The sequence below is a fragment of the Nicotiana tomentosiformis genome, chromosome 8 (genome assembly GCF_000390325.3).
Source record: "Nicotiana tomentosiformis chromosome 8, ASM39032v3, whole genome shotgun sequence".
NCBI lineage: Eukaryota > Viridiplantae > Streptophyta > Magnoliopsida > Solanales > Solanaceae > Nicotiana > Nicotiana tomentosiformis.
Genome location: NC_090819.1, coordinates 4,553,920 through 4,610,942, shown reverse-complemented (window position 1 = coordinate 4,610,942; position 57,023 = coordinate 4,553,920). Strand labels below are relative to the sequence as shown.

General features: G+C 37.5%; 3 protein-coding genes, 2 long non-coding RNA genes and 1 pseudogene across 13 annotated transcripts; 4 read left to right on the top strand and 2 right to left on the bottom strand.

Moving 5' to 3' along the window:
- Nucleotides 1-4,637: 4,637 nt before the first annotated feature.
- LOC104120928 (uncharacterized protein At5g43822-like) lies at nt 4,638-10,443 on the top strand. Of its 8 annotated transcripts, none has more exons than XM_070181978.1 (8): nt 4,642-5,054; nt 6,927-6,994; nt 7,110-7,254; nt 7,367-7,485; nt 7,986-8,165; nt 8,658-8,705; nt 8,977-9,044; nt 10,079-10,443. In XM_070181978.1, exons 3-8 carry the CDS (start codon nt 7,123-7,125, stop codon nt 10,120-10,122), a joined length of 591 nt encoding a protein of 196 aa, XP_070038079.1. In that variant the 5' UTR covers nt 4,642-5,054; nt 6,927-6,994; nt 7,110-7,122; the 3' UTR covers nt 10,123-10,443. The 8 variants fall into 8 exon arrangements, with proteins under 8 accessions (XP_070038077.1, XP_070038080.1, XP_070038079.1 ...); XM_018766444.3 differs by having other exon boundaries at nt 6,915-6,994; XM_070181977.1 differs by having other exon boundaries at nt 4,643-5,054; nt 7,103-7,254.
- Nucleotides 10,444-10,837: 394 nt separating this feature from the next.
- On the top strand, nt 10,838-12,810 carry LOC104120927 (U-box domain-containing protein 44-like; annotated as a pseudogene).
- A 391-nt stretch (nt 12,811-13,201) lies between these two features.
- On the bottom strand, nt 13,202-16,427 carry LOC117275244 (F-box/kelch-repeat protein At5g42350-like). Of its 2 annotated transcripts, none has more exons than XM_070181984.1 (2): nt 16,406-16,427; nt 13,202-15,121 (listed from the first exon to the last, which is right to left on the bottom strand). In XM_070181984.1, exon 2 carries the CDS (start codon nt 15,110-15,112, stop codon nt 13,373-13,375), a length of 1,740 nt encoding a protein of 579 aa, XP_070038085.1. In that variant the 5' UTR covers nt 15,113-15,121; nt 16,406-16,427; the 3' UTR covers nt 13,202-13,372. The 2 variants fall into 2 exon arrangements, with proteins under 2 accessions (XP_070038085.1, XP_033510444.2); XM_033654553.2 differs by lacking the exon at nt 16,406-16,427 and adding an exon at nt 16,146-16,393.
- Nucleotides 16,428-36,216: 19,789 nt separating this feature from the next.
- LOC138896758 (uncharacterized) lies at nt 36,217-38,133 on the top strand. Its single transcript, XR_011410170.1, has 2 exons — nt 36,217-36,632; nt 37,060-38,133. It is a non-coding gene; the product is annotated as an uncharacterized lncRNA (long non-coding RNA).
- Nucleotides 38,134-39,180: 1,047 nt separating this feature from the next.
- LOC138896615 (uncharacterized) lies at nt 39,181-46,565 on the bottom strand. Its single transcript, XR_011409981.1, has 2 exons — nt 46,496-46,565; nt 39,181-39,776 (listed from the first exon to the last, which is right to left on the bottom strand). It is a non-coding gene; the product is annotated as an uncharacterized lncRNA (long non-coding RNA).
- A 327-nt stretch (nt 46,566-46,892) lies between these two features.
- LOC138897005 (uncharacterized) lies at nt 46,893-47,273 on the top strand. Its single transcript, XM_070182956.1, has one exon. It carries the CDS (start codon nt 46,893-46,895, stop codon nt 47,271-47,273), a length of 381 nt encoding a protein of 126 aa, XP_070039057.1.
- The last annotated feature ends 9,750 nt before the right edge of the window (nt 47,274-57,023 follow it).

Genomic DNA, 57,023 nt, shown 5'->3' with positions numbered 1-57,023 from the left:
ACCTCGTTCGAATTAACTAAGTACAGGTTATATTCAACCCCGTTCGAATTAACACCTACTCGACCCCCGGCCCATAATTAAGTAAAAGTTACATTTGACCTCGTTCGAATTAACTAAATACAGGTTACATTCGACCTCGTTCGAGTTAACGCCTACTCGGCCTCCGGCCGTAATTAAGTAAAAGTTACATTCTAACTCGTTTGAATTAACTAAGTACGTGTTACATTCGACCTCGTTCGAATCAACAACTACCCCCTCATCGTAATTAAGTAAAAGGTGCATTCGAACTCATTCGAATTAACTAAGTACAGGTTACATTCGACCTCGTTCGAATTAACTCCTACTCAGACCCCGACCGTAATTAAGTAAAAGTTACATTCGACCTCGTTCGAATTAACTAAGTAAAAGTTATATTCGACCTCGATCGAATTAACTATGTAAAAGTTACATTCGACCTCGTTTGAATTAACTAAGTAAAAGTTATATTCGACCTCGTTCGAATTAACTAAGTAATGTTACATTCGGCCCCATTCAAATTAACACCCACTCAACCCCCGACCGTAATTAAGTAAAAGTTACATTCGGCCTCGTTCGAATTAACTAAGTAAAAGCTACCTTCGACCTCGTTCGAATTAATTAAGTACATGTTACATTCGACCTCGTTCGAATTAACTATGGGTTATAGTCAACCTTACTTGAATTAACCAAGTATAGGTTACAATTCGACCTCGTTCGAATCAACACCTACTGGCCCAGGCCCTCAGCAATGATCAAAACTGAGTTCTGTTTTGACCTCGTTCAACCCACATGAACCAACTTTTTATGACCAAAGCGACCAAAAAGCAAAACTAAAGAAAGAGGCATACAAACCCGAACGGAAGGAAAAGAATAAGGTACGAGCAACAGAACCAGCATTTCATACTTGGAATATTCTTTTTACAAAGGCTAGAACAAATGCTCACAAAAATATTTACACAAAAGTCTACAAACGAAAAGAAGGAAAAACAATTAATTGACGCCTAACCCAGCAGTGCCATCCGCTTCTCCACCATCGCCATCGCCAGCAGGATATTCATCCTCACACCAGGCGTCCTCTTCAATCCGATCCACTCTCGCATCCTTCTCGTCATCACCGACCTCAGGTGTAGCGGGGTCATAGCCACAAACGACACGGGCTGTACGTGCCTTAGCACGAGCGTCCTCGAAGTCGGCTTCAAAAACTTTACCCGCACCCATCAGATCTCTAAATATATCCAATTGGGCCTCGACGTGGATCCACTTCTCATACAGATCATGCGGAATATCAGGGAAAACGAAAGTGCGAGAAGAAGACGGTTGAGCCAATAATTGTGACTTTTCGACCTCGAAAATAGCAACTTGATCACCAAGGCGTGAAACCTCTTTTTCCAACTCCCCTATCCGATCATCAAGTCGCTCTTCTCTGAGCATGGCCATCTCTAGAGCGCTCTCCCTCTCGTAACAAAGAACACGGACCACGATCTCTAGTGCCTCCATTTTCCTCGCTGCCGCCAACTGGGCCAACTCCGCCTTCTCTAAGTCCGTTGTCTTCTCGGTGACCTCGCTATTGAGAACGTCCGCCTTGATTAGACACTCCTCGATCTCGGCCCGCAACGACACCACTTGGGCTTGGAGATTCGCACATTGGGCCTCGACCCCCTTGCTCACCTCGAGCTCTTCTTTTTATCTCTCAACGCCCCCTTGAGGATGCTGCATTTTACGATGACTCTCACCAACTCGTCATCTTTCCTTTTCAGCTTGTCTAGGAGAGCTTGAAAGTTTTCACCCTCACCAAACCCCCTGCAGATCTCACAATACATATTGCGGTACTCACGATTCTTTCGCTCCATCTTTTGAAAAATGGCTTTGCGCCTCTCCTCTTGGCGGGCACTCTCGATTTCCAAAATCACAGTCTGAAAACAAAGACAAACAACAAGTAAGAATGAAGTACACAGCACATAATTTGAAAGGAAAATCGAAAAAGCTTACCCTAAGGGCGAGGCCGAATGTGAGCACATAATTTTTGCCCTATGCAAATATTCCTACAAAATCAAAAATAATAATAAATAAACAAAAAAATAGTTTCTAGTTATTTTTGATTTTTTGTAGAATTTTTAGGAATTTCTCTTTATTTGTTTGTTTGCATTTAGTTACATTTTTGTGCATATTTAATGTATTAAAATCATAGAAAACCTATAAAATTCTCAAATCTTAATTTCATATAATTTTAGGTTTTAATTGCATTCTTAGGAATTAATTATATAACTAATACATGAAAATCACAACAAAAAATATGTTAGTCACTTTACATGCATCTTTAGTTAAATAATTGGTTAAATGATAGTTAACATGCTAATTTTGCAAAACTAGGTTCAATTTAGGTGTTTTATCTAGAGTGGTTATTTAGAAATTAAAACAAAAGAATGATTGGGTTGTTGACATTCTTAACTAGACCAAGCAAAATCAATGGCCAAACTGACCAAAACACCAGCCCAAACCCACACCTAATCCGCCCCACAACCTGGCCCAATATACTCCTCTTCCGTAAAAATAGTAAGGGCTAGCCAATTTTCGGACTGTTAATTCAAAAATAGTCACCGTTTACAAAGTCATTGAAAAATAGTCACTATTTTGCTGCAACACGGATCAGTCGAGCATAATATACTGGCGCTTGTAAATCTAGCTATTTTTGAACTTCTCCTTCCTCTTCCATCTATTAAAATAGGCCAAACACATATACAACCCATTTAACTTGGCTCCATTTTTTATTTTGTCACTCTATCTCAACCTTGTTCTATTTTGGTCCTCCAACTCTATTTCTTATGTTTCATTTTAACACAAAAGCTGAAACCAGTGCAAAAAAATATAGCGCGTATGTATACACAAATCTGAGGTGTAATAAATATCCAATTAAATATTGTCACCTGAGTTTTTTTATCCTTTATTTCATATAAGCTTGAAGTTTGAAGTGAATCCATGTCTCAAAGAAAATTATTTTTTCATAATAGAATGGATATTTGCTCTTGTGGATTTCAAGTTGAACTGAAAGTATCATGGACACCAAAAAATCAGGGTCGAGTATTTTAGTATTGACCCGTTTGACAAGTATGAACAACTTTTAATTGGATATTTATTACACCTCAGATTTGTGTATACACATGTGCTATATTGTTTTGCACTGATTTTAGCTTTTGTGATAAAATGAAACATAAAAAGTAGAGTTGGAGGGCCAAACTAGAATAAGTTTGAGATAGAGTGCCAAAATAAAAAATGAGATCAAGTTAAATGAGTTGTATATTTATTTGGCTATTAAAATAACATCTCCGATCAAAAGTTTGTGAGTTCGAGTCATCTCTCTGTACCAGAATAGGGGTAAGGTGTGCGTGCAAACTAACTCCTCACACCTAACTAATGGAATTATAATGGTTGTTGTCCTTATTGTTGTAAAATAACGTATCCCCAATTCCCTGCAGAATAGAGACGGTCTCCCTCCTTTTTACAAACTTCCCCTCTCCTTCCACACCATTCCTAGCAGCCCGCCTCTCCATGGTTACTCTCTCGCCAACACACAGGGGTGGATCTATGTAGGAGATTGGAGGTGGTATGCCACCCGGTCGCTCGAATAAAATCATATACATGTACTAGTATTTTTCTCAAAATATTGAACATATATAACGAGTGGCACCCCAAGTTAGAAAATGACTATAGGTGCCACGATTAAAGCATTGAAGCTCCACATAAAAGGCCCAGGATCAAGACTCTGTGGTCCTAGTTGTTTTGTTATTGTCTTTTTCCCTTCACTTTCTTTTCTTTATGCTCCTTCTTTTAATTTCTTCACCTATGTTATTTATTCTTCTTGTACAATCTCCTTTTTATTATTTATTTAAATTGTATATTTGCTTCTTCTTTTTTTTCTTTCTAGATCTTCAATTTATTTGAATGTGATTTTAATTATTTCCTCTTTTTATCCATCTAATATTATTTTATTAATTTTAGAAATTAGAGTGATGCATGGAATACATAATATTAATCGAGCTATATGTAGATTGAAGTGGTGTATTTTCTAATTTAAAATTTTATTTTTCTTTATATTTTTTATCATATTAATCGAATTTGAACCTAGAGAATTAGACCAAATTGGACAGAACTTATTCGAGTTTGTGATCACATATTCATTTATGCATAAAATAATTTTAAATTGAATTGAATTGAATTAATTCAAAATCGACCGAACCGAACAGAACCGAATTAATCAAAAATGGATCGAACCGACTAAATGTACATCCAAGTTCAATCTCTTCACTATGGACGGTTTGCATTAAAAGCAGTAGCACCGGGGCATTCGCAGAACTTTTATAAGTGGTATCAAAATTTATAGAAGAACGAGAATAATAGCTTTAATTACCATACTTCTAGACGAAAAATAATTTTAATCTATTAGTTTTGTTGAGTCTTAAGTAAAAAAATATCCTAAATTAAATTTACTTCATCACAATCTTTAACCACATAGATTCTCTCAAATATTTGTAAAAATGATGTGCTAGTTAAGGTTTGAACATGGGACATCTTAGAGCAAAATCAAATATATAATCAATACACCAAGAGACAAATTATGTCAGATGGTGTCATTGTTTGTTACTTATCCGCTTCCTCACAGTTCGCTCACGCACCACAATACAAATTCCTCACTCATTCACTCTCCATTCCTCATTGACGCAAAAAAACAGCCAAAAACGCCTTCAGAGAAGCCATGGATTACTGAGTTAGAATCTGAAATTTCCAGTCTTAAAAAAAAAAAAAAAAAAAAAGAAGAAGAAGAAGTAAAGTTAGGTCGATTTTCCTTTTCAAAAGGCTGTGGAGAAGTTGCATCTGTTTCTGCTTGATTCTAGAGAATTTTTTATTATTTCTGGGTTTTTGGCAAGCCGATTTGGTCTTCAATCCTGCTGATAGCTGTTGGAATCGTTGCTGAGCTCTAGTCGAGGCTATTTCTGACCTTTATTTGGTCTGTTCCCTAGTGTTTTCTCGGCTTTGAACTGGTAAGTTCGACATCTCTGTACTTACATGTTCCTTTGAAATGACAGCCCCTATTCTCTATGAAATCTGGCATAATTTGTTAAACTCTCATGTTTGGACTGTAATATGATTATGGACATGAATGCATTTCTCACGTAGTGTAATTAAAGTAGATGCTGAAATTTGGTTAATTCAAGATATGAACACCAGCATAATTATATGAAATGAGTAGTTAAACAATTTAATTAAGCCAAGTATGATTAAAGCAACCGTGCTAAAACTACGGAATCCGGGAATGCCTAACACCTTCTCCCGTGTTAACAGAATTACTTACCCGGTCTTCTGATTTTTCTCGTACTTTAAAACAGAGTCAAAATTACTCGATTTGGGATTTAAAATAAACCGGTTATTTGGGCCACTACCAAAAATATTCCAAGTGGCGACTCTGAATTAAATAAATAATCTCATTTTGAATAATGTCACTTTAATTGGAAAAAATCCCTATTCCCTCGGGTAATGTCGACCGTATCAGCGACAGAACTCCCGACCTCCCCTTTGCGTCATTTAATAGATGAAGATGAGGGGTCATCGCCAAGCAAGGGGCCATCTGGGGACTAACTGTATAAGCCAAAATCTGTCCTAAGGGAATTTAGCATAAAGTGGTAATAAGGAAAAAGATGCGGTCGAGGTCGACTAGGAAACAATGGGATTCGTGGCTGGGCACTCAACAATGGTCGAGGTCGAGCATCAAGGATAGAGCACTAACGGGTAATTTTTGTAATAAGATATTAGAGAAAATATTCCATTGAATATTTTCTGCACTTGTACTATTAGGGTTGATTAGGGATATGTCTCGTATAAAGAGAAAAAGAGATAAGGGGAGAACACTTTTTGAGAAGAAGTTTTTACTAAGATTCCATCATCTATTATTTCATACTTTTCCATCAGATCCGAGAATAGTTCCAATATTCTAGGATTTATCTGTCATTCATCACTGTCAGAAAGAAGAATCATCCACCTAATTCAATATTGGGTGAATCATTCTTCTTATTTACACAAATGTCATTCATTGCTATTTATTGCTTGATATTCCTCTATTATTGCTCAAATCCTTTGGAATATTAAATGCGCACTGTTTTCAGTTCCCCACCAGCATTATCTCACGTTATTTATGCTAACTAGTTCTAAATCTAGAGATATTATCATTAACTAGGTTTAACCCTTTATTACATAAGATTTAATAGTTTAACCGAAAGTTTGTATTTTTTGGTCAAACAATTTGGCGCCGTTTGTGTGGATTTCCTAGTTAAATTTTTAGTTTCTTCTAGATCTACAACTAGCACGGATTGCTAACAAAAAAACACATAGAGAACAAAACTCCTTTTTCTTTGTACACACATATCTGACATGGCAGGTAACGGAGAAGAAAGAATGAGGGTAGTGACCGACCTCACCACCAATCTCTTGAACACCATCAATGAGGTTTCTGAGACTGAAGGCGAGAACATAACGCCTAATGCCTCTCCCAAGCGAGGCGGGTCGCCTCTCCCTCACGGCAGTATCGCAACATCCGGTGGTAAAGGAGCCTCCACGTCCATGATGGAAGAGACGCCACCAGCGGTGAACAAGCTTCTTGAGGCTTGGCTAACTGACACCAGCATTATCTCACATTATTTATGCTAACTAGTTCTAAATCTAGAGATATTATCATTAACTAGGTTTAACCCTTTATTACATAAGAATTAATAATTTAACCTAAAGTTTGTATTTTTTGGTCAAACACTGAGCTCATAGTGTAAAGAATTTACACAGTAAATCTATATAAGTTAAATCCTAGGATTATTTAAATTCCATATTTTCTCTGTTTTAAAAAAACAAAAAAGGAAAATCTTCAGCCAAATTAACGCTTGGCCCGCGGCTGCCAACAACTGCCCGCCGTTTCTGTCTCCGGCCAACTCCAGTTGTAAGTTCCTCTCTCTCTCTCTCTCTCTCTAACTCATATACACATATCTCTTTTTCTCTCTCATATCTCGCTTATGTATGTCTTTTTAATGGTTTGACTATTTGATAGGCTTTAGGTAAATTGGAGATATGGAAAATATAGTTAAAAAGTATCAGCAGAGATTCAGGAAGGTGAAGGAAGGGATGGACACGTGGAATGATCTTCAATCTCGACTGCTTTCTCAGTTCACCAATGCTTCTTCCATCATTCAGCGGTTACAGGTAATTAACTTTCCCAGCTTTTTTAACCATGTTCTAATGGCTGGTTCTAACAGTAAAGGGCTTTTGACATAGTTTACTTTTGTCCCTTATAAAAGATTACATTTTTATGCAGATTCTTCAAGATTCTAAGAATTATGGTGCCCTGAGATGTGTTGAAGGCATTGAAGAAGCTGTTTTGCTTAAGCAAATGGATTCTCTTCAAACTATCTTGCTTTCTATGAATCAAACTATGTAGGTCCTTTTTTTTGTCTTTCTATTTCATGATTTTTAGTTATGTCAATCAATCAACTATATGTCAATCCGAACTAGTTGGGGTCGGCTATATGAATCTTTTCACTATTCGGGCTCATTTCATTCTAATACCAAAAATTAGTCTTTTAAGTTAAACTAGAGGCTATTTGAAACACTTATATGCAAGTCGCTAACTAGAGATAAAATAACTAGTGGCAAACACAAACTTTCCTCAGTTATAAAAGTCAAATATTTGTCATTGCCCTTTCGAATTTTTTGTTGGTAATTGATTATGTTAGCAAAAGTAGCATTATTTTCCTTGTTTTTGACTTTCTTAAAACTGTGGGATGAGTTTTGTTGTACTCCTTTGTAATGTTATAGAGCAGTAAGTGAATTGCTTTTGCAGTTTACTTGTGCATTTAGTTATTGGAGCTAGATGTTGATTATCAACTAAGAGGGTTATTCTTTTTTCCCCTCTTTCTGTTTGGTTCAAAATCTAGGGAAAAATTTCGTTCTGTCGTGTTATCGCTTGAGAAGATGGTTCGTGATGGTAGACAGCTCATAAAAGGGGGATCCACTCAAGTAACTGTGAAACAGCTGCAGCAACGCGTTGGAGTAAAACCAAGCATTGCTGATTGCTTGGACGGGCTAAAACTTCTCTGTGAGATGCACCAATCAGAGTATGCATAGATAAGAAAATATATGTTTTTCCTGTTTCAATTTTCCTGCCTTATTTATCTTAAATTACGAAGTTTATTGTTTTTTAGTACTAGTAAATTCCATTGTTGAGCCTTTATTACAGATAATATGCTGTTTCCTAGTAATATAGCTGTACTTTGATCTTTCTTCCTTTGAATTAGATTTTCAGATGTTATCCTTAAAAAGAAAAATGATATATAATCATGCAATCCACTATCACCTCCTTAGTATCACTTCCTGCATCAGGAGCTTTTCTCTTTACTGTGAAAATGATATAGCTGTGCTATTTGCTATGGTAGGTTAACATGAACAAAACTTTGGTTTGAAATCAAGTTACCTCTTTCTTCTCTTTCTTCCTGTCACCTCTAATGGATTTGATATAGTTTTCTTTTGTCATACGAACTAGTTCTTATCCTTGCATTATTATGCATTGAACACTTTACGTTACCGATTCTCTCAGTACATTATTTCAGGTACCATCTTAAATTATCGGTCATATCAGCAGTTGCTTTAAAACCCAGGTATCATATGACACAGTTATTTTCTACTTATTTTCCTTTATAGATCTCACTGGCAGAGCTAGCTATAGGTGGTCAATGTCCTGTCAATTTATTTTTCTTTTCCTGTTTTGTTGGCTTGATATCCGTTTTTGAGTAAAAAATGAAGCTCATGCTGTTTCGATTCGTGAAGAGCATTGGGATATTCTGGGATTTCATCCTAGTCTTGTCATTAGGTTCCATTTCTCTTTCTTTTAAAAATTTATGCACATATTGAAGCTTGATTTCCCTGCAGTGCAACTGATGATTTAGGCGCGCTTCAGCAACTGTTGGTTGATCAACCTAACATCCCCAAAGAGGAAGGTGAGTAAAAATCGATGTAGTAAAGCAATTCAAGTGACTTGCTAATCCATGTGGCATATGGTGTGGGTTTGAATTTGTGCAAGTCGCATCAAGAACGAAACTATCCATCTTTATTCATCCTAAAAAAAAAGAACAATAAAAGCAGTGTCAGTATGAATCTAACAGTCTATAGACAGTTACTCTTTCCTGTTAAATGAACATCTTGTTGTCAGAACAAACTGTTATAGCATGGCAGATGTATCTTTGCACGTTTATGAAGAGAAGAACTGAATGTATTTTGGTTTTGTCAAAATTTGGATGTGGTGATTACAAGTTCTCTTTCGTTAAGTAAGGAAAGAGAATTTTGTATTAGAAGTACCAATATGTGGATATGACATTTGCCTGACATGAGTCAATAATATTCTGTCAGACACGAGTCTAGGACAACCTAAAATTAGAAGGCAGACACTCTTTTGGTGCAGCCTGAACTAAAGATATGGATGTTGACCTGATAATGCATGGAAAGTTTGTTATGGAAGAAGAAAAAAAAGTTATATATTGTCTCTTAAACCTGGATTACCGACCTCTATGCTCACAGTCAAACCTAGAATGTAGGAGTTAAATTACAAGATTATAAAAACATTGAATTGCTTCAAAGCTGTGAATTTTACAATTAGAGTCTCAGGCATGTAGTTTTTCATGATTCCTCTTCTCCTTCCTTTGCGGTTTAGTTATTAAGGCAGCTAGTACCCACCGTAATGTTGTTTAAGTTACTAATGATGCGTAACTTCGTGTTAATTATCCCATCAAGTTACCTAATGCCTTAGATTATAGCTCCTCGGAAATGTACAAGGTAAGATCAACCATATGAAGCCTCTTGACAATGTAATTTTGCTTGTAGCTGGAATTAAGCATTATGGCAGTAACGTTTCGTTAGCTCGAGTTGAGCTTCAGATGTGCTAAAACAGAAGCTTTTAATGCATTGTTTTAAGTGCACACATATGTTGTTGTTATCGAACCCACACTTCTACATTCTAATTGCTTCTATTCTGCAGTACAATTCATTTTTGATATCATATTCGCTGAAGAGATGGCTTGATGTCCTTCTCGCATGGATTTTTGGACCCATGAAGTGATTTCTGAACTGGTGAAATCTGTTTTAAGTTCAGACTGAAGAAATTGAGGCTTTTCCCTGACCAAAGAGAACACAGTCGTCGATAGTGGAAGGGGTTGGAACCTGGAAATGGAAGAGATTCTTAATATAGATATCACTGTAAACTTTAGCTGCTTTGTATATTTATTTCATTTATTTACATTTTCTATAAACAACTTTTGGTTCTATTGGTCCTTAGTTGGTAACATAGTTGTGATCAAATATGAAACATCTTAACTAGTGATCTTTTTGGCAAGGGTATCCAAATTCTGATTGTTGAGATTAAAGAAATAACATAGATCCTTGTCCTTTTGAAAAGTACTTGTCCAATTGATACTAGGCTAAGTTATATCTTTTGTAAAGTGCTTTCATGAAAGTTTCCTTCTTTATTTCTGCATCTGCTATACTTGGGTGGAGAAGAACTTGTCTCAAGTTTGGCTTTCGTCGATCAGTAAGATGTCCATGCAACCGTTATATCCTTTTTTTTCTTTCTTTTCATTTGCCCAGCCAACTGAAATTTCTTCATGTTCAGCTCTCTTAGTTTTGCATCGCTTTCCCTCCTTGTCATAAAATTCATTTCCTTATTTAGCATATAAGTTGATTCTGAAATAACTTGAAATTGTGTGATATTCATGGCAAGGAATTTCATGAACATTTTCAAATGAAATATTATCTGAGTTTCCATTCTGTTATAGATGAAGGCTCGACTTTCAAAGCTTTAGCAGTTGAACAGTCAGGTTATTTGGATGCATTCTGGAATGCTTTCTGGAACTCTTCATAAACATATAGTCGTTATTGTTTTCCTCATTATATCATTCTGTAGACCTTACAAGGATTAAGTCTAAGTATCTGGATGCATCATCATAGATTGATGGAGATCCCAAATCTGTGGAACCCTCCCATTTAAATTTATTGTTACAGGATCGCCAGAGACCAAACTTTCCATGGCTGCTTTCCTTGGTGAGCTGGTTCTCAATAATGATGTGAAAGTGTTAGTGGCAAGGACTGTTGGTTCATCACTGATCAACATCATGAAACATGGTAACATGTCATCAAGAGAGGCTGCTTTAAAATCTCTAAATCAAATCTCGTCTTACGAGTCTAGTGCCAAGATCCTCATAGAGGCAGGTATACTTCCCCCTCTTATCAACTGCCGATGCGACTCAGAGATGTTTCTGCAACAATCCTTGCAAACATCGTCAACTCAGGGTATGATTTTGATTCAGTTCCAGTTGGCTCTGAATATAGGCACTTGTCTCAGAGGACATAGTTCACAATTTTCTGCATCTTATTAGCAACACTGGTCCTGCAATAGAATGCAAGCTTCTCCAAGTTCTTGTTGGTTTAACCAGTTATCCCACAACTGTTTTTAATGCTGTTTCTGCCATTAAAAGCTCGGCCGCGACTATCAGTTTGATTCAGTTTATTGAGGCTCCACAGAAAGATCTTCGGGTAGCTTCGATAAAGCTTCTGCGGAACCTCTCTCCTCATATGGATCAAGAACTCGCTCGTTGCTTACATGGTACATCAGGTCAGCTTGGTAGTCTAATTAAAGTCATATCAGAGAATACTGGTATAACCGAGGAGCAAGCTGCGGCAGTTGGTCTTTTAGCTGATCTCCCTGAAAGGGATAGGGGACTTACAAGGCAAATGCTTGACGAAGGTGTCTTCCCGCTGGTAATCTCGAGGAAGAGACAAGAGGGAGTCGCTTTGTTACGCCATATCTAGAAGGGCTCTTGAAAGTTCTCTCAAGGATCACATTTGTTTTGACTGATGCCGTTGCACTTTGTCGTGAACAGAATGTTGCCGCACTCTTCATTGAACTTCTGCAGACCAATGGGCTTGATTTGATAATGTGCAGACTTGACCAAATTGCCTGAGCTCTGCCAAAGCCAGGTTTTTGTGTCTCGATCTTCCCTTGTTATAACGGGATTGTGTAAGGTCTATCGGGGGACATGTTCTCTGAGAGACACCTTCTGTCTCGACAAGTTGGTTGCACTTGTTGACCACAGAAATGAAAAGGTTGTTGAGGCATCACTTGCAGCTGTATGCAATTTGTTAGATGATGGAGTTGATATCGAAGAAGGAATCAAACCTATTCTTGATGTATTACTTGAGAAGCGTACTGAAAGTCTACGCAGTTTGGGCAGCTGAAAGACTACTGCATACAGAGGATATAGCCCTTGAAGTTGCTGGTGATCCGAACGTGAGCACAGCTCTCGTTGATGCTTTCCAACATGGTGATTATAGGACACGACAGATTGCTGAGCGGCCGCTGAAGCATGTTGACAGAGTTCCCAACTTTTCAGAGGTATTCCCAAACACGGGCTAATCTTTGTCGAGGTGTTTACTTCACCATTGATGAAATTGTGGCCATTTTCACTGCTGAGTTTCTTAGATGAATCAGAGTGTTTTCTTGTTGTAACTTGTATGATGCAGGTACATAGTATTTTCTTTTTCTTTTTTTCTTCTTTATAGAGGGATTTTGTATTCTTCCTTCTTCCCCTAGTCCACCTTTCTGGTGTTCAGTATTTTCTTCAGAAGATTATTGTCCTCTTTAAATGTTTTAAGGTTTATTGTTGTAAAATGTATTGTTATTCAATTTTTACGAGTTTTGCTGAACCATAAAAACAAGTGCTCCATGTTCTGATTCAGTTGATTTGAAGCTTCTAACGGTCAGCCTGGTACACTAAGCTCTCGCTACGTGCGGGATCCGGGTAAGGACCGGACCAGTACGCAACCTTACCCTGTATTTCTGCATGATGTTATTTTCACGGCACCAACCCAGCAAGGCGCCCCTTCTTGAAAATCTTCAGTCGATTCCAAATACTTCTTTTGTCCCAAAATTGTTGTCAGCGAAGTTCACTTGAATTATTTTTAAGTTCTTTTTCTCATTTATATGTAGAAAAAAGATTGAAAAGGAAGAAGAGCTGCTAAACCATTAAAAACAGTTAATTATTCATATACTCAACATATTACAGAACAAATGAATGACCTGCATCAACAGAACTAATTCGAATAATAATGAAATAAACAAGAATATATAGATTAGTTAAACAGCATCAAAGGTCCAACAAATGGTAAAAACTGGCCATAACAAAAGAATATGATCAACACTGCACATATTTTGACTAGTTAGCATTCAGAAGATCTGAAGCTGAGGAAACAGATGTTATCGTAGGTCTTCTTTGATCCGTCACAAGTGTAGCACTGCCATGGATTTAGTCAAGCAAGAAGCAGCATCCAATTCATGGGGTAGATGGTTCCTTGAGATATGGCTCCAGCTTGTTCCAGCACCAGATACTTCTCCAACAGTCAAGAAGTCTAGCACCTGCCCGAATATTTTGAACATTTCAACTCCAAATATAAAGTTTTTATCAGCAATAAACGCAGCGTTCCAATCCATTGGGGCATCAGGATGTGTTGAAACTTCTGTCCAAGTGAGATACGTAAGATCAAGCTCCCAAAGCTTTCTTACTGCTTTGTTTCTCCTGCCAATCTGACCTTCTCCTTCACACCACGAGACAGAGAGCATAAATAACCGTCCATTGCAGCATATAAGTTTAGGGTGGTATTCATGAACTCGGGGAGGGAATGGACTGGTTTGGATTCTAACCCAATAGCCCTTCTCAATGTCATATGCTGCTACCTTATCACTTTCTGAATAAACATAAAACTTCCCATTGCACACAACCCCCGAACAAGCTACTCCAAAATCTACAGGCAGCCTCTGGATCTCTGTCCATTTATTTGACATGGAATCATAAATTTCCCCAGAATCCAGAGGCTCATCCCAGCATCCAAGACCCCCTACAGCAATCAAGAGAAAGCGTCTTTGATCTTTATTTGAATGTTCGCCTTTTTGTTTGACAAACTTGTACCGTTTCACACTTGGCAAGGACGTAAGCTCGTTCTCATTCAGAGAATATCGAAATTGGCGTCCAACTGAAAGTCTATGAGGATCCTCATAAACATCAGATACCCCACCAACTCTTGGACGGTAAAATCTTCTGTCTCCTCGAGTTTGTTGATTCCTAATAATTAAACAATCTGAACTGATCTCATAAGCTCCTAAAATAAGGGATGATCTTGCATGCTTCATTGGTGCAGCTTTATGCCACGTTCTCATCAAGGGACTAAAAACGAGCACGCTTTTATGTGTCTTGAATGAACTCTTATCAAATTTCCCAAAGTTAGTAAGGCTAGAACAGCCTCCAACAACATAAACATCATCATGGATACCGGCAACAGAAAATAAAAATCTTCCTTTCAGAATTTCAGAGTTAATTTTGTGCCATTGGTTGAAGGAAACATCCAATGCATGTATTTCTGCAGAACAACAACCGTCTTTTACAACCCCAAAGAGAAAAACCCATGGATTCTTAACCGAACCTTCTTGCCTCATTCGCCAGAAACGAGGCGTCATTGTCAAGTTTCTCCATTTCTTGCACACCAGCCTAGCATTCATGACACTCATAAAAGGAAGCCTTAATAAGCACATTTCAAGGATGTCATCCGGTAAAAACACATTCATGCTTTTGTTCTGTAGTGCTGCTTCAAGTTCTAGAGATTTCCTATTAGTCCTCCTCCAGAATTTTTCCCTCATGCCATAAGCGAAGCAATCTACTGTGGTTTCTTCATTTCCACATATTGGGGCGTAGCCTTTGCCTTCCTCACTTGCATTTGACCTTCTTCTACCGCATGAATCCCATAACTCATCACCAGTGTCAGCAGCTACTTTGCAACCACCCCCTCTGCTGTATAGCGTTAGACATCTCAAGGAGACGCCCTTGTCGTCATCCTCTTCTCCCCCTCCGCTTCTATGGTTCTTCTTTTTCAATTTTTGGCTCACACTTCTGACTAGCTTTTTCGACACGCTTAAAGACTCCAAATCCTGTTGAATAGATTCTTCTCCTGTTAACCTTTCTGATGTCATCTTAGTATCCTACAATTGTGTTAAAAAAAAAGGAATTATCTTACTGATCCCTTTCTATTGTATAATGACTATGTGGCATGTTTATCACATAAATCAAATAGTTGTTGGAAAATCAAGTCTTAGATGTTTCAACAACAACAACAACAACAACCTAGTATAATCCCACAAGTGGGGTGTGGGGAGGGTATAGTGTACGCAGACCTTACCCCTACCCAGAGGGGTAGAGAGGCTATTTCCGAAAGACCCTCGGCTCGAGAAGAAGAAAAATAAACAATAGACAATAGATCCGTGACAGCAAAATAGAAGATAAAAAATATTGACAGCATCGTAAGAAATAGAAAAAAAGATGTAAAAGCAATAACTATAAACAACAATACTACCATAGAAAATAGTGAGGAAACTACATAAACCACTAACAATCCTCCATCTTCTATCTTGTTTTCAGACTAACTTTTTTCGACAGCTATGACAATAATATTACTCCACAAACCTACATACTCAAATAAGAGAAGCACAAAGCCCTGACAAATGTGCCAATTAGATAATAAACAAATGAATGCAGTTCCCCCTTTCAAGAGTGATTGAGATATTTGACATATTCGTACACTAAAACCACTAGGAATCTAAAGGGTGTCTTCCTATATACTCAAAAGTCACAACTTTTTAGGTAGAAATGAATTTGATGCTCTAACTTTATTTATTTTTCCTTGAAAGCAAGATTCATATTTTTCTTCCTGAAACATCTTCAGATATACATCCCTATACCTAAAAAATCAATTGAATCTCCAAATAATCAGCTTAAATGAGCTAAAATAGAAAATACAAATGAAAAGCTTAGACAACACAAAGACAAAAATAAGCTCAGGAACATTTAGGTTGACAAAATGAGCTAAAAGCATCCTGTTTATTTTACAAGATCAAAACTTTATCCCAAACAAATCTTGAAACAAGAGAAATAATTACATATCCAGATGGAATAAAAGGGAAATGGAATAAAACATGTAAAATTCAAGAAATTAAAAAAAAAAAAAACCTCATTAATCAAGTCAGCAGAGCTCCAAAAACCATGGATCCAAAATCAAGACTATCGTTTTTTTCAAACTGTTTTAAGATTTTGATAAGAAAAGCAGAACCCCAAATGAGATCTTATAGTCATAGCAAAAAAGAAAGCATCTTTGAGTTCAGTGAAGAAAGAATCAATCAAAAAAAGTAATGGGGTATTCTCATGTGAAAAAACAAGAAAGAATGTTAAAAAAGAAAACCCCACAAATCGTAATCAAAATAGGTAAGAACCTAATTTTAATTCCAAGTGAGTAGTAGTCTACTTTCTTTTTTCTTTCGATATATTACAGGAGTCCGGAACCAAAGTGTGATTCATTTGGACTCAAAAAATTAAAATATGTGAAAAAAATTGGGAACCATAATATATATAACGCGTTATTGCACCGTGCTATACCTTAACGGCATGTTTGCCGTTAAAGTATAGCGCGGTGTAATACCGCGCTATAGTTAAGTATTGGGCCCACGAATAATTGTTTTGTGCTTAACTGATACACCAATAATTCAACTGGGTATAGCGCCCATATTTAAGTCGTTATACCTCAAATAATTGTACCCCGAATTGATTTTTTCCTTATTTAAAGGGTTTCAGGATTTGGTAAAAATACATCCATCCTCCTTCAAGTCTTCTCATATTTTTGTCATTAAGTTATTTTGTATTTTATCATAATATCTGAAGAGCGAATAATTAGAGTTTCATTATATTTTGGGGTTCGGTTGTGGTGGCGAATAACTCAGTAAGCTATAGTTGTTCTCCATAGTGTCATGTTAAGTTGCCACTTACAATGGAGTATGATACATTGGTATAGTTGTTATGTAAAAAAATGGGTATGAGCAAACGTTCGGTGAGTATTAAAGTAACCGAAAAATATCCGTATTTTGTCACTCTGCAAGGGGTTGCTTGTTATGTTGAGTTTAACATCGAAGACGATGAAACTCTGAGAGATTTTTTGAGGACTCCGGATGAATACTGGGAATTTCTTGTGATAAAAATATTGGAAATGTACGTCAAGGCTGAAGCCGTTTGCAATAATGAAGTTGCGCAAAGTAGGGATATCCCTCAATTATCGGGTGGTTATTTTGGAGCAGTTTTAGCCGAACAGGTTCCGGGTGAAAGAGTTTGGCCTTATCTAAACTTATCTCCACGGGCTAATGAGGAGCGAGGAAATAATTTCTCCCCTAGTTTACATAATTCTCAAGCCGAGTGGTAAACTTTAATTTTTCTTTGTGTCACGATATTTATTTTTATGTATTGAATTTGTATTAACACTCATATATTCCATAGGGGTACCGGCCATATATGAATTTTACAAGTTATGAACCAACGCCCATATGAAATATGCCTAGTTTTGGTGTGTTGGATCATGGTGGTCCATCCGGGAGTCATCATCAACAGGATAATGTCCATCATGGGATATCAACACATTATGATTTGTAAGTGAAGCGATAAAGCTATATGTAAAGTTTGGATCAATTTGAGAAATTCATTATTTTATTGGTTGTGCAGTGAAAACGAGCAACTTGAAGGTCCTGTCCTTACTCAATTGTCCGAAGACGACATATTTAATCGGGATCTGGCAGATGCGCAAATTCAGGAAGAGAATTGTGATTATGACAACAATGCTGATGAGTCTGGAGATGACACACACTTTCCTGATGAGGGTGATGAGGAGGAGGAAGAGAATACTGAACCTGATTTGACGAGAGAGCATGCTCCACCTCCCGTTAGACCAAGAGTGTACGAGTCCCACGTGTTGTTTCATTCAAGGGAGATTCTCTACCTTGATCATTTTCCAAGTATGTTGGATGTGGATGCCCTCACAAGGTATCTTGATGAAATTCGGACAGCAATGTGGGATGAATATAGAGCAACGGTGTTGTCAAAGGGCATGCTTTTTTCCTTATAAAGCGCGCCTAAACAGGGCGGTGCGAATGTACAGCATAAATGAGTGTTGTGAGATCGTGGTTCATGAGTCATCTCCGGATGTATACAAGGTTATTTGCCGTAAATAGTTTACGGGTTGTAATTGGATGCTGCGTGCGAGGAAGACGAAAACAAATATGTGGGTTGTGGGTAAATACATTGGCACCCACAATTGTGAAATGGACACATTCAGTGAGAATCATTTTAACTTGAATGTTGACTTGATTTCTCTTGTCTTGATTCCATACATTGAAGCGTCCATAAGGTACAAAATCAAAGAGTGTATAACATCTGTCCACCAAGAATATGGGTGTACTATTACCAAAAGAAAGGCATTTCTCGGGCACAAACGTGTATTTAAAATTGTTTATGGTAACTGGGATAAGTCTTTTGCATCTCTACCCAGGTACATGGCAGCATTGCAATACTTTAACCCCGGACTGTTGTTGAATAAAAACTTGAGCGGAGTCCGGGAATACCAGAACATATATTCAGATATGTGTTATGGGCATTTAAACCAGCAATTGATGGCTTTGTGCATTGCCGGCCGGTAATATCTATAGATGGCACTCATGTCTATGGAAAGTATGATATTAAGTTATTGATCACTGTTGCAGTACATGCTAATGGAAGTATATTTCCCCTAGCTTTTGCTATTTGTGCCAATGAAAGTCAAGAGACGTGGACATTATTTTTGAACCACTTGAAGGAGCACGTTGTCAGACATATGGAAAGGGGTGTTGAATTTACGCCAATACCAATGAAAATATTTGAGAAATACAGGAAGCAAGCACATTGGCATTCATTTTTTCAGTATTGCAACGAGCGAAATATTTTTGAAGTTCACACCGCTATCCATCAAAACTGGGGGAATAATACACACACCGTCAATGAAGCCAGAAGGTTATGCTCCTGTGAGAAATGGTCCATCTATCACATGTCGTGCTCACATGCCATGAAGTGCTTTCGACATACAGGTTTCGCGGCAACGAGGTGTCATACCTCTTTTTTTTTTTGCAACCTTTATTGCGAGGCTGAATTAGAAGAGTTTTTCTAATTAAAGTGACGTTTTGAAAAGGGATTATTTATTATTTGGAGTCGCTACTTGAAATTGAGTTTTGGTGTTCCAAGTCACCTTTTATTTGAATCCCTTATCAAACGGAAGATTTGACTCTTTATTTATGGTCTACGAAAATAAAAAACTGAATAAGAAATTCTGTTGATCGAGGAGAAGGTGTAAGGCATCCCTCGAGTCTCGTGGTTCTATTACGGTCGTTTTTATTGATTAACATAAGGCTTAAATCAATTCTTGGCTATGCTTATATATTACTGGTTGTGATGTGTCTGTTATTGCTTAATTAATTATTGTATTTTATTAATTATTTTGACCTAGATGCGATACGCACACAAGTTACTTCTTTGAAATTAGATGTTAAACCAAGGTACGGAATGTACACATAGATAAAACATAATTATTTTAAATTTAAAGGCATCGAGACGCGGCAAGAATGGGCACATGACCCTTTTATTACTTAAGCATATTAATCCAAGGTTCGGGTATGAACACATGGGCTAATATTTAAAATGCGTCTCAAGTTTTTCTAACGTATTTATGATTGTTCCATTTGATTCAAAAAAAAACTAATGGCATTGTGATCCTAATCCTTATTAATTAACAATTCATTTTCCTCATTATATGATTGTCATTATTATAAGCACAATACCAAATGGCCTACGACATTAATATAAGCTTATTGGTTCTTATTCGAACTTTCATGAAATAAAGATAATAATAACAATAAACTAACTTATAAGGACTTATTTAAAGAGAACAATACATTAAGCACTGCACAAAAATTTAATGAGATAACCCAAACCATCATGCTTTGAGTAAGATTTGTTTTTCACGAACTAACACAAGCATTCAAGCAACACAATCATAAGAGATTAAGGAAAGCTGACAAAATATGATATTAAAGAGCAAAACAATGAAGGAAAGAAGAACGGACCTATGAAACCTTTTAATATTAAGAAAATCCAAGCAAGCTTACAGAGCAATGGACAAAATCAACGTGAGATGAATTCAAACAGAGAAAAAACAAGAATCTTTTGCTAAAATTGGACTGAAAAACTTGAGGGACCTCTCTAACAGAGCCTTGCCGGAAACCTCGCTGCTCCGTGAACCTCGACGCGAAACCAAATAGTAATGCTTCGCCGGGTGTTTCAATGATGTTTAGGATTATTTTAACTTTTAGTTGGGTTTTGTGGTTGGTTATCGAAGAAAAAGGATGAACTACTGCTATGGGGTATTAATGGTATGTTCAAAATGGTGATTTGTAGTGGATTCCATGGCTGAAAGTTGTTCCCTTTTCCTTATGAGATACTGCTCTTCTCTCGTTCTTTTCTTCTTTCTTAATTTTCTATCCTTTTCAAAAATTTCCCCCTCCTACTAATCTAAAATGTATGACTTATATAGAGAATGTGTAACAGTGTGCATGTTGATGGAGAAGAAGAGTGAGAACATGGGGGGTTGTGAGGTGTGTGCTATAAGTGGGGAGAGGGGACGTGAGGGAGTGTGGGGATTAGGGAAAGGAGCAGATGAGAAGGAAAGGAATTCTTAGGGGGTAAGGGATGTAGGTTTATCTAGGATATTTTTTTTATTTTTTTTATGTTGTTTTATTTACTTCTAAAAAATAAAGTAAAATACATAATAAAAATATGAACCCACTTCTTTTAGACTAAGAAAATATATTTGAAAAAAAAAACTAAATATTTACATATAATTTAAATATTACTAAGAAAAGATACCATAGCTTACTTATTTGAATTCAAATTAAAAGAAATAAAGTATTTTTTGTAAATTTTCTTTTCTCTTGTAAATAGAAATAAACTTATACCCTAAGAATGTGAATATTTTTTTGTAGTTTTTAATATATATTTTTTCCAAATAAAACCTATTAAGACTAAGATAAAAGTTTAAAATATTAAGATTAGACCTAAAAAAAATATTTACACTAAAATAGTATCGAATTTGGGTGCGGTCAAAAATTAGGTGTTCACACAAGGTACGTTGATAAAGAATATAGTGTTGCTGCATACTTAAACACCTATAGTGGACAGTTGCAGCCAGCGGGTGCTGAGCATTATTGGCCGCCGAAACCATTTAAAATGGTGTGTAACAAGGAGTATTTGCGTCAACGACAAGTGCAAAAAAGAACGTGTATACGGAACTAAATGGATGTTGGTGATACCATTTATGCCCATAAATGTGGTATATATTCGCAAATAGGACACGACCATCGTAAATGTCCTTCAACTGGTTTAGGTAGCGGTGTTAATTCAGCTACCGGTAGAAGCTCATCCAATGTGCCCAATTATCAAGGATACACGTAGTGTTTTATTTCAATAATTTGTTGTAATAAGTGTATATACATGTTCATCTTGCAGAATGTATGATATAAAATTATATTTCCATTGGTATTAAGTCTTATTGATATTTAACATTAATACTTCAGTACAACAATTTAACATACACCCCAAGAAGAAGAAGAAACAATTGTCATTCGCCATTATCGTCGTTGTCTGTCACTATTTCATTGTCACTATCTTCATCCTCTTCGTCAACATCGTGTACGTACCCTTCGGGAACGAGGACATCGTAATCTAGACCTCAGTTGACACACATTTCTCGCATTTTAGCGATATCATCAAGAAGACCACTTGCTTGATTTCTACAATAATATGGGACTCCTACGTCCAACGTTTGTGGTAGAAACTTAGGTAGTCCCTCCCACTTGACAACTGTTGGAAAAACAGGATAATCATTGTCTCTATGCAATTTATCATTTTCTAATAAATCTCAGTACTGATCCTCCGTTCCTCCTAGGAAGTTAAGATCATCAATTGCATGATGAACAACTAGTGTCTTTTCCATCTCTAGAATCTCCTTCATCAAATGCCGAATCACTTATGGTTCATCTTTGTGTGTGTTTTTTTGGAAGGTTGCAGACAGTGCTTGTGGCACAACAAACCCATGCCAGCGATATAGTACTTCGTAATCACACTGTTTTGAGTAAAGGGGAACCCATTGTAGTTTTTCGCCCCAAATTCGTATACCTTCAGGCTTTGTAGAATGCGCTTCGCCCTCAATAATGTGCCTTGCAACTTTGAGATCAGCGTGCATATTGATAGGCTTATTTTCTAAGGTACGCAGAACAGCATACCACTTGTCAACAACCAAGTCAGTGTAGCAACCTAGCAAATTCTTTTCAATGTAGGAATCGATAGTGTTAAGGCGTGTTCCATGGAGATCTATTGAACTACCTTCACCCTTTTTGCCTCTTTTTGAACCACTTGTTAAATATTAGTGGCATTTTTTAAATGGATGTTGTAATGTTTATTCAAATTGTCTTTGAATACAGATGACTTGGTTCAGTTTAAGAAGTTGTCTTATACCCGAAAGAATCATTATCACGCGAAGCATAGCGCGCCACCAATATGCGTTATGTGTATTGTCTTATCGACCTGAAAAAGCTGCCGTTTTGGAAAAGTTGTATTGTACCCTAAAGAATCATTATCACGAGAAATATAGCGCGGTAAAATACCGCGTTATGTGTATTGTCTTGTATTTTATATGTTTGTTTATTATTTAATATGTTTGCTTATTATTTTAAATGTTAGTTTATTATTTAATATGTTTGTTTCTTATTTTATATGTTAGTTTATTATTTTATATGTTAGTTTATTATTTTATATGTTTATTTCTTATTTTATATATTAGTTTATTATTTTATATGTTAGATTATTATTTTATATGTTAGTTTATTATTTTATATGTTTATTTTTTTAATCACCTATTTTTTACTATAACAAAATTAAATAATTAATTTTCGTAACTATACAAGATTATTTTATTAAATATTCATGTAACAATACTTAGTTTGACAAATGTTGTTGTTTTCTACTGTAATTTTCTTACGTTTGTTGACTAGAATTCAAGAGAGTTTGTGTTTGAACTATCAACTTTGTTCAGATATTTTTGGGTTTAACATATAATTAAATGATTAATTTCAATAGCTACAAAAAATACTACGCTAAATGGCACTACATTTTACTACGCTAAAAGGGCACAACATTACAAATACGAACACTACATTAAAATTACGGGTACAAGATACAACTACAGGGAACTAAACCAAATTGTTAGCAATGCCCCATTTGGCTAATCGATCTCTTGTGTACAATCTTCCATGTGCTACTAAAGTCAAATTGAATAACTATTTAGGACACCCTGCATTATTACAAATAAGTCTCTTCCAAGTGACCTTTGGGAAAATACCTCTCAATCTCTAATAAAGTTTTTTGATAGAAAAAGAATTCATGGCTAGAATATCAGAATGAGTGTATCCTGCTTCTTCTAAATACATTTTGGCCTTCATTATCTTCCTAACTATCCAGGAAGCTTGGTTTGGATATGTATCCCAAACTTGCCTCTCTTTAATATAGTAGCAATGAATCCATTGTATCCACAACTTGTCCTTCTTTTTGCTCAAGTTTCAATAATGTTTGCTCACTGCTGCCTTATTCCATATATGGATATCCATAACATCAAAGCCACTAGCTGAGTGAGGATAGAATACCTTCTCCCAAGCTAGGAGAGATTTATGTGATATTTCATTTCTCCCAGTCCAAAGAAACTTTCTACACACAGCTTCTATCATTTGTATGATCCTCTTTGGTAGTTCAAAAATCTGTGACCAGAATGTTTGTATGGAAAAGAGAACACTCTTGATCAATTGCAATCTTCCTACATAGGATAGGAATCTTGAAGTCCAAGAAGTGATTCTTCCCACCATTTTGTCAAGTGGAGGTTGGCATTGTGTCGCAGATATTCTTTGTATTTAGTGGGACCCCCAAATATCTAACAGGTAGTACACATTTAGGAAATCCTAGAATGCGCAAGATCTCTTGTTGTGTAGCTACAGCCACCCCACCAAAAAATACTGCACTTTTACTCTGATTTACTTTCAGACCAGAAGCTTGAGAGAAGTTTAGGAAACAATCATATAACAACTTCATTGAGATGGTGTTTCCCCTGCAAAATAATAGCAAATCATCAGCAAATTCTAGTTGCACTACTTGCAATTTATCACATCTGGGATGCTAGTTGAAATTAGGGATACGTCTCAGAGTCTTCAAGCTTCTAGTTAAGTACTCCATAGCCAACAAAAATAATAAAGGAGACAAAGGGTTCCCTTGTCTTAATCCTCTTCTAGCCTCAAACGGTTCTGTTGCTTTTCCATTCAGAAGGATAGAATAAGACACATTCTGGACACAACTCATGATCCATCTAACAAACTTATCAGCGAAACCCAAGCCAATAAGAACTTGCTCCAAGTAGCTCCATTCAAGGGAATCATAAGCCTTTTGCATGTCTAGCTTGATCATACACCTTGGTGATATCCTTTTCTCCCATATCCCTTTACCAACTCATGACTGAGTATAATATTATCAGTGATTACCCTCCCTGATACAAACGCAGACTGGCAATTGTCCACCAATCCATCCATAACTACCTGAAACCTACTTGTTAAAATCTTAGAGATAATCTTGTATATAGTAGTACAACAAGAAATGGGTCTATAATCTATAATACAAGTTGGGTTCCTAACCTTTGGAATAAGTGTAACTGATGTGCAGTTGATGGGTTTAAACATTGTTCCTGTTTTGAAAAAGTTCAAAATAGCTTCTGTAACTTCTCATCCTACAATAGGTCATGTTTTCTTGAAAAATAAAGCATTTAGTCCATCGCATCACGGTGTTTTCATGTCATCAATAATTCAATATCCTTCAATACTAGGAATACTTCTGCACTAGTGACTGGCCTTATTAGATCCCTCTATTGCTTATTGAAAAGTACCAGACCATCCCTTATAATTGCTGGATGAATTGCAGGCAATGACACAGCTGTTGTACCCAAAATCTTCTTGAAAAAACCTATTACTTCTGTTTTATCCCAGCGGCTGTTTGAATTTGCACACCTAGTTCATTTGACAGACTGCTAATATTATTTTGGGAGTATTTGCTCTTCATGTTTGCAAAAAAGTAAGTAGAGTTTGAATCACCTTTTTTCAACCATTGGACTCTTGACTTTTATTTATAAATACTCTCCTCAATTATACCCCATTTCTCCAATTGCCTTCACGGTTTTTTTCCTCTTCAATCAAAATACTATCCTGCTTATGTTGTCCCATTCTTTCCTGTATTTTTCGTAATTGATTCTTGATATGCTTCAGTTTACCTTCTACTCCCTTAAATTGCTCTGTGTTCAGTATTTTCAACCTCTGCTTAACGCTCTTCAATTTATTCCATACTCTTCTCATATATGTTTTACGAGTAGGTAGCTTCCAACAATCCTCAATTAAAGGTAGGAAGTCTTGATGTTCGGCTATACAATTAAAAAAATTTGAACGACTTAGTTTTTCCCCTGTGTATTGATCAAATTTAATCTTCAAGGGAGAGTGATTAGAGAACTGTGGCTCCATAATCTTCACTTGACTTATAGGCGTTGCATTCATCCAGACCGCATTTACAATGGCCCTATCAATTCTACTATATGTATGATTGTTAGTCCATGTGTATTCTCTACCATAAGTCTGCAGCTCTATCATTGCAGATTCTGTCAAAAAGTCTCTGAAGTCCCTGGTTTCAATGTCTTGAACCTGTGAACCATGTTGCCTATCCTATTCCTTTAAGATAGCATTATAATCTCCCATTGCAATCCAAGGACCCTGTTGTATTCCCTCTAATTCCTTAAGCTTTTTCCATAAACTCCTCATATCTTGTATAATGTGCAACCTATAAATTGCGGTAAAGCTAAATGCCAAATTAGCTTCATGTACTTTAATCTGTCCATGTATAAATTGAGGGTCCATCTCTAGTAAAGTAAAGCCAATGACACGTTGGGTTCCACAGTATCCAAACTCTACCTGTAGTATTATTGCCATAATTAGAAACTCATTCCCAACCTGGAACTATCTTTCTTTATAATCTTTTCTGCCTTGTATTTCTTTATTCTATGTTCTAATACAGCTAATAGTCCCATTTTATTTTTCTTAATTGCTACTCTTAACTCCTTATGCTTATAGGTCTTATTAAGCCCTCTCACATTTCATATCACAATATTCATGTTAGACATAATGGAATATTGGGTCCCCTGCAGCTTGCATTTTGTCCCCCAGGTTCTACCAGAGGACTAAACCCATTCTCAGTACCAACATCTCGCTCTTTCGCAGTGACCTATTTCATATTTTTAGTAGTTGATCTTATTTTAACAGTGTGTCATTCATCTGTGTTCGTTTGACCAGAAGATTCAACATTCTGAGCTAATTGGTGACTAGTGGATGTCGTTGCTTGATTTGTATTCTGCTGAACAATAGCCACCAATGGTTGATTTTGTTGAGTAGTTGATCCCCTTGCTATAACAGTATGCTTAACCTGTGGTTGAGCTATAGCAACTTCGTTTGGTTCTAATTCTCCAGCTTTTATAATCACTCCATTAACCTCCTGCTTGTTCCTCCAAATTTGCTTAGTTTTTATATTTCTTTCTTTGACTGATTGATTTGGTTATTTTTTCACATTCACAGTTTGCAACAATGTCCTACTTGCAAGCAATTTGCACAATATTTTGGTTCTCATTCATAGGTCACCTCTTGTTCAAACACTACACCCTTAGGATCCTTCACTTTAACACATTTAGGCAGCGGCCTTGTGATATACATCTCAATAAGAATTCTTGCATATGATATTCTTGCAACATTTGTAGTACAATCATCCGCAAATAAAGGGTTACCAAGAGTACTGTCAATACTACTCAATGACTTCATACTCCAACAATTTAAAGGCAAGTTTGGTAGTTTCACCCATAAAGGGATTGTGCTCAAGACTTTATCATAAAAGTTAAACTCTGGGGACCATGCTTTCACAATGGCTGGTCTGTTATTTACTGTATGTGGTCCTGAGAATAATATCTCATTTCGCTCCTCCAAGCTATTGAATCGAACTACGAAGTAGTTCTCATTATGATAGTAGATATGCGGTTTCTTTGCAAAGTTCCACTGGGATGCTAGAAATCTCTCCACTGCTCCAATTGTTGGAGAGTTTCCAATAACATATATTATAATTGTTGATTTCCATTTGTCATTCTCTTTTTCGATTTCTTCTTTTTCTAGCAGAGCTATCTTTTCCCCTTCCTGTATCATAGGTGTTATAAAACTTAGGGTCATACCCCTTGATGCCAACTTGTTCCCTGTAACCACACTTGCCCAGGTCTGAACACCATTTGTTGTAGTCTTCTGAGCATTATTCTTCTGCATCTCAGCTTCCTCAGCAGATTTGGTATTATTTGGCACAGTTACATCATTTTTCTCAGGCATCACCTCTTTTAGCCCAAATATTTTGGATGTGCTAGCAGTTATTACCGATTTCATCTTCCATGAATTTGTCAATGCTCCAGTTGATTGAATCTGCAGCTCCTTCGGCTTCATCGCCGGTGTTTGTTTCTCCTCAACTTCTCGAATTACCACTCCTTTTGGTGAGCTAAAAGCTCCAACTATAGGATTTCGTCCATCAACAACTCTCAGTTATGTGATCGGTAGCTTAATTGCGTTTTTCCTAGGTCTTCCCCTCCCCATTCCTGCCAGGGGCGCACGTTAGCAATTCACCCTAACAAGCACCGAGAGCGTTTTTGTAGAGAGAGAAACTTTTTGCTTTTGTAGTTTTTGTTTGCTCTCGTGTACAAAAATAACATCTAAATAAGATTAATTATTCCTAAAATAATAATTTATCTATTTTACTAATCTTTTAGCAAATAACTAATCTAAATTGGATAAAAATAATAAATTAATTTAATCACAAAATAATCACGAAAAAACAGATACCAAAGTAAAAATTAACTAATTAACATTTTTAAACAACTAATAATAATTTCTCTATTTTACAAAAATAATTTATCACACTAATAATATAATCCGGATAAAAAATAACAAATTAATTAAATCGCAAAACAATCACGAAACAACATAGAATAGAGTACAAACAACTCATAAGCATTTTTTATACATGAGTTTTAACAAAAAATAAGTCGGAATATCTCGATTTAAAGTTTTTGGAAAGTTGAAGATTTGGTGATTTGGAGCCGAAACAAGCAACTCACTACGAGATAACGTCTTAGATACGATGTGGGACCGAGAATATACACTTTTGTGGGACCGGTGGGTTCCATTCGAGTTATTTTTGGTTTAAAATTGGGGGGGGGGGGGGAGGGGGCGCTGTTGGAGTTTTTTAATGGGGAGGAAAGGTTCTGTTTTGGTGAGGAAGGAGACCTGTCTATTTATTTAGGTATAGCGTGGTCCAAAAGGACGCTATACTATAGTGCCTTATTGAAAGGCGTTATACCTTCCCGCCTATTTGAGTTCAAATATAGCGTCTTACTTCACCGCACTATACCTTAACGGATAAATTACCGTTAAGGTATAGCGCGGTGAAGTAAGGCGCTATATATATTATGGTGCCCAGTTATTTTCCCCACGCATTTTGATTTTTTGAGTCCAAATGAACCACATTTACAGTGATGTTGGTTGGGAATGAAATTAGTAAAGTTAGCAGGAGGAGCTTAGAGCGACGTCTCTCTTTTTCCACATTCATTGCTCTATCTGCCTTTTGTTTTTTTCTTTATTGTTTTTAATTATTACTAGTACTACTATTATTTTTCCTTTTTTCTTTCCCTTTTTTCTGATTTATTTAGATTTATTTTACAAATCTAATAAAATGCAGTTCCAACATATTCCAATCTACAGTTGTTGGCTCGAGATGCTATTTATAAAAGGAAAAAGTGATATTGTATGGCCGTTCTCAAAATAATAGCGAAAAAATATTTTTTATATATATATATTGTATGTTATGTACAAAAAAATATAGTATATAACTTTTATACATTATTACGGCTACCAAATATAAATAGTTCCGCTCGCAAGCTAAAAGCGATCTTTGCCCTTTATAAAGTCTCGTTTGGTTAGAAAATATTTTTGAGGCACTTTTCTTAAGAAAAAATTTGAGGAAAAAAAGTTGCTTAAAATAACAATAACCTATACCTTTTTCCTTGCGTAAACTTTTCCGAATATTTTCTCAATTCTTTTTCCAAAACTCTATTCAAATGGGGCCTAGAAATGCTGTACATCAATATATTAATTACTAACAGTGACTATTGACTAATGGTGGCAAGTGGGCCAGTCCCGGACCTAAGCGGGCTAAGTGGTCCGATCCAAACGGTCCCGGACTGGTCCCAAATTAAACGGGCTAAACGGTCCCGGGCTAAACGATCTTTTTGCAGGGACCGACCCGGGACCGGGACCGTTATGTCCCGGGCTAAACGGTCCCGGCCCACGGGCTAAATGGGCTAAGTGGGCCCAATAATCTTTTTTTAAAAAATTAAATAGAAATTAGAGATAAAAGGATGTTAAAAATAATATCTAAGTCTAAAGACAAAAATATTGTAAAGAGATATGCCTTATAATTTTATTATAGCATTAAAAAATATGGCAATATCTTTCTTAATCTTCATCCCCCTATGGAATGAGCACAACAAGGTGCTAATACCACCATTGAGAAGAAAAAGAAACTAATCAAGATGTGTCAAAATATAAGTTAAATAATACATACTATTTTTTGTTCATACAAGTTACATGGTATCTCTTACAAACTTCATAAATCTATCAAGGTCCGCAGGAATTTTCGTTGATGGTGGCGGAAAAGTAGCTTGGACATCGCCACTTCCGGGCAAAGCAACATCCTCCGCAAGTTCAGCTAGTATTTCTTCGTAAGCTTCGTCTTCATCTGGTTGTGATTCAGCAAGTCCAAAATTTCTTCTTTCCGACCGAATTCAATCTCTGAAAAGTACTGATTTTTCCAAGCTCTCCCTTATAGACGCTCTATAATCACCGAGTTGAAGTCTTGCTTGACTGAAAGCGCTCTCTGATGCCACTGTTGAAATTTGAATAGTTAAAATGTCTCGGGGCATCCTTGAAAGAACCGAAAAGTATTTTTCTTTGTCCTTCCACCATTCAAAAAGATTAAAGGAGCCGCCGGGATTCACTTCCTCAATTTCCTACGATAAATAAATTTTAAACTCATTTAGTTGTGAAAAATCACTACTAGTAGAACCTTGAAAACCCCTAAAAACCACCCAAGCACTAAGTGCTCTTACTCCCGCAATTCTTTTAGATGATTGAGAATCAGAAAAAGAATGAGTTGGAACATTTGGTATAGCATGATTTAATGCAACTTGATAAGTATTAAAAATAGTTTGAGCATTTATTCTAATTGAAGCTATTGCTTTCGGAAGTTGAGATAATTCCTCATCTTCAAGTGCTAAACCATTATAAACAGTTTCATACCAAAAATGAGGACCTCATAATTTCATACAAGGATTTAACAAAGTAGAAACACCATAAATAGGGAAAATAGGGAAAACATATTTTTTTATACTTTTTCTCATAGAATCAATAGCAAGTTTATAAATTTCCTCACCCTCTGAAAAATGAGCAAACAAATTTGCAAGTTCTACAATATAAACTAAACAGTTAGAAATAGTAGGATAATATTGCCTAAAAAATTCATTTGTAGCAATATTAAATTTTTCTAAATAATCTACAAGTATTTTAACATTAGCCCAATCCTCATTTGTAAGGTGCTCATCATCATCACTTACATGTGCATTAAATGTTGAGTTTATGGGGTTTCTATATTCATATGCAACAATCAAACTTTCATACATGTAATTCCATCTAGTTGGATAAGGTTTAGGAACCTTTCTTTCTCTTAGGCCAAATTCATCGCATCTTTTAAAATATTCTCTAAGTCTACTTCTACGGTTTGAATAAAAAAGCCAGTTAAGAGCCATTTTAACCTTTTCAATTTCAATATTTAAAATCCTCATACCATCACCCATAATTAAATGACAGATATGACAAATACATCTAACATGAAAAATATCACTAAATGCAGGATTTAGCGTAGTGGTAAGCAAGGCTATAACATTTGTATTACTAGTAGCATTATCCATTGAAATTGATATTATTTTATCACTAATGCAAAAATATCTACAAATATATGTAACTGTGCTAGCAATAAACTGCCATGTGTGACGTGAATTAATTATTCTATAAGAAATAATGCACTTTTGCATTATCTAATCCTCATCAATCCAATGACTGGTAACAGTAAGGTAATCACAGTCGTTACCACTTCTACCAATATCAGTTGTAATAGCAACACGACAATTTATATGAGTAAATAAATAGCGCAAATATTGTTTATATTTATAAATATCGCTCTTTACGGTTGTGCGAGGAAAACCTTTATAAGTAGTATTAAAAAAAATTCTAATATAATGCACAAAATTAGGGTCAGAAGGAAAACTATAGGGTAAACGCATAACAGTTATCATTTTGCCAATTCTTTCAGATATTTTTTTGGATCATAATATAAAATATCACCGGTAACAGTGTTAATTCCCGATTGAAATTGATTTGAACCAGTACAGTCAACCTGACTAGGAGTAGGTAGACTTTTTCCCTCGGCCAAAGCTTTCAGACGAAGATATCTCACTCTATCTTAAGGGTGTTTATATTTATAAATATCGCTCTTTACGGTTATGCGAGGAAAACCTTTATAAGTAGTATTAAAAAAAATTCTAATATAATGCACAAAATTAGGGTCAGAAGGAAAACTATAGGGCAAACGCATAACAGTTATCATTTTTGTCAATTCTTCCCGATCTTTTTTTGGATCATAATATAAAATATCATCGGTAACAGTGTTAATTCCCGGTTGAAATTGATTTGAATCAGTACTAGGGTCAACCTGACTAAGAGTAGGTAGACTTTTCCCCTCGGCCAAATCTTTCAGACGAAGATATCTCATTCTATCTTAAGGGTATTTCATTATGTGTCTAGCTAAAGTTCCCCCTCCCCCCCCCCCCCACCGCGATCCAAAATATTTTAAAACTAACTCCGTGCTACAAGTTTTACACTTAGCCTTATTTTCTGGAATTAGTTGAGTAAAAAATGGCCAAACGGGAGATATTTTCGTCCGTTTGCTAGGTTGTCTAGAAAAAGTATGGGTAGTAACAGGAGTATCAGATGGGCATCATTTGGATTAGCAGGGTTATCACTAGTTGGGTTAACATCAGGAGCATGACTAATTGGTGTATCATCATCCGGTTGAGTTTCATCAAAATCTATTTTCTCGTCATTATTTTCATCAATAATTGGATTAGAATAAAGAGCATTCATTAATTCATGGTCTAATTGTTCACCAGCTCTAATATTATGGCAAAATTGACTTTCAGTAAATTGTAATAAACTATTATCGCTATCAAGAATAACAGGTGTAGGACGGATATGGAGTTTGATTTGGGGAGCCCAGGGCAGTGGAGGAGGAACAGATTGAGCACTAGATTCGTCATTCTTGGATTTTCCCTTTTTTTACCAAAAAGTTTTTTTAAGGAAGCCATATTAATTAATAAAGTAGTAGAAAATAAATAAAACAAACAAAATTATACTATTAAAACTTAAGAGTTGGAACGAGTTTACCGAATTGACGAACAACTTGTTGAAAATTGATTATTGTTGAAGACTTCAATTCACCAACTTCACAATTATTTCACAAATTGTAACAATAAAGTAAGCAATAGTAGTAATTATAGAAGAAAATTAGAGAGAGATTGTAAAAGATTGATGATTTTGTAAGAAAAAATGAAAGAATGAGGGGGTATTTATAGTTGAAAATAGAAAAAAAGTGTAATTATAAAAAGTTTGGGATTAAAACAAAGTTGAAGGGTTAAACGGCTATTTTATAAATAGCCAACGACTATTTTTGACAGCCCAACGGCTATATTTTTTTTATTTTTTTTATTTTTTTAAAAAATATAGCCTTTGGGACCGTTTGGCCCGCTAAGGGCTAAATGGTCCCGGGCCTGTGGGCCCAAATCATAGGATCGGCCCACGAGACCGGTCTAGGCCCACTAAAACCGGGCCAAACGGTCCTGACCCGTTTAACCCGTTTAGCCTGCAATCCCGGGCCTGGACCGGCCCACTTGCCACCCTTACTATTGACCATGACTTGGTACAAGTAATCAAAACTTTGAAGGGGGAAGAAAATTGAGTTTTATTGGATAAGAGAATGTATTTTTTTTTTTTGGTAACAGGGGAAACCCGCCGCCGCTACAATCTCTACTGCAGCCTCTGCCCTTCGGGTGAGCACTTTGTGCGCACTAGATAAATCTTTTCATGTGTAATAGCCTGCAAACCACACAGGGAATGTAAACCGCACTAGGCAAGCCCTGTGCGAAAGACTCAACCCATAAGACATTAAGGGGAGATTCGATCCCAGATCATTTGTATCCCTCCAAACTAACTAGGCAACCCAAACGGTTAGTATGCAATAATTTATGATGAATTAAATGGATGTAAAAGAGGAACCTGAATAAATAAATAAAAAAAAACCAACTCCATTGAATGGGGTGAGCAAGTGGCATAGTCAATTATTAGCAGGGTATGGTGTCACCTTCTCGTTTTACTATTTTAATATATATACACCCACCGCAAAAGAGTGTATGAAATATTAGAATTTTCAATACTTTTAATCCAATGTATTTTTCCTTCTTTTTGGGTTTGAGTTTTTCTTTTCGTTTCAATTTTAGGTGGCAAATGATTAGGACCACAAGCCAATATTTATTATTAGTAGTGGCTACTTAATCTGAATGGGTAGTATGGGATCCTTAATTTGCGGCATTGGAAGTGCTTGGCCAGTAACTAATTGAATATTTTTCCTTTTTTTTAATTATAAAAATAGGATTTAATTCTTGAATTGTTCATTCAAAAATTGCCAAAGATCTTTGAACAATAGCTCCGGTTAGCTTGGTGTTTGTTTGAACAGTTTTTACTAAAAGTGTTGTAATATATATATATTTTTTTTGTTATTTATTATTTTAAAAATAAAACTTTACTCACATCGAGTGTTTATATCAAATCAATAAATATAATTTATATATGATTAAGCAATATGCATTTTTATTTTGAATCGTTGATTCTTGCAGTTAGTTATTTAGTTAAGCATGAATATCCGGTGCGAATAAGTATTTATCATCAGAGTTGGAGTCAGGATATCAACTCTATGGGTTCTTGATTATGAACAACGACATCAAGTGTTATTGACTGAATCCTAAATTTAATATTTATATATATTTAATTAATTTTTTAATATAAAATACATCGTTTAAGTAAAAATAACTTCGTTTGGATGAACCCATAGCGCGACATGTGCCCCGCCCGCTTATCATGTTTTAAAGCATATTTCTACACATAAACTTAGAAAGGAAATGAATTGCTTAAAATAACAAATATACATCAGGGCATGTTGTCACCTTTTCGTTTTACTGTTTTATATCAATGCACCAACCAAAAATTCGTTTTTATTTTTTAAGGGCATGTTTGGACATAAAATTTGATGGAAGATTTTTTCGAAAAAAATTTACTTTTTTTCGAAATCAGCGTTTGTTTGTAAAAGTTTCAATTTTCACTTGAAGATACATTTTGAAAATTTTCGAAAATTTGAAAAATTGCAAAAATATATTTTTCAAAATTTTCACTCAAATCACTCACAAAACTTCAAAAACAACCCAAACTGAAATTTATGTCCAAACATAACTCTAAATTTCAAATATCATTTTCATTTGAAAAAAAAAGTCACCGTTTTTTTGAATTTTACAATTCTTATGTCCAAACGCCTACTAAAAATCCAACCTCTTGTTTTTTCTGGGTTTTGGGTTTATCTTGTCAAATTTGTTTAGGGGGCGAGTGATTGGGACCCTTAACCAATAAAGACTAGCCTAGTAGGGGAGCCCACTTAATCACAAATGAGGAGTACAAGATTGAATTAAATTAGGAAGAATTAACCCAAATAGTCGTCCATCCTAGAATTTAAACTAAAAATAGCCAACGAATATATATTATATGTATAGTTTATGTATTAAATATATATAATCAATGTATAATCTATATATATGACTATAAAAAATAGACAATTAATGTGGCCGGTTATTTATGTAAAAATCACTTGAATTAAAGGTAGATGAACAGCTGGATCTTAGGTGGTAGGAACATGACACTGAGGATCCTAAATGCGCGGCACTAGAAATTAATGAAACAATATTTCCACCCTTTTGTTTACAAATGGGATTTAATTCTTGATTTCTTCATTTAAAGATGGCCAAATTTATGTAACACATTTGCAGACAAGGCCACTATGAGAATTATGCTCGCAATTTTCAATTTATATGAACAGCTTGACTAAGTACGATGTATAAGAAAATATATATTTTTTAAAATTATTATTAAATATACCACAAGATTGCAATGGTTATAAAGACATGTCATTGAGATAAAATAAAATTTAAAGCTAAATTATTTTCAAATTTACTTTTTAAAATAAATTAATAAAAAAATAATATCACATAATATGATACAAATAAAATAATAAGAACTGCTCTGCGAGTAATAAGCAGTTAAATGAGATGAGGTGTCTCCTCTTATTCAATCAATTGTCAATAAATTCTCAAGTCTTTGTGGAGAGATCCTCGAAGTAATGTAATACGAATTTTTATAAATGCAAATGCAATAATTATAAATAAATATTTTGGGGTTATTAATTTACCATTATTATTGATAATCATCCGTATCTGGCATTTATACAAATAAATATTAAAATTATCTACAATGTCAATGAATACAAATTAAAACTCTATTTTTGAAAAGTTACCCCTCCCTAATATAACATAGCCCACATCAATCCAATATATTTACATTGTATTAGTGGAAAAAGAAACAGAAAATAATAACACGAACACGTAAAAGAAATTACTACATAAATTTTTAAAGTAATTTATTTCTTTTATGAGTTGTAAATTAATTTAAAGGTCAAATTTTTAATCATAATAAATGCTACCACCGGATAAAGATGCTAAAAACTTTTGTGATAAATCCCTATAGGAATGATTTTCATTAAACATTTTTACTGCAACATACTCTAAACTCTAAAGTCTAAGCAATTTGAAGAAATCTCATAAGCAAAAATATTTGAAGAAATCAGGAAAAAAAAGCAAACGTGGCTATGGCAACGAGTTCAATCCGACGTGGCAATCAAATAAGAAAAAGGCAAACGTGGCTCATTATTATTGGATGATGACACCAAAGGTGCTCCGATGACGTGGACCGCCGTTCCCATTAAAAACAAATACTTCTCCGCCGTAGCTCCTTCGATTCTCCGGCACCGGGAAAAATTCACACGAAAAAGGAGAGAACGCAAATGGCGATTAAGCCATATATGAGATCGATTTTGTTTGTTGCTATTGCTTTCTTATCTGTTTTACCAGCTACTCTCTGTATCGAAGATAAATGTGCTGCTTGTACTGCCATTGCTGTAAGTATTCATATTCTCTTCTGCTCATTTTACGCCAATGTATAAAGATGCATTCTACCTTATTTTGTTCGTATGGTCTAGCTTAGAGAACCTTTAATTCGATTAAAGACAAATTAATTCACCTCAATTGATGATTTAAATAGACTACTCCAACTAATTTGAGATTGAGAAGTGATTTATTTGTTTTTGTTTGTTATGAATACATGATTGTGATAAAGATTAAGCCTTTTTAACATTTAATGATAGTGAAAATAGCCAAATGAGAATTTACATGTACTGACAATTGATTCAAGTGTGGCACCTAATTTGGCTCTGACTCATTTATTTTCATGACTCTCGGGAGGAGCCGGAGCGTGGACTCTTGAAAGTATGAATATCATGTCACTTTGTTGATCTTTGTCTTTTGTGTTGTGTATTTACCTTGTAGAAATTGTCCTACCTCAATCTCTAGGAATAAAATGAAGAAAAACAAATCATCCTAGCTGTCTGCCATGATATTATCTCACCCAAGGTTTAAAATGGAGATATTAGGTTCTTCTAGCGTGATTTGTAAAATTGGATACTTATATATGACTGTGCAGTGAGAACTTCTTCTTACAAGGAAAGACAGATGAAGTTGTGTTAGTCAAGATTGATGGTTTTGAAATACAGATGGGAAACATGTCGAAGGAACTCGGCAGAATGACCCCGTAACTTTGGGAGAAAAGGGTGTTGATAGGTTATATGTATCCCTGTTATGTTTTGATAATCTAACAAACTTAATGATAAGAACCAGATAAGCAAATTGTTACACATCTTCAAGTACTTAAAGAACAACAAGTCTCAAGTCAAGGACGTGGTTCAACTCTTCAGAGTCAAAGAAATAACAGAGGGAACAGATGACCACCAGTTCCCTTGGTGACAGTACAAGTCAACTCTCCACAGATGTAAAGTTGCTGCTTGCACACGAAACAGTGCAAAAACAGTGCAAAAACAGTGCAACAGTCAACTTTATAGGGAATGCCCTTTACCTAACTTGCTTGCATCATTCAAGTGATGTCACAAATAAATTATTAACATCAAGCAAAAGTAAAACAAAACACTTGCACATTCAAGAATCGATCAAGCATTCTCTCAAGTTTGTGTCAATCTTGCAAGTGATTCTCAAGGGCATCAAGAACAAAGAACAACATAACGAAGGACCAGTTTTCTGTATTGAGTCATTACATGTCCTAAATTGTGTTGCACCTTTGTTAAAACACTTTACTTGTAATTCCTACTTAGCTTAGTTAGAAGTATTGTGTAAGAAATCTTTGTAAAATCATAAACCTTGTGTTTGTGTCTTGGCTAGAGTTAGTCGAGTTGTAAGCTTTATAATAGAGTTATTACAAAGAGGCTTGTAAGAGAGTTGTTACAAGTTAGTGAGAGATTAAGAGGTTAATTTCTAGGTTACAATAGTTTGTAATCTGAAGTTTGCTCATTAGTGAAGTTGAAATCCTACAAGGGTAGGTCGTGGTTTTAATCCCGTGAGTTGGAAATTTTTCACGTAAAATTTTATTATGTCACTTACTTACTGCAATGTGCGTGTGTTCTGTGGGAACTTATAGAGAACTTGGTTCTCTACATAGTTTGGTGGACCCTTAGTTTCTATTAATTAGTATCATAGCAGTTTCTTTCTAAAAGGTTAGCACCTAGAAAGGATCTTCATCATGGCTGCTCCACCAAACTTCGAGGAAGGACAATCAACGTACAGACCACCTAGATTTAACGGCCAATACTATGGTTGGTTGAAAACAAGAATGCATGATTTCATCATGGCTGAGGACTTAGAGTTGTGGGAAGTAATATGTGACGGACTGTCACGGCCCAATTTAGGATCATGACCGGCGCTTAGGAGCAAATGCTCCAAAGTAAGCCTCATCGGTATTTTACAGAAAATCGGGTAGAGTTTTTCCTATTTTTGGACTATCCAAAAAAATTTCCTGTCTCAAAATCAACAACCAACCATCCTAATATCAAACCAAACAATCGATAACTTATAATTTAACTAAAACAAGACTCCACCATTACTAATCAACCCACTAACAACCAAAAATATTAATTTATCTCCAACTTTGATAATAAAGAACGATACTCAACATAAGATTATAATAACAAAAGAATATTCATGATACAAAATATTAACTATGGAGCGACTCTAAGAGTTTAAAGAAAGACCATAACAATAAATAAAATCTCCGCCCACGCGAACAAGTGCGAGGCTCACCAAGAACTATCAACCAGTGCGTTCTAATTAACGAAATCCTCGCCCGCGTCAACTGATGTCTCTATAAAAAAAAATTAGCGAGGAATGAGTCGCTAGCTCAGTGAGTAATAACACTTAACCACAATCGTTTTTATTGGGGACAAGTCAGAAAACATGTTAGTATCTCAAACAGAAAATAACATAAAAATGCCCTTTTCAGAAATAATAAATAATTTTCAGTCTCATCATGCTTTTCTTGTAGTATAATACAATTAACAATTCAGTAATAAGTTCGGTAACCACTGTATAATATCAATATTCACATTTGGGAGGTTTCAATGAACGAATCATGTAATCGGTATAACTGTGGACTTCTTCGCAAGAAGTCAAATATAACGGTAGTCCCTACTCGAGGAAAATCGGTAACGGTATGCAAGTTCTACCTTCCCACTAGCGAGGGCTGTAACGGTAATCGGTAATTACAAGGTGCACCAGGTCTAACGAACCCGCTGTTAGCTACGGGATCCTTCAAAGTCTACTCCCATTTATACTTATCTATGTATCCGTATATACTCATAGAAAAATATTTTAAAATAATATAGGGCATTTCGGTTCTTATCAAATCATGTAATTTCATTTAGATAACAGTAAATTCAAGTAACGGTAAAACAAATCTAGTGACAACAAGAATATTTAAAACAACGGTAATCATCTCAAATAATTATTTTGGCATCATATCGAGTAAAAGACTTCTCCCACATGCAACTCAAAATAATCGGTAACATATTCATATTGAAAATCAAGTGTAAATCATGCAAGTTATGAAAACACAAATTGCGGTAAGATTACTACTTATAGTACTCGTGCCGAAATACCAAATGCTTCACCTCGAGCAATTCGTACAACTTCCTCCAATTAATCTATAATTACATAATATCGATCTCATCTTAATTGCCTCATTTAGGCTAAATCCATCACTAATTTAGAATACCCAATCCTCCGAGTTTTATATTTTATCATCAATTCGCCGAATTATATTTACCCATGCTATGAGTAATTTAAATTAGTCCAAAATCTTTTGAATAAAAAGGTATTTATATGGTTTATTCCCTCTACTGCTCAATTTTCTTAATCGTGTGCATAAATTGAAACTGAAATAACCTTACTGTCCATAATATTTTTTCTTAATTGGTACTTATCTTTTGTACTCAATACTAGACTTACCACATTCAAATCCAAATTCGATATTGTCATTGCAATACTGTTAAACACCAAAACTTAATCCTTGCACCCTAACTTAATTTACACCTATCAAAGATCATATATAATGAAACTAGTTTAAGTACAAATACATCAATACCCTTCTTTTTCCAAGTGAATTTATCCTACAGTAACATTGACTAACTTCCAATTACATAATTTGCCCAGAATAACTCTTACTGGTATTAAATTTCATATACCTTGTGAAACCCTTCAAATATATGAACTGAGACAAAAAGAATTACCACAAGAAAAGAATCCAGATGAAAAATTCGAGTATTACCCGTAAGAACCAGTGCGTATTTAAAATTTCTCAAGGTTTGGTTCCAGCCTTTTTCTTTTTCTTCTTCTTCTTCTTCGTCTTCTTCCCCTTTTGAATTTTTTTTCGGCGTTCCTGAAGCTTCTGCTTCGACGTAGCAGCAAACCCCCCCTTTTCCCTTTCTTTTCTTTTGGCAGATGGTTGCTTTACTTATCCTTTTTTTATTTATTTTATTTTATTAATTTTCCTCCCCTCCCCCCCCCCCTCTTTGTTTATTAGTTATTTATTTTTTTTAAAATTACTTAATTACTTCCTTTTTTTTGTAATGAGGAGTATTACATTCTCCCACCTTATGAAATTCGGTCCCCGAATTTAACTCAGGTACGTACCTGTAGATTGAAATAAATGAGGATAATTGACTCGCATAGTATCTTCTATTTCCCATGTAGCTTCTTCAACAGAATGATTTCTCCATAAGACTTTCACAAACAGTATTTCTTTTGACCATAGTTTTCTTACTTGTCTATCAACAATACCCATCTACGTCTGCTACACAAGCTTTAGGTCTTGGTACATTTTTGTGGATCTAGGATGTATGGTGTATTTAGAGTTGTGAGCTTCTTCAAGAATAAAATGTCTCAACTCATCTACGTCTGCTACACATAGGCTGTCCCCCATTCGAAGCACACCATCACTTTCAACAATCATATCCTTTCTTTTACCAGCTAAGGCCTCATCTCTGTATTTGCATAATCGCTCATCCTCATATTGGGTGGCCTTAATGTGCTCAACTAATGAAGACTTAGCTTGAGCACAAGCCAACAATGCCTCTAAATTTTCGACACTAAATCTGATACCTGTATCTTCTAGTCTCTGAATATCTTTGGCCACAAAAGTCTCTTTGCAGGAACTATATGTGCCAAACTCCCCATAGATTTTCTGCTCAATGCATCCGCCACCACATTGGCTTTTCCAGGATGATACAAAATAGAATAGTCATAGTCTTTGAGTAGTTCCATCCACCGGCGTTACCGAAGATTCAGATCTCTCTGCTGAAAGATATATTTCAGACTTTTATGGTCAGTATAAATCTCACAAGTTTCGCCATATAGGTAATGCCTCCAAATTTTTAGAGCAAATACCACTGCAACCATCTCCAAATCATGTCTAGGATAGTTTTGCTCGTGCTTTTTCAATTGTCTCGAAGCATAAGCTATAACACATCCATTTTGCATGAGAACACATCCTAATCCCACCCTCGAGGCATCACAGAATATTGTAAATCCTCCAAAACCTGATGATAAGGCTAATATTGGTGCAGTTGTCAAACATGTTTTGAGTTTTTGAAAGCTCTGCTCACATTTCTCCGTCCACTGAAACTTTATATTTTTCTGTATTAGCTTAGTCAGTGGCCCTGCTATTTTGGAGAAATCCTGCACAAAACGCCTGTAATAGCCTTCTAAGCCTAAAAAGCTATGAATCTTTGTAGGAGAAGTAGGTCTGGGCCATTTCTGCACAGCTTCGGTCTTCTTAGGATCTACCATAATTCCATCTTTGGACACCACATGCCCCATAAATGATACTGAGTCTAGCCAAAATTCAAACTTCGAGAACTTAACATAAAGCCGATGTTCTCGCAATGTCTGCGACACAGTCCTGAGATGGTTCTCGTGTTCTCCTTGGCTACGAGAATATATCAGGATATCATCAATAAATATTATTACAAATCTATCCAGAAACGGCTTGAACACCCTATTCATTAAATCCATGAATGCAGCTGGAGCATTAATCAATCTGAAGAGCATCACAAGGAACTCATAGTGCTTGTATCGAGTTCTGAAAGTAGTCTTAGAAATATCTTCATCTTTGATTCTAAGATGATGATAACCAGAACAGAGGTCAATCTTTGAAAAGTGGACAGCTCCTTATAACTGGATCAACCATGTCATATATACTAGGCAAAGGATATTTATTGTGTATTGTTATCTTGTTCAACTGCCTGTAGTCAATACACATTCTCAGGGATCCGTCTTTCTTCTTTACGAACAGTACCGGTGCATCCCATGGAGATATACTCGGTCTGATAAAACCCTTATCTAACAAATCTTATAGTTGTTGTTTTAGCTCTTTCAACTCTGCTGGTTCCATCCGATATGGCGGTATTGATATGGGTTGTGTGTCAGGTGGCAAATCAATACCAAAATCTATTTCTCGTACTAGAGGCAATCCTGGTAAATCCTCAGGAAATACATCAGAAAATTCTCTCACTACTGGAACATCTTCTATACTAATTGTTTCCTTTTTATGTCATTTACAATAGCTAAGAGACCCAAGCACCTTTCTTCTGAAGTCGTTGTGCCTTCATAAAAGATACAACTTTGCAAGTCTCTGGAACCTGACCCCCTTTTGTTCGTTTGGTATCTCAAACTTGACTATCTTTGCATGACAATCGACGATAGCATAGCAAGAAGATAACCAATCCATTCCCATCAGCATGTCAAAGTTAATCATATCAAGTACAATAAGATCAGCTAGAGTATCTCTACCCTCAACCTGAATCTCACAAGCACGATACACGTATCCAGCTAATAGAGACTCTCCAACAAGAGTAGCAACTAGAAAAGGATCATTCAATAGCTCAGGCTGTCTACTAAACCTCAAAGCAAAGTACGAGGACACATAGGAGTGAGTAGATCACGGATAAATCAACGTAAGTGCATCAAATGAACAGACAGAAAAAATATATGTAACCACAACATTCGAGGCCTGAGCATCCTGTCTAGTAAATGCAAAAATTCTCGCCTAACCTCTACTAGCATTCCATTGTCCTTGATTCACAGCAACACGGTCTCCAACACCTCGACCTCTATTTCCTATACTTGTAGCACCTGAAGTATTACGAGTAGTCTGAGTAGGTGCAACTGACTGAATAGAAGCCTGGTTGAAATTTCTCGGAGGCTGAGGGCAATCCCTCAAGTGATGTCCCAACTGGCCACACCGAAAGCACTCTCTAGTTAGAACACGACACTAGCCCAAATGCGATCTACCACAGGTCTGGCAGACTGGAGTAGTGGCATATATCTGCCCAGAATTACGATGTCCAGATACTGACGGTCCCCTAGTACCCTGTCTGTAATGTGGTCTGTGAAGACAAGTGTGTCCCTGTCTGAAAACCCTATTGTTGTTGTCCCTGATTTCCTGCTCTTCGTTTTTCACTAAAATCGCTACTGAAAGACCCTCATGTCTTGGCCTTCTTACGTAAATCACTAGTTGCACGCTCCTCACGTCCCTTGGTTTCAATCTTTCTAGCAAGGTCGATTGTATCAGAGTAGGATAAAGTCTTCATCTGTGGGGCTACTGCAGTGTATAGACGACCAACCAATCTATCAACAAACCTCTGAACTCGAGCTTCTTCGGTAGGCACTAAGTAAGGGGCATATCTAGCCAGCTTACAAAACTTGGTGTTATATGTTGACACATCCATATCTGGAGTCTGAACCAATCTCTCAAAGTCTCTAGCATATTTTTGCATTAGGCTGCCCGGAAGAAAATGATTCATGAACAATTTAGTGAATCCGTCCCATGTCAGTGGTGATGCTCCTGCTGGCCTTCCTACCAATACAGTTTCATACCATGTGTTAGCCAAATCCTCTAGTTATATGCTGCGAGCTCCACAACTCTCTCACTAGAACATCCTAGAGCACGTAATGCCTTGAGTGTCCCATCCAAGAAACTTTGAGATATGCCAAATTATCAGAACCTGTGAATATTGGTGATTTTAATTTCAGGAACTCTTGTAGGGATACTTCCTTATTCCCGAAAGTCTGAGTCTGTACATGTGCTTGTTTCTGTAAAGTAGCCTGAGGAGCTCAACTTCTACCCTGAGTAGGAACCAATGCCTCTAACCCATTCAATAACCTTGCCACTGCATCTGCACGTAAGGCAACAATAGGTACAACAGTTGGCACTGGTGGTGGAGCGTCCTGAACTCCCTGCCCTTGCACTTGATCTAGCATAGCAGCTTGTGGTTGACCTATATTCCCAACTTCAGGTTGAGGATCAGTCTGTCTTCTAGTTTGATGAACCCCAACTTGACCGCCACCCCGGAAGTACCACGTCCAGCAGATGAGGGTGTGCGTGTCCTAGCCATCTGTGAAAGAAATACTCCAAAGTCAATCTTAAGTTATCTCAATGCACGATGGGCGCGTTAGGATCGTGACCGGCGCTTAGGAGCAAGTTCTCCCAAGTAAGCCTCATCGGTATTTTACAGGAAATCGGGCAGCGTTTCCCTATTTTTGGACTATCCAAAAAATTTTCATGTCTCAAAATCAACAACCAACCATCCTAATATCAAACCAAACAATCGACAACTTATCATTTAACTAAAACAAGTCTCCACCATTACTAATCAACCCACTAACAACCAGAAATACTAATTTATCTCCAACTTTCATAATAAAGAACGATACTCAACATAAGATTATAATATAATAATACTAATGACACAAAATATTGACTATGGATCGACTCTAAGAGTTTAAAGAAAGACCATAATAATAAATAAAATCTCCGCAAACGCGAACAAGTGCGAGGCTCACCAAGAACTATCAACCTGTGCGCTCTAATTAACGAAATCCTCGCCCGCGTCAACTGATGTCTCTATAAAAAAATTTTTGCGAGGAATGAGTCGCTAGCTCAGTGAGTAATAACACTAAACCACAATCGTTTTTATTGGGGACAAGTCAAAAAACATGTTAGTATCTGAAACGGAAAATAACATAAAAATGTCCTTTTCAGAAACAATAAATAATTTTCAGTCTCATCATGCTTTTCTTGTAGTATAATACAATTAACAATTCAGTAATAAGTTCAGTAACCACTGTATAATATCAATATTCACATTTGGGAGGTTTCAATGAACGGATCATGTAATCGATATAACTGTGGACTTCTTCGCAAGAAGTCAAATATAACGGTAGTCCCTACTCAAGGGAAACCGGTAACAGTATGCTAGTTCTACCTTCCCACTAGCGAGGGCTGTAATGGTAATCGGTAATTACAAGGTGCACCAGGTCTAACGAACCCACCGTTAGCTACGGGATCTTTCAAAGTCTACTCTCATTTATACTTGTCTATGTATCCGTATATACTCATAGAAAAATATTTTAAAACAATATAGGTCATTTCGGTTCTTATCAAATCATGTAATTTCATTTCGATAACAGTAAATTCAAGTAACGGTAAAACATATCTAGTGTCAACAAGAATATTTAAAACAACGGTAATCATCTCAAATAATTATTTCGGTATCATATCGAGTAAAAGACTTCTCCCACATGCAACTCAAAATAATCTGTAATATATTCATATTAAAAATTATGTGTAAATCATGCAAGTTATGAAAACACAAATTGCGGTAAGATTACTACTTATAGTACTCGTGCCGAAATACCAAATGCTTCACCTCGAGCAATTCGTATAACTTCCTCCAATTAATGTATAATTATATAATATCGATCTCATCTTAATTGTCTCATTTAGGCTAAATCCATCACTAATTTAGAATACCCAATCCTCCGAGTTTTATATTTTATCATCAATTCGCCAAATTATATTTACCCATGCTATGAGTAATTTAAATTAGTCCAAAATATTTTGAATAAAAATGTATTTATATGGTTTATTCCCTCTACTGCTCAATTTCCTTAATCGTGTGCATAAATTAAAACTGAAATAACCTTACTGTCCATAATATTCCTTCTTAATTGGTACTTATCTTTTGTACTCAATACTAGACTTACCACATTCAAACCCAAATTCGATATTGTTATTGCAATACAGTTAAACACCAAAACTTAATCCTTGTATCCTAACTTAATTTACACCTATCAAAGATCATATATAATGAAACTAGTTTAAGTACAAATACATCAATACCCTTCTTTTTCCAAATGAATTTATCCTACAGTAACATTGACCAACTTTCAATTGCATAATTTGCCCAGAATAACTCTTATTGGTATTAAATTTCTTATACCTTGTGAAATCCTTCAAATATATGAACTGAGACAAAAAGAATTACCACAAGAAAAGAACCCAGATGAGAAATTCGAGTATTACCCGTAAGAAACAGTGCGTATTTAAAATTTCTCAAGATTTGGTTCCAGCCTTCTTCTTCTTCTTCTTCTTCCCGTTTTGAATTTTTTTTCGGCGTTCCTGAAGCTTTTGCTTCGACATAGCAGCCAACCCCCCATTTTCCCCTTTCTTTTCTTTTGGCAGATGGGCTTCGGCCCTTTTGCTTTGCTTAGCCCTTTTTTTTATTTGTTTTGTTTTATTAATTTGCTCCCCTCCTTTTTTTTGTTTATTAGTTATTATTATTATTATTATTATTATTATTTAAAATTACTTAATTACTTCATTTTTTTGTAATGAAGAGTATTACACGGACTTTTTATTTCCATGAAAACTGTTGGTGAGGGAACAACTATAGTCCCAAAAAGGAGAAAAGAGTATAACGATGCTGACAAAAAGGCTATTGAGAAGAATTTCAGGGCAAAAAAACTTTTTTGTATGTGGCATCGGACCAGATGAATACAATCGCGCCTCAGCTTGTCAGAGTGCTAAGGAGATCTGGGAAGCTCTTCAAACAGTACACGAAGGGACAACTCAAGTCAAGCAGTCGAAGATCGACTTGTTGACAACTAAGTATGAGCTCTTCAGAATAAAGGACGACGAGTCCATTCAGGACATGCACACTCGTTTCACCTCTATCATCAATGAGCTTCACTCGCTAGGAGAAATCATTCCCAGGAACAAACTTGTCAAGAAAATACTTAGTGTATTACCTGGTTCCTGGGAAAGCAAGGTAAACGCCATCACAGAGGCAAAGGATTTATAGAAAATGACCATTGATGAACTCATTGGTAATTTGAAAACTTATGAAAAGAACAATGAGAGAAGAGAGCCCAAAAGAGAGAAGAACCCGGTCCTCAAGACAGACAACAATGACTCAAGAGGTGAGGATGCTGATATGGCATATCTGACAAAGAGATTTCAGAAAATGGTTCGCAGAAATGGAGGTATCCCAAAGAGGGGCAGTTCAAGCAAGCCAAGAAGATATGACCTATGTCATAAATGCGGGAAGTCAAGACACTTTATCAAGGACTGCCCTCTTCTTAAGCAAGACCAGTACAAGCATAACATAGACAAAGGAGGCAAAAGGAACCAGGTTTATCACAAAAAGTTCAAGATAAAAGATGTTGTTGACAATGTTTTGAAACAAGCTCTTGCTGTATGGGGAGACTCCTCCAGCGAATTTGGAGATGATGATGATCAAGGCGACAACTCCATGATGGCGGTCGAAAGTGAAGCAGCTGAATATGATTCCATATTTGCTCTAATGGCTAAATCAGATGAGGATGAGGAAGATGACGATGAAGATGGGGTAAACTTTCTAGATGTTCAAAGAAATTTAAAATCCTATTATTAAAAGAAACTTATATCTTTGGCTAATATTTTAATTGATACTTATCACAGTCTCATTAATGATAAAAATGTGCTAACCATGGAACTAGGAAAAATAGAACACGAGAGAGATGATCTAGTGGTGGTTGCGGTTGATCTAAGAGAGACCATTGAGAGTTTAAAAAGGGAAAAAGATATTTTGAGTTAGAGAATTGCAAACATAGAGCATGAGAGAGATGACCTATTGGTAGTAGTTGTATACCTAAAGGAAATAATTGAGGAACTAAGAAGGGAAAGTAGGCCTATGAACACTCAAAAGGGAAAGGACGTTGCAAGTGAGGCACACCTTAGACTTGAAAATGAGCTAAAATCAGTGAAATCTAGTCTGTGTGCTGAGCTTGAGAAAAACAGACAACTTCAGGAAGATCTAGACAGAGTGAAGAGTGACCTAGAAAAATCTCTTAAGTGGACCTGGCCCTCTGATGCAATCACTGCTATGTGTAACGACCCGACCAGTCGTTTAGCTTTCTAGAACATTATTCCCCTAAATAAGACTTCTTGTACGTGCTTTTACTGTTTTATGACTTGCAGGGATGGTTAGTTCGGGATTTGGAAGAGTTCGGGTTAAAATCGCAACACTTGGTTCCTTAAGGTTGGCTAAAAAGGCTAAGTTTGACTTCTATCAACGTTTTGAGTAAACAACCTAAAAATTGAGATTTGACGATTCCAGTGGGTTCGTATGATGATTTCGGACTAGGGCGTATGTTCGGATCGGGTTTTGGATGACCTGGGAGCGTTTCGGCGCTTAATAGTGAAAGTTTGTCCTTGAAGGTTTTAGAAGTTCTTTAAATTTAATTTGGAGAGAGTTTTGGTGATATCGAGGTCCAAATGGAATTTTAAGATCGGGAATAGTTCCGTAATGTCATTTAAGACTTGCACGCAAAATTTGATGTCATTCCGAGTAGTTTAAGTACGTTTCGGCGCATTTGGAGTAAATTGAAGAACTTGAAGTTCATAAGTTTGATTCAATTGGTTTTGGGGTGTGATTCTTAGTTTTAATGTTATTTAGGGCGTTCCGAGAGTTCGAGCGAGTCCGTTTTATGATTCCAAACATGTTGGTATGTTCGGGCGGGGCCCCGTGGGCCCCGAGTGTCAATCGGACGAGGCTCGGACCAAGTTGAAAATTGGGAGCAACAACTGAAGCTCCCAGCTGCTGTCATAATCGCATCTGCGCTTGGCTAGCCGCATTTACGAGCCCGCAGAAGCGGCCAAGGAAGGGCAGCCCAGGATCCGCAGGTGCGCCTCAACCTCCGCAGAAGCGGGACCTTGCCCACAGAAGCGGAGCCAGCCAGCCTGGGCACTTCTGCAGAAGCGGACTTTTGTCTGCAGAAGCGACAACGCAGGTGCGGCCCTGCGACCGCAGGTGCGAGATCACTGGAGCCAATGAGGTCTCTTTTAAAACGGGACTTAGTCATTTTGGCTCATTTATTTCCATTGTTGGGCGATTTTGGAGCTCTTAGAGAGGGTATTTCACCTAACACTTTGAGGTAAGTAATTTCTATATAATATGTATTAAATACATAGTTTATGGGTAGATTAAAACATGTAAATTAGTGAAATTTTTGGGTTTAGGTAAAAACCTAAGTTTTTAATAAAAATGAAATTTAATCATGAAATTCGTTATGGAACCTAGTAAAAATTATATATTTGAGTTCATAAGGTCATGGGTAGCAACTTTCTTCAAAAAATTTCGGAATCCGGGCACGTGAGCCCAGGGGTGAATTTTAGGAATTTTACAAATAGTCTTGGGAAATCACTTTTATAGTTGGAATATGAACCTTTAAGCGTGTATTAATTATTTTAAATAATATTTGACTAGTTGCGAGTCGTTCAGCGCCAAATTGAGGGTTTGGGCACAATCTTGGACCGGAAAGTAGGCCTTAAGACGAGGTAGGTCTCTTTTCTAACCTTGTAAGAGGGAATTTAACCTCATAGGTGAATTTAATCATTATGTACTTCTATTTGTGGGGGCTACGTATGTACGAAGTGACGAGAGTACGTGCGTAACTACTATTAATGCTTATATCCGAGTAGATTTAGGCTTACACCATGTTTTTATTGATATCGTTGCTTGTTTATGCTTATTAATTGTTTGGATTAAAGCGGAGATTGAGCATTTCAATATTTTAAATGTTCCTAGCTGAATTTCTTATTTTAAAAAAGAATTGAGAAATATTATGATAACTTGAGAAAATCTATATTCAACCGCTTCGCAAGTATGTTTCGCGAGCGGGGTAAATTTCCACTACTCTCATGGGAGCGGGACATTCGCCTCGGCAGATTAATTGATGTATTTATGGTTCGGGTCGTTCGACCCTCGACAGTGCACAGTATATTTATATATATATTTGGATCGGGTCATACGTCCTCGGCATAATTCGTGCGTAAAGAAATTGGAACCCCTTTATATTTAATGTTATTCCATGGACTTGAAAGGTGAAAAGATAAGACGAGAGAAATGACTTGGTTCTTACTTGAAATGGAAGGATTGTTTACTTATTTTTCCTGCTCTGAGTTCTATTATCAGTTTATATATCATGTTTAATTAGAACTTCATACTATTATATTTTTGGCCCATAGTAAGTGTCGAAGTCGACCCCTCGTCACTACTTTTTCAAGGTTAAACTAGATACTTACTGGGTACATGTTGTTTATGTACTCATGCTACACTTCTGCACTTGATGTGCAGGATCTGAGGCAGGTGCATTAGGTTATCAGTCTGACGCGCACGCTTGACTTCTGGTCCGAGACCACACGGTGAGCTGCCCTTCCGAGCCGTTCAGCAGCAGCCGGAGTCTCTCTTTCAAGTTATTTTCTATCTATTCTATTTCAGACAGTAGAGTAGAGATCTTTTGTATATTCTACTAATAGCCCACACACTTGTGACACCAGAGCTTGGCACACACTAGTAGACTTATTATTTTGGTTTTATTCCTATGGCCATAAATACATTCAACTGCTTTCGTTTTATTTATTTAAATATGTTTCTTATTAAATCTATTAAATTAAGGAAAGTTATTTACTTGGAAAAACCTTATTGAAATGGGAAAATCACTAGATTGTTCACTGTTGGCTTGCCTAGCCATGGTGTTGGGCGTCATCACGGCCTAAAATGGAATTGGGTTGTGACAACATGATATCAGAGCACTAGGTTCACGTAGGTCTCACAAGTTATGGGCAGGCCTAATAGAGTCTTGCGGATCGGTGCGGAGACGTCCGTACTTATCTTCGAGAGGCTATAATGTATTAGGAAACTACTTTGTATTCATCTCCTATCGTGCAGTTGATGGTGTACTAAGTTTCTTCTCTTACTCTCTCACAAATGGTGAGAACGCGCGCGACAGATGTTCTGGAGCCGGGAAGATCTACTCCCCTGTTGCTAGAGGCTGGGGGCACCGGCCCGAGGAAGGGGACGAGGACATCCCAGAATTTCCCCAATTGCACCACCAGCCGATCCAGTGGAGGATCTCATTGATGAGGAGCAGGGCGAGGTGCCCGCAGCAGAGCCAGCCCCGGTTAATTTCATGTCAGCACCAGGCTTTCAGGTGGTCATGGATCGTATGCTGCGGTTCATGGATTCTCTGACCCAGGCTGGTTTATGTCCAGCAGACCCAGCCATATCTTAGGCAGGAGGGGGAGCACAGACCCCTACTACTCAGGCTCCTGGGCATGCAGCTGCAGTATATCAGACCCCGGGCACACTACCCGTGGGCGGAGCCCAGCCAGTTGCAGCAGTTGTACCTGAGCCCAGACCAGCTACGACCGACGAGCCGCAGAAGCTACTGGATAGATAGACCAGGCTTCACCCTCCGGTCTTTGGGGGTGAGCAACATGAGGATCCCAGGACTTCATTGATAAGTGCAGGGACATACTATACAACATGAGCATATTAGAGTCTCACGGGGTGGATTTCACTACGTTTTAGTTAGAGGGCAGAGCACGTAGGTGGTGGAAGTCTTATCTCCTTGGCAGACCAACAAGTTCTCCTCCCATGACTTGGGATCAGTTTTAACGCCTATTCTTGGACATGTATATTCCACCCTCTCAGAGGGAAGAGTTGCGACTTCAGTTTGAGCAGCTCAGCAGGGTCAGATGTTAGTGACCGATTATGAGGCCAGATTCTCTAAGTTGTCTCGCCATGCACTTATAATACTTCCCACTGAGGCGGAGCGAGTGCGGAGGTTTGTTGCGGGGTTGCACTCTAGTATTCAGGCTAGTATGGCTCGGAAGATTGAGATGGGGGCTTCTTATCAGTTAGTAGTGGAGATTGCTTGGAGGATTTAGGGTTACCGTCAGAGGGGTAGAAAGCAGATGCATCGGGATAAGAGGTCCTGTTTTTCTGGAGAGTTCAGAGGTGCCCCAGCTGGGGGCAGAGGTCATTTTGGGAGGGGTCATCCCAGCATGCCCCCATATTCAGCACCACCACCTCCTCGGGGTATTCCAGCGCGACCCTGCTTCAGTGCTATGCCAGAGAGTTCTTATCGCCCGCCAGCTATTCAGGGTTCTTCCAGTGGGTACTCCGGTCATCAGGGTTCTTCCAGTGCCTATTTCAGTGCCATGCCAGAGAGTTCATACCGCTCACCCGATCTTTAGGGTTCTCCCGGTGGGTATTCGGGCCATCAAGGTCAGACTTCAAGGCAGCAGTCCACCGCTCTGAGAGGTTGTTATGAGTGCGTGGATCCTAGTCACATGAAGAGACATTGCCCCAGACTTCGGGGCAAGGCAGTGCAGCAGGGTCAGCAGCCCATGATTATAGCACCAGTAGTCGCACTAGCCGTCCGGCTACCCAGATGAGGAGGGCAGGTGGGTAGGGGCCGTCCAAGAGGTGGAGGTCAGGCAAGCGGGGCCCAGCCAAGTGGAGCTCCAGCCAGATTTTATGCTTTTACGGCCAGACCAGATGCAGTGGCCTCAGATGCCATGATCACATGTATTATTTCTGTTTGCGGTTGGGGAGCTTCAGTACTATTTGATCCAGGGTCTACCTATTCGTATGTGTCATCTCTATTTGCTAATTTTCTGGATATTCCTTGTGAGTCCTTGGGTACTCCTGTTTATGTGTCCACTCATGTGGGCGATTCTGTTATTGTGGATCGGATCTATCAATCTTGTGTGGTCACATTCTGTGGATACGAGACTAGAGCTGATCTTCTGTTGCTTCATATGACCGACTTTGAGGTCATCTTGAGCACGGAATGGCTATCCCCATATCACGACATCCTTGATTGTCATGCCAAGACTGTTACCTTAGCGATGCCAGAGTTGCCTAGATTGGAGTGGAAGGGTTCGTCTGTCAGTACATCTAGTCAGGTTATCTCTTTTATGAAGGCTCGACACATGGTCGATAAGTGTTGTTTGGCTTATCTAGCCTATGTTAGGGATAATACTGCAGAGTCTCCGGCGATTGATTCAGTACCAATAGTCTGGGAGTTCTCAGATGTATTTCCTTTTGATTTTTCGGACATGCCACCAAATCGTGATATCGACTTATATATTGACTTGGCTTCAGGTACCCAGCCTATATCTATCCCACCGTATCGTATGGCTCCGAAAGAGTTGAAGGAATTGAAGGAGCAGCTTGAGGAGTTGCTAGCAAAGGGGTTCGTCAGGCCAAGTGTATCACCTTTGGGTGCCCCAGTGCTATTTGTGAAGAAGAAATATGGGACTATGCGGATGTGTATTGATTGCCGCAGGTTGAACAAAGTTACCATCACGAACAAGTTCTCGTTGTCGTGTATTGACAATTTGTTTGACCAGTTGCAGGGTGCTAAGGTGTTCTCTAAGATCGACTTGAGGTCGGGGTACCATCAGTTGAAAATTCGGGACTCAGATGTTCCGAAGACTGCCTTTCGTACAAGACATGGCCATTATGAGTTTTTGGTGATGTCCTTCGGCTTGACTAATGCCCCAGAGGCATTTATGGACTTGATGAACAGGTTGTTCAGGCCTTATATTGATTCGTTTGTCATTGTCTTCATTGATGATATTTTGATTTACTCACGTAGCATGGATGAGCACGAGCATCACTTGAGAGTGATGCTTCAGACCTTGCGGGAACAGAAGCTATATGCTAAGTTTTCCAAGTGTGAGTTTTGGTTAGATTCTGTGGCATTCTTGGGGCATGTTGTATCAGGCGAGGGTATTAAGGTGGATCTCAAGAAGATTGAGGCAATTCAGAGTTGGCCTCGTCCTATTTCGGCAACTGAGATCAGGAGCTTCTTGGGGTTAGCAGGTTATTATCGCCAGTTCGTGGAGGGCTTCTCATCTATTGCAGCACCTTTGACTAGATTGACCCACAAGGGTGCTCAGTTTCGTTGATCCGATGATTATGAGACGAGCTTCCAAAAACTCAAGACAACTTTGACTACAGCACCAGTCCTAGTGTTGCCTTCCGGTTCGGGGATGTATACTATGTATTGCGACGCTTTACGCGTTGGCTTGGGTTGTGTATTAATGCAGGAGGGGTGAGTTATTGCATATGCTTCACGTCAGCTAAAGCCCTGTGAGAAGAATTATCCTGTGCACGATCTGGAGTTGGTCGCGATTGTTCATGCTCTTAAGATCTGGAGGCATTATCTTTATGGGGTGTCCTGTGAGGTTTACACTGATCATCACAGCATGCAGCATTTGTTCAAGCAAATGGATCTCAATTTGAGGCAACGTAGGTGGCTTGAGTTACTGAAGGACTATGACATCACCATTCTTTATCATCCGGGCAAGGCGAATGCGGTCTCGGATGCCTTGAGCAGGAAGACAGAGAGTATGGGTAGCTTGGCATTCATTTCAGCGGAGGAGAGACCACTAGCCTCGGACATCCAGTCTTTGGCTAATAGACTTGTGAGGTTGGATATTTCAGAGCCCAGCCGAGTTCTTGCATGCGCCGTTGCCCAGTTTTCACTATTAGAGAAGATCAAGGCTCGATAGTTTGATGATCCGCACTTGATGATTCTCAGAGAGACGGTACTGCAGGGTAGTGCCAAGGAGGTTTCTATCGGCGAGGATGGTGTTATGTGACTCCAGGGTCGTCTATATGTTCCAAATGCTGATGGTTTGAGGGAGAGGATTCTAGAGGAGACACACAGTTCTCAATATTCCATTCATCCAGGTGCTACGAAGATGTACCGCGACTTGGGGCAGCATTATTGGTGGCGGCGAATGAAGAAGAACATAGTTGAGTATGTAGCCAGATGCCTAAATTGTCATCCTGTTAAGTATGAGCACCAGAGGCCAGGAGGCCTACTCCAGCAGATGACTATACGTGAGTGGAAGTGGAAGCGCATTACTATGGACTTCGTAGTTGGGTTGTCGCGGACCTTGTGGAAGTTTGATGCAGTTTGGGTCATTGTAGATCGATTTACCAAGTCGGCACATTTCATTCCTATGATGACTACGTATACTTCAGAGAGATTGGCCCAGATTTATATCCAGGAGATGGTTCGGTTACATGGTGTGCCTGTTTCCATCATATCAGACAGTGATCCTTAGTTTACTTCGCATTTCTGGAGAGCAGTACAGAGTGTGTTGGGGACCCGTGTAGAGCTCAACACCGCATTCCATCCAAAGACCGACGGGCAGTCGGAGCAGACAGTTCAGATCTTGGAGGACATGCTCAGGGCATGCGTGATTGACTTTGGGGGACAGTGGGATCAGTTCTTGCCTTTGGCCGAGTTTGCTTACAATAACAGTTATCAGTCCAGCATCGAGATGGCTTCATTTGAGGCTTTATATGGTCGGCAATGTCGTTCTCCTATTGGGTGGTTTGAGCCCGGCGAGGCTAAGTTATATGGTACTGATTTAGTGAAGGGCGCCTTGGAAAAGGTAATATTGATTCAGGAGCGACTTCGCACAGCACAGTCCAGACAGAAGAGTTACGCGGATCAAAAGGGGTGTGATTTATCATTTATGGTGGGCGAGAAGGTTCTCTAGAAAGTCTCGCCGATGAAGGGGATTATGAGATTCAGGAAGAAGGGCAAGTTGATCCCAAGGTTTATAGGCCCATTTGAGGTGTTGAGACGATTTAAGAAGGTTGCTTATGAGCTTACTTTGCCTCCCAGTATATCGGGAGTTCATCCGGTTTTCCATGTGTCTATGCTCCGGAGGTATCATGTCGACTTATCAACTAGATGAGAGCCTGGGTTATGAGGAGGAGCCAGTTGCCATTGTGGATAGGCAGGTTCGCCAGTTGAGGTCCAACAATATTTATGCGGTTAAAGTTTAGTAGATGGGCCAACCAGTAGAGGAGGCAACTTGGGAGTCCGAGGAGAACATGGGAGCAGATATCCACACTTATTCAGTGCTCCAGGTATGATTCTGAACCCGTTCGAGGACGAACATTTGTTTAAGAGGTGGAGAATGTAACGACTAGACTGGTCGTTTAGCTTTCTAGAACCCAGTTCCCCTAAATAAGACTTCTTGTACGTGTTTTTACTATTTTATGACTTGCGGGGATGGTTAGTTTGGGACTTGAAAGAGTTTGGGTTAAAATCGGAACATTTGGTTCCTTAAGGTTAGCTAAAAAGGCTAAGTTTGACTTCGGTCAGCGTTTTGAGTAAACAACCTCAAAATCAAGATTTGATGGTTCCAATGGGTTCGTATGATGATTTCGGACTTGGGCATATGTTCGGATCGGGTTTTGGATGATTCGGGAGCGTTTCGACGCTTAATGGTGAAAGTTTGTCCTTGAAGGTTTTAGAAGTTCTTTAAATTTAGTTTGGAGCGGTTTTTGGTGATATTGCATGCAAATTTTGGTGTCATTCCGAGTAGTTTGAGTACATTTCAGCGCATTTGGAGTAAATTGAAGAACTTGAAGTTCATAAGTTTGATTCAATTGGTTTTAGGGTGTGATTCTTAGTTTTAATATTGTTTCGGGCGTTCCGAGAGTTCGAGCGAGTCCGTTTTATGATTCCAAACTTATTGGTATATTTGGGCGGGAACCTGGGGCCCCCGAGTGTCAATCGGACGAGGCTTGGACCAAGTTGGAAATTGGGAGCAATAGTTGAAGCTCCCAGCTGTTGTCATAATCGCACATGCGCTTGGCCAGTCGCAGGTGCGATCTCGCAGAAGCGACCAATGAAGGGCAGCTCGGAATCTGCAGATGCGCCCCAACCTCTGTAGAAGCGGGACCTCG

Coding starts and splice junctions, on each gene's coding strand:
- LOC104120928 (XM_070181976.1), top strand. CDS start 7,123: ATGGAAAATATAGTTAAAAAGTATCAGCAGAGATTCAGGAAGGTGAAG. Junction 7,486..7,985: donor CTTTCTATGAATCAAACTAT/GTAGGTCCTTTT, acceptor TTCAAAATCTAG/GGAAAAATTTCGTTCTGTCG. Junction 9,045..10,078: donor TAACATCCCCAAAGAGGAAG/GTGAGTAAAAAT, acceptor TCTATTCTGCAG/TACAATTCATTTTTGATATC.
- LOC117275244 (XM_070181984.1), bottom strand. CDS start 15,112: ATGACATCAGAAAGGTTAACAGGAGAAGAATCTATTCAACAGGATTTG.
- LOC138897005 (XM_070182956.1), top strand. CDS start 46,893: ATGCTGACAAAAAGGCTATTGAGAAGAATTTCAGGGCAAAAAAACTTT.